This window comes from Amblyomma americanum, chromosome 1, assembly GCF_052857255.1.
Source record: "Amblyomma americanum isolate KBUSLIRL-KWMA chromosome 1, ASM5285725v1, whole genome shotgun sequence".
In the NCBI taxonomy this organism is placed as follows: domain Eukaryota; kingdom Metazoa; phylum Arthropoda; class Arachnida; order Ixodida; family Ixodidae; genus Amblyomma; species Amblyomma americanum.
The window spans coordinates 522,804,637-522,876,725 of NC_135497.1; the positions used below are offsets into that span (position 1 = coordinate 522,804,637).

Genomic DNA, 72,089 nt, shown 5'->3' on the forward strand with positions numbered 1-72,089 from the left:
ACGTCATTCGGAGCCCTCGAGTGAAGTCCAAAGCGCATAATGTAGGCAAACGGCGCCTGCAAGCAATGGCCCGTAAGGCCAGGAAGCCAGCTCTCCTCACTAGCAATGCGCATATTCTGTGGTTGTTGCGCCTGAAGGAAGAATGAAAGGAAAAGTGCTCAGGTCTGTCCACTGGCTGAAGCTGATGGATGGAATGAAGTTTAATGTCCGACGAATAAGGTGATTTACCCTATCCCCGACACGCAGGTCAGGCGGCAGTTGCCACCACCTCAGATGCAGGCTGGGAGTTCTTATGTCCCAGCAGCTTCTTCAGCCAGTTGGACGAGCAGGAGCTGGAGCTCAGTGTCCGAGCTGAGCAGCAGAGTCTCCCGGATGTCTCTAGTGTCTATATTGTGCGTCCCCCTAGAAGAATACAGGCATTCCCATATTATGTCTTCGAGGGTCCCTCTCGCGCCACAAGATTACTAGCACCACGACGACAGGAACAGCCATTCTGACCAAAGTTGTAATAAAACCGGATAGAGGCCCCACGCACAAGGTGGATGTAGATGGGGAAGTCAGACAAAATCTGATGATCCACCCCCCCCCCCCGCCCCTGCCAAAATACATGCGCCCAAAATATAACAGAGGAGGCAAGAACGAGCCAAGGCATTTGAAATTAGATTCGGCGCAATTTCAGAACACGAGGTGGCCTATGAAGACGCGTTGGGAGGTGGTGGCGGTTTTACAGTGGCAACGGTCGTCAGCGGCCGCAGCAATCCCGTGACACTGCCACTTCGCGCGGGTGGAGAATAGAAGTTGCCGAGGAAATTGCCATCGCGCTAGCTTGCGTTGGAACGGAAGCGAATTTTGTCATCAGTGACAACAAAACTGGCGTACAAAATTTTTGAAAGGGAAGGATCACGTCCTTGGCGGGCAGAATCCTAGGCAAGAGAAAGTTGGATAGGAAAATTCAAACGATTTGGACTCCGGAGCAAGAAGCCGTCCCCGGCAACGAAGCGGTCCACGAGCTGGCAAGAGATCTTTAGCGCCGAGCCCCTACAGGGCCCTCGGTGACCGAGGAAGTGGAGAGCGCATGCTTAAATATGGGCATATCATGCAGCATAATAGATTGGAGCGTAGACTGCTGCCCACGCAGACCCGAAATTATGCAACAGACAAGCAATCGCGTAGAGGCGACTGCAAACTTATACGTATCCGCGCCCGCTTTTGGCGAATCACAAGTTCCACGAGGCCAGGAGCGATCAATGGCTCAAGCTGAGCCACACTGAGACCACGTGCAGACAGTAGGAGAGTTAAAACAGATGTGAGAGGAAAAGACTGAAAGACAAGACGCGCGTCGCTACAACCACTTCATCTGAAGCGCCTATGACAGTTTAGCAACAGATACACCCAGCGAAGAGCCCTCGCCTCATTGGTGAGAGCTCCTAGATCCCAGCCCCGTAGGTCGAGGAAGCCTCCTCCCTCTGTGCATACGCATACTTACTGGGCTTTTTATACGTCGAGCTCCATACCCAGGCGCAACAGAAACACCGACGGAACGGCGCAGCTGGTTGCCATGGTCACGGCGCATGCGCGGCGGTGAGGCGTGCCTTCACGTCTCACTACCGCGCATGCACCGTAAATCTCAAAATGGTTCATCAAATTGAGGTCAACCATTGACGACATCGCTGGCATTTCATCTGCACTTGCGATATGTGTTACTCAAGCCAGCGTCGTCACTTCAGCGGACGCGGTTTTGTGGCCGCGCCTCTCTTTCTATTATTCTTCTAAGCTTTACGAATCAAGCGATATTTCTTTCAGGGAAGGAAATGTTTTTGACGGAAGGTAAGGGCGCAGCAGTTGTTATATCTCGACATCTCGGTGGACACCCCAACCCCTCGAAAGCATGTGTTTTGAGCAATTGTTTTTCGGAAAAGAAAATGGCGCAGTATCTGTCTCACATCTTGTCGTCCACCTGAACCGCGCCGTAAGCGAAGGGATAAGAGGGGAGTGAAAGAAGAAAGAAAGAAAATTTGGTTTGGTTTATGGGGGCTTAACATCCCAAAGCGACTCAGGCTATGAGGGACGCCGTAGTGAAGGCCTCAGGAAATTTCGACCACCTGGGGTTCTTTTACGTGCACTGACATCGCACAGCACACGGGCCTCTAGAATTTCGCCTCCATCGAAATTCCACCGCCGCGGCCGGGATCGAACCCGCATCTTTCGGGCCGGCAGCCGAGCGCCATAACCACTCAGCCACAGCGGCGGCTCAAAAGGAAGAAAGTGGAGCCATAGCGGAGGGCTCCGGAAGAATTTCGATGACCTGAAGATCTTTACCATCCACTGACATCGTACAGCACACGGGCGCCTTTTCGTTTCACCTCCATCGAAACGTGGCCGCCGCGGCCGGGTTCGAACCCGGCAACTTCGGATCAGTGCATCCGGATCAGTAGACATACAACACGCGAAATTTTGAGAGATGGGAAGTTGAAACATGTAGGACCACATATGGTTTACAGATGTTAAAAAACCGGTTACCAAGATTTTTAAATACGTTGCATCCGAAGAACATGCAACCCGAGAATATTACTTTCTAGAAACTTCGTCACTACGTTGGAAACTAAACAAAAATCATCAAAACAACAAAATAGTCCAACAACATTCTATCTCAAACCCTCACTTTCATTTGCTATGTCGTCTTTTATATCTCCGGCGATGAGATTTGTTGAAATTGTGTGCCCTCTTGTTACAGTCAGGTGTTGTGGAAATTTCCTTTTTTCAATATAATAAATTTTGCTTGCTGTTTCACACTTTGTTGTATTTGTTCATGACTGCTGACCGCTACGTGTAGTTGTCAGTGTGGGGGCCTGTGGCCTTGTCAATATGCCTTAATGTCAGATTTTTCTGTAGGCCTCCGGCATCATGTGCGTTTGATGCAAATAATGTTATTATTATTAATATTATTATTATTAGTAGTAGTAGCCGAGCTCCTTAACCACTCAGCCACAGCGGCGAGTACCACACCCGAAGGCGCTGATTTGACTTTCCCCACGACCCGCTGCAACGAACTCCGAACGAAGTCAGCATGGCGGTGCTGGGTGCACGTTCATGCCGGCGGTGCATGTGCACGTTCGGAGCCCGCGCGAGGTCATGGTGGCGCTGTGCTCGGCAGCGTTGTCTCGGTGACGAGGAAGACGTCGGCAACCTACTCCAGAGCCCGAGCACAACGACCACGGTCAGTTCTTCGCGCTGCCATTTGACCGGGTCCACGCAATGGCGTCCTTCAGCGAGAAACTTGTCCAGGAGGTGAAGAAGCACGAGCAGCTCTGGGACCAGCGCTGCAAGGTGCACAAGGAGGCCGGCAACCGCGAGGCCGCCTGGATAGACATCGCCGCCACGCTGGCCGTCAGCGGTGAGCCATGGCCGTCTTGCCCATTGCGCTGCTCGCACACACAACCTGCCCTCCTTCCGGTCTCGAACGCGTACGTGTCCGCGGAGGTGCACCGCGACCTGGCAGCAGGCTTCGTCGAAGACGCTCGATCTAGACCGCGTCTTATGGCGTCGATATCACCGTATGATGCGGAATCGGCAGCATGTTTCGCATTGCCTTGAGCCTTGATCTTCTGTGGGCTCTTCTTGCGTGCTGATGGCATAGTTGATTGTGCCGTAGAAGGACGTGTCTTTTGGATGAGCGTTCGTTTCAGCTGTTCGCCTCAATGAGAATGTGGTGCCGAACCGAGTGTCGAACCGATGATTGCGGTCTCATAGCCGGAGTGTCTTTGCAACAAGGTGCCGCGTGGGATTGCATGGCCTCCGCTCCGTTGTTGAAAGGCGTCCTTGATAAGAGTGCCCGAGATCCACGAGCTGCGGCGTCTGGTCGAAACATTCTGCTGCCATGTCAGATCTGTTCCTCAAAAGCTGTAGTCTCTCTCGACGCGGTATTAGTTTTTTGCTGCCGAGTTCAGTACTGTGCAGGAAGCCTTTCCTCTCGCGACTGCACGCCATCGCATCTAATCGGCCGACGGTGGCTGGGGTACCAAAAGAGGCCTATGCCCGGCACATATCCAAATGGGGCTTAGGGAGCCCTAGAAGCTCCTAAATGTCAAGCATCCCCCTCCCTTCAGTTGTGCTGGCAGTTCTCTGTAACAAATTCCTTGAACCCCTCCCGCAAAAAAAAAATGCTGGCTTCATGCCTGGCCTAGGCTACTTAAGAGCAACCGTTGGTTATTTCTTGTATTTGCCTTTGACTTTCTCAAAGCTATACATTCGGTAGCGGTCTCCTAAAAGGCATCGATTTCGCCGTCGGCATCACTATATTTCATGACTGAATACCCGGTCGCGGCGTTGGTGTGCTGAACGCCAGGATGCAGAATAGAACCTCGGTAGCAGCGGCCGCGTTTCAATGGAGGCGAAATGCTGTCCAATCTCAGTGCACGTTAAGAACCCCGGATGGCTGTAATTACTCCGGAGTCAACTACGACGCCTCTCTATTTTGCTTGCTTCACTCCTTTCCATCGTATGAGGTTTTGCGCTTTTCCTTACAAGCTGTTGCTTATTTCGTCTGCCTTTTAACGAGAATTTTAAACCACGTGGCCCAGCTAATTATTAGCTTGGGTCTGAGTGTGCGCCAGCTCTTTTCATTCAGTCGAAGTGGGATTGGGAATTGATGCTGTCGTGGGTAGTACAATGCAATAGCCGCTATCGCTCCTTGGCTTCGCGGCACAACTCGAAGCCTGGGATTTTTTTGTTTTGTTTATTCTCCTGAGGCATTTATTTCGGCATTCTCGGTTACTGACACCTCGACGGCCGTGTTTCGATGAAGCTCTAACATAAAAGAAGCCCGTCAGCTATGCGATGTGAGCGCACAATAAACTAGCACATTAAAGAAGACGCGGGTTCGATCCCGACCGCGGCGGTCGAATTTCGATGCAGGCGAAATTCTAGAGGCCCGTGTACTGTGCGATGCCAGTGCACGTTAAAGAACCCCAGGTGTTCAAAATTTCCTGAGCCCTTCAGTACGGCATATCTCATAGCCTGAGTCGCATTGGGACATTAAGCCCCATAAACGAAACTAATTCAAGAAACTAAGGAGGTCGATTTTGATCAGTAGCCATTAACTATAGGGTGCCTCGATGTAACGTTCAATTAAAGGGGATCTTTCCTCCATCTTTCATCTGATGCCCACTCCAATCCTTCACCTACGGCCTGGTTGCGGTGTCCACCAAGAATTGAGACAGCTGCAGCGCGTCTCCTTTTCTCAAAACCAAGTTTTTTGGTTGTTCTGAAGGGAACATGGGTTGCACGTTCTCGTGCGGCAGATAGGGTCCTACCCAGCTTGAATTTTTTAGCGCGAGGTCGCGAGGTGAAAATGGAAATGTTTTTGAGCAAAGGAAAGAAACCTGCATTTTCGGTGTGGCACCGGCGTGAAGGAAAGGATGAAGGGATGGATGAAATAAATTGTGGGGTTAAAAAAACGAAGAGAGTCTGTAGAGCTCCGGAATGAGTTCAACCACCTGCGGATCTTTATCTTGCAGTGACATCGCGCCGCGCAAGGGCGCCGTTCCGTCTCGACTTCATCGAGACGCTGCCTCCGAGGGCGGGCTCGAACCCGAGTACTCCGGCTCAATAGCCGAGCGTTCTAACCCATGGGTCGCCGTGGCGGGTACCCCATTGTGAATGATGCGCAGACGGAGGGAGTGAAAGAGAAAGATGTGCCGTAATGGAGGGCTCCGGAATAATATCGACCATGAGGGGATCTTGAACGTAGACTGACATCTCACAGCGCGCGGTCACATTTTGCGTCCCTGCCTTCATCGAAACGCAATGAACCAGGGTGAGAGAGATGCGTCAACGTCGTAGTGGAGAGTTCCAGAAAAATTTGCCTGCTGCGGTGGCTTAGTAGTTTGGGCCGCGTTCGTCTTTTTAGCCGCATTTCAGGGTTCGAAATAGACCGCGGTGGCCATATTTCGATGCAAAAAAAAACGCAAAAAGCGCCTGTGTGCTGTGCGTTGTCAGTGCACGTTTAAGATCACCAGGTGGTCGAAATTATCCTGGAGCCCTCCACTACGGCATCTACCTTCTTTTCACTCTCACCATCTTCCCTTCCCTCATGGCGTGGTTTATGTGTCCACCGAAAAGTGAGACAGTTAACGCGCCTTTTCTTCCTTATAACTAATCAATCTGGATAAAGTTCCATCTCCTGCTTGAGTTCCTTTGACGTGCATCGTAGAGCACGCGGGAGCGTCTGTTGCCTTTCGCCTCCATCGAAATGTGGCCGCCGCGACCGAGAATCGAACCGCGTCCCTTTAGTTTGCCGTCCTACTCCTTTTCTTTCTTGGAATCGCTCTCCTCTTTCTTTCCCCTTTACTGTCTTCTCCATGTCCTTTTACTCCCTCTAAGTGCTTCAGGTTTCGATGGATGGTGCCGCGGCTAACAACATTTTTTACTTCACAACACTAGGTAAAGCTGATTTCGTCGTGCGTTGCAGGTTGGCCTTCAAGTGAGCCAGAGGTCAAGTGTGGCTATAGGCATTACCATACGTGGCCCACAGTGGTGTAGCACCAATTTACCTTTTAACTTTCTATTCGCAGGTAGAGGGCGGTAAAACAGTCACGTAACAATCGCGTGATGCCACGCGATCGAAACTGCCATCCTGATCTCAGTCTGGGGGAATGTATAGGCCGCAGCGTTCATTGGATGACCAACCTCTCGCGATCAGCCATTAATTTAACTGCCACCTGGGAGGGTGGCGCCCTGCCTATCCAGTGTATGGAACGCATCCAACGTTGCAGATTCCATGCGGTGTCTACTCTCCCTATACATAACAGCTTTCGCTCTCTAACAAGGTTCAGCAGTAGTTAAACCGCAGCTAATTTTTGCTTTCACTGTTAAGCCTTTAAGAAACAGGCACTAATCATAAAAATTGCTGGTGGTTTGGCTCTGGTTAACCTGGTCGGTCGAAAGAGAAAAGCTCCATCTCCCTGGCTACGTTTGTGGTCGAGCGACTGGTGGTTTGCATAGATAGCCATATTGATACATACGGAATAGGAGGCATTTTTTAATTGCTTAAACTTCTCTTCCTGCAAAACGACATTAAGGGCGCTCACACAAGGCAGTATATATTTACTATAGCTTCGGTGATAATTACAACTGTATTATTGCTCGTTGTATGGGAAGATATGAACGCTAATCCGGTTGCAAACGACGCTCAAAACCGGCAGGTAATTTCAGAAAGCCAAATTGAAAAAGAAATTGGTTTCTTGGGGAAAGGAAATGACGCAATATGCGACAGTCGTCATTTATTTTCCTTAACGCATTATGAACTATCGTACTTCTAAAAGTACAGTTAAATCTTGAAAGATTTCAAAACCAAAGATTGAATGCTGCTTTCAATTGGGTCATGATTTTGTCACCAGGAGGTAGGCCGACGCCTCATAACTATGAAGGCGCGTTGTTCCTGGCCTCAGTATGTCATCTCTCGGAGGAGCATGTTCAATACACTTGTTTCGAGCCAAACCGCAGCGGTAGTCGTTTGCTTATACTTTACTTGTGGCCATGTTTATGTACATAGTATATAGCGGCATGACCTGTCTTTGTATCACAAGTTCTTCTTTTCTTCCCTTAATCAAGCACCATACATCACAGCAGCGTCCCGCATATCCCACCGCACCAGTCATCAGTTTCATGTTTTGCGCCCGCAAGCTCGAACCACTACATTCCTTGCTTCCTTTCTCTATGGAACCGCCACAGACTGTCTTTCCCCTAGAAATAGCTGCTACCACGTGCCCATTTACTTTTTACAGGTTTTAAATGACCACTTTGTTAAATATTTGCTTCTCACTAGATGCTTTTCTTTATATGAAAACTCGCCCCTTATTTAATGACCCATACGGGGAACATTAAGTTAATAAACCGAACTGAACCTTAAGACAACAGGAAATAGTGGATGATTTGAATTTCCCCCATCTTTCGCTTCTTTTGCTGTATGATGAAGTATATGCTGCGGTACTTTTTATAGTACCCTGGGTCTTCCTGTATGCCCAATGGCGCCTATATATTCCATGTCGTAGATCTTATGACTCCTTCGAATAATTTTTGAAAGAAACCATTTTTTGCTGCCCAGCTAACGCTTAGAGCTTGTTTTACTTGTCGCTATCTGATTATGACGTTCTCCTGGTTTTAACCAGTTGTAATAAAGTTTTGATTATAAGAGTTGGTTGTGGGGCAGTGCAAACGGTTACTGTTATGCATTTGACAAATACTTGAAAGACCTCGAGGCCAGTATCAAAGCCATTGAAGGTGTGTTCTCTTATCGTTGACTAAAGTGATTTCAACTGTTAGTGACCGTTTCATCTTTTTGGGAAATTTTTTTGCTAGTCAAGACATTCTAACGCACCGCTGGAAGGGAGTTCAGGCTTCTGGCTTCAAAAACTGGCTTTGGAAGTGCCCACTCGAACCAAAGAAAGGAACTAGAAACTGCGGGAAAAAATTGTCTCTTGTTTCAATTGCATAGGTTACGTGATATTGCTGAAGTTTAAGGACAGTACTGTAGCCACTATGACCAGCAAATATAACAGATTAGAGCCAACATGTTTTGAAAATCTGTGGTCGCCTACAGCGCACAAAAATTTGCACTTTTGGCAGCCAAATGTTTTTTTTTCTGTTTATAATACTGGCGTGGCAGGTGTTGCATATCCGGATCAACCTGTGAACTGCTATTAGGTTGGCACCAAGGCCAAATGTGGTGGTGGGTATTGTCAACAAGAAAGCCCAACTTTGCATATGTGGACGCCTGGACCATATACCAAATATACCATATACCATATACCATATACCCATAGACGATAGTGCTGGCAATTATTGCTTCCGTAAGCAAGGTTACTCATATCTACCTACGCCTCGACATGCAGCAAGCATCCGTTCGCAGGCTCACTCGTCTCTCATGATTCTTTGAGAAAGGAGAAAATTTCGAGCTCAATTTAGAGAATCAACATTGGTGCCAGTACAGCCACAAAAGATACACAAGGGCCTACGAGAAATGTTATATCCCCTTGACAAAAGTCACGTATATTAAAAAAATTACGCTGTGAAGCATAAGTGAGGTGAAGTAGCCACTTGTGCTATAGGGAGGGCCCAGCGCACTATATTAATTACACCTGTGTAACATCGGAACTAACCCGATCGAAAAACACGACAGAAATTTCTGTCGTGCGACAAAGAGACCTGTCGTGTAGTCTGTCGCACGACAGTGACTTGTATCGTAGAACTGTCGCAAGACAGAGGCGCCTGTCGTGGGTTTTGTCTCACGACAGAGGCATCTGTCGTGCGTTCTGTCTCGCGACAGAGGCGCCTGTCGTGGGTTCTGTCGCGCGACAGGTAGCTATCGTGGGCTCTGTCGCACGAGAGAGGTATCTGTCGTGGGTTCTGTCTCGCGGCAGAGGCACCTGTCGTGGGTTTTGTCTCACGACAGAGGCATCTGTCGTGGGTTCTGTCGCGACAGAGGCGCCTGTCGTGGGTTCTGTCGCGCGATCGTTACCTATTGTGGGCTCTTTCGCACGACAGAGGTATCGGTCGTGCCTTCTGCCACGTGACAGAAGTACCTGTCGTGGCTATTACCGCGCGACAAAGCTGTCTGTCGTGACTTCTTTCTTGCGACAGACTCCTTGCACACCTTCTGCCGCGCGAAGAAAGCACCTGTCGTGGGTTCCAGCTTTCTGTGGCGTGACAGACTGTACTGATGCCTGTATTCATGTTGTATGGAATTTAATTGTCGTCGTGACAGACACTGCATGTAGCTACACATTCGTTTTCGCGCGACAGAAGTGTCTGTCACATCATGAAACAAATCCTCGCGGTAATGAATTTGCAGCATGAGCTCCATCTCCTTGGCATTTCCTAGACTATTTTTCATACTTTTTGTTCACTTATTTGGTCATCAGGCCCCTTCAGGAGTTTAAATTTAAACTCCTCCTAGCTCTGCAATGCTCTGTAGGTGATGTATTCGGCAATTATTTAGTGTGAACTATCTGCAAATTTGATTTAGAGGTATACACGTGCACATATATGCACATATGTAACAGTTTGGTCGTACAGAATACCTCTGGGGACAAATGAAATGCAATTATAAAGGCAGCATGATGCAAGCAAACTACTTCGTGTCTGCAAGTTATTATTCATTTCGAGAATGAGCTTGTATACCACTGCATGACAAAACTAAAATAGGCTGATGTTGAAAGCACTCCAGCAGTCAAACAACGGGTTGCAATTCCACGCTGTGCTCGTGCAACTTTTTACTAGAGGTTGAAGCTTATATTGCTCAGTAAAATGTTTCCACAATAAATGGTCATCACAAGAAATAGGGCACTTTATTAATGCATATAAAAATTTTCAAGTTCTATTGTATGAAATACATATAGAATCACAATTAGCACGAACATATGCGAGGTGAGCTGCCAAAAACTTTGAAGCCATTTTTTACCAAAATAATAGGCACATATATGCACATATGTATGTATACATTTGCCGTAATTTAATTCACAAAACAATGAGCAATCAACATAATCTAGATGGCATAGTAAAAGATGTATCAGACAATACAAGCTATGTACTGCAAGCTTCACTAAAACCTAGAAAAGCTGCTCGCATAGAGAGGTCTTGCACTCCCTGGTACATTCAGAGCTGATCGATCCTCTGCAGAAGAGCTCCAACCAATTTTATCACAATAAGGGAGTGCAGCTTCCCTCAAATAGATGTCTCATATGCTGCTGTATAGCACAGAGATACTGTGCAGGCATATTCATAATGACGCACAAACAAAAATATTAAAATATCAACATTTGCAGTCCTCTGTAAGAGAATCAGTTTCAATATCACATAGCACAAGCAATACAGTCATGCCTCGTAACTATGGGCACAAGTTCTCAAGCAAAAGCCAATGAAGTGAGCTGCAGTCCATGAAAACAAATCGTGATGAAAACAAAGAAAATATACTTCAATAAACACAGCCATAAACATCTGCTTCTGGGCATAGTAGTGAGCAGTGAAGTGAAAATTAGAAAAAATCTTGGGAATTCCTGATGTATTATGACCACCATTGTCCCTAAATAATGATGCAGTATGTCTGACGCGCCTATTGATCTATGAGGCATGCGATGGTGTCTCATGGCATGACAGCTTATCTCCTACAAGTGTTCACATACCTATAACCACTCACACGTATGTGTTTAGTGAGCAAACAGCTGCCGACCCCCGCCTTCAACTTTTGCAGTTTGAAGCATGCACTACATAAAAAAGTCCATCACTCAGGCATCCAGCTGCATTTGCTTAATACAAGAAAGGAATTATTTGGGTAGAAAACTCAAGGCAGTTCTTTTCGCTGTCCATATATTAGTGACAAAAATACATGGGCTCCAACGGTACGTGTCGTGCATTAATTGCTTCCTGTCCACTATCTGGACAGCGTGTTTCCATATTAAGTAGGCAATAACAAATTGAAAAATGTGGTTGACCACAAAAAAAATTGCCAGCAATTCACGTTTTGCCCATGACAGGCCTCAACTGTGGTGACATTACTATATTTAAAAGCAAACAAACTATATGGGTAATATTTCTGATCAATGCATACAAGAGCTTCACATTCAATGCTATCCGGAAAGAACACTGGTACTGGAAGAAAAGCAGCTGCTTTGATTTTTTCAAGATATATATATATATATATATATATATATATATATATATATATATATATATATATATATATATATATATATATCACCCATTTTACTCAACTCTGTGAAAGCGTTTTTCTCCTTCAGACATTCAACTAGATATGCTCACCTTCACAAAGCGGACTGACTTCTGTTTTGCTATGTAAACAGAATTTTTCATTTGTTTTGTTTTGAAGCCCCTGTCTCAAAATATTTGACACAGAAACCTATATATTTACAGTGATGGCCAAAGTGGCTCAGTGGTTAAGGGGCTAGGCTGCTGACCCTAAAGTCACAGGTTCGATCCCGGTAGCAGAGGTCATATTTGATGGAGGCGATATACCAGAGGCCCATGTACAGACTGTGCGATGTCAGTGAACGTTAAAAAAACCGAGGTTGAAATTATCCGGAGCCCTTCAATACGACGTCCCTCATAGTCTGAGTCACTTTGTGAAGTGAAACCCCATAAACAAATTATTTGCAGAAGGCAATCAGATCTCAATAGGCTTCTGCAAACCTTCAATCCATTTTATAATTATTTGGTACGTCACAGACATGTTATGCTCCTCCCAGGTTAAGCAAAATGCACTGCGAAGCAACATCTTCAAGAGAGTAAAGGAACATGTTACGGCCTGGAGGTGGCAGCTTGCTGTTATGTATATAAGTGACGTTCCTGAATGCAGGCTCAGAAATTACCAATTTCTGGCCCACCAGAGCAACCTTTTATACATTCACAATGAATGCACAGATGTCAGTTATTACGCAGTAGGCTCCATCAATCATTTTCACACAGTATGAATAAGTTTTTAATGCCCTACTATACTGAGTGCTGTATATATGAAAACCATTGGTTTCGGCACGGGCATAGTGCGTAATGCTTGGCACCACTCCATACTGTCTGAAAAACATTTCTGCAACAACTAATTCTACATGAACGGGTCTCAGAGGGGCTCCTAATACCTGTGCAGTAGTTCTTTGCCTGTCATGCATGTTGATGATTTGGTTCCGTCTTTGAGCCAAAGACGACGAGAGCTCAACAAACCTACTGGAAGTTTTGAGCCATGAGTTCATTATGAAACGTTCTGCAATTTGTAGTGGCACACCCTGTGCAGCTGTCACAAGTTTCAGAAGCTGTCCATTTACATTTTCAAATGGGAATGTGGATGTACCCCACAAAGGGGCCAACATTTCCACACTTTTTGCGAGATGTAAAAGCTGGTGCACATTAAATGTGGCACTGCCCTCTCCATACAGTGAACAAATTCTGTTTACAAAGCAAGACAGAAGCTGGTCTGCTTCCTGAAGGTCAGCATCGCTTACAGAAGTCTGAAGAAGAAGAAACACGCCTTGACAGAGTGGAGAAAAATGGCTGACATATCTTGAAGGGATCAAACCAGATACACATGGTAGAGAGTAGTACAAAAGCCAGAATTGCCATTCTGTGGCTTTCCAGTTCTTCCGTTCTGAGATTGGCCGTGGCAGGCGACAAAATGATATCGGTGGCCTCAATACCTTAATGCGCCTTTCCAGCTCGTGGAAATTCCGGCCAATGTGGAAAGCCTTCCCAGTAGCACCTAGCCACATCTCAGTTATCTGCTGTGTAACACCTTCCAGTACGCAGTGCATGAAGTCTGATGGCAAGCACCACACAAGGTTGAATCCTTGGAGCTGATTTAGTGAAGAAGGCCCTTTTACTCCATGAACTGGCCGGCCTTGCTCGTTGGCATCCCGCATATCTTGTAACAGACTGCTGTGTGTGCGTGGAGCTGCTGGCATTTCTTCAGGAATGTACCGCAGGGTACCTGGGACAAAAATGAAAAAATACCATCATTCAGCACTTTGAAAACACAGTAGATGGAAAAAATAATATATGAGAAAAACCTGCAGTTCACTCCTAACAAGGACCGCATATGCTAGCTAGCGTAAGCCTTGTTCTGTGTTGCACAAGATCATATATAGCTCAACTATTCAAAAAGAGCACCTATGGCAATGAACCAGTGGTGTAGAGATATAGGGGGTGGGGAGATTTATGGTCAGTTTGGTTGCTGTCAGTCTGCAGTGCCATATGCTTTGTTGGGGCAGCTCAGAATTGTCCGATCGGACAATTCCAAAAAAAAAGTTATAAGGAAGTTAGTAAAAGAAAGTTATTGATTAAAATAAAATTTCCTGTATCCAAGGCACTTCAAAATAGCTTAACTATGCTGCCCCCTATTCTTAACACTCAAGACAAGCTTACTGCATCAAAATGCACTTCAAAAACAACGGCTAATGCTTCAATCTAGACATATATTTAACACAAAAGCATGAGGCAGCTTGTGCTTTTTTAAAACAATGTCGAGAAAGTATGAATAATTTCCAAGTTTGTTTGAAATGGTGCACGTAGCTGCGACACAAAGCTGCGTTCACAGGAAATGATGATGAAGTGTGGAGACTGCGCTGCTGTTTTAGGTGCGATATATGCTGCCTGCTCTGTGCCTCACCAGATAGTAGTCACTGTGCCACGGTTGAAAATTTACCCAGCTTCTGGGAGCTAAATCTGGCTTGCCATGGGGCTTTCTGAGTATTTTTTTCACAACCTGATCATCTCAATCTGTTTTCGCAACTTAAAGTTCACTTACGTTCAACAACTGTTCCTTCCTCGAAGCACCAGGAGCAACCAAAGTACCCATTAAACTGTTTCATGTTGAGCAATCCAGCTCTTGCTGGGGAGTCCACAGAGCAACATGTCAAAAACACCTTAGACAGCACTGTTTCTCCAGCATGCCTCCACGCTATCAATCCGACGTTGTTGAAGATTTCCACAAATGTCTTCATGAACAAGTGCTGTGGTGGATGCCTCTTCGCGAACCATAGAGCTCCGACGACCACATTCTGAAATCGGACGTTAAAGGGCAATTCATTAATAATGAGTTGAATAGGCCATACACTCGATTTGCTGGATTTGAAGACAGGTGATCCGTTGGTGTTTAGAGTGACAGTGAGGTCGCACCACTTTGCATTCACTCCACGTCTAATGTTTCGGTACAGGCGGCCGTCAGTAATATCAGCGTAAGCGCCATGTACAACGGCGGTGGCTTCTTCCAGCCGTGCATACAACGCTATCGAGTAGCCTGCAGTGACACTGTGCAGTTGATTCTTGAGGTAAAAACCAGAAAAAAGCAGCGTTTCGCCATTAGAGACCGCACGGTTGGTGTAATTTGGCAAGTGTCGCACGTGAAGGTGCGTGACACTTCCTTCCTATCCTTGCAGCCGAAATATCCATAGGAAGTCTCACATAAATAGTGCACTTGAAGCGAATTTAATTTGCCTTTCCACAGTTTCCGAAAGAGATACTTGGTATCTGGCACAACATCAGTTCCACAGAGGGTGTTAACCAACATAAGGAGACCCTCCACTTGAGACCACGAAAGACCTGCGTAAACAACGTAAGTCAGAATTAGTAAAATGGCTTAACCTTTGTTCATAATCTGATTTGGCAGGGTCTCTCTCGAATATCTTGTGAAATACTCTTTCACGTCATCGTCCTGCGTTGCCGATTCATCGCAGTTCGTAGCCTCATCGTCTGCCCCTTCATCGTGCACATCGGAAGAGGAGGTGCTACCAGTAGCGTCGGGACCATCAGCTTCACAGTCCTCGCGTTCAGGCGTATCACGCGCTTCGTCATCCGAGCAGAGATGGTCAGAGCCAGTGCTTGCCGGCACGCAGTCGTCGGAGTCGCCCTCCTGTGAAGCTTGTTGCGATTCCCTGAGCAGCTCTTGGTACCGCTGAGTTTGCCTAGGTACTTGACGCGGTCGCCCAGGTTCCAAGTACTGACGGTACCGCTTGGTTTGAGGCGAACTCATTGTGAGAAATGGTTAAAGGAAGCAAAAACCACGCATTACACACGACAAAGACGGCAATCTCACTGCTGTCTATCCCAGGGCCCAAGCCTGTTACTATAGTCGGATACAACTTAAGTCTGCAGTGAAGCTCCGCCCACATTCAGGACCGGCGCACAGAATTCCTCCACGACAAAAATGTAGGGCGTTGTTAAATCTTCTCTTGTCACCTAAACAAGAAGCCAACCATGAGAAAAAATTATAACCTCTAGAATTTTGATACCTGGCTTGTTTAATAAAGTCAAATGTTAAAAAGCTGATTTCGTTCACTTTTGTGACTGGCTAGCGGAGTAATACAGTACGCCGCGGACGGTGGCCCAGTGTTAACAACTGCTGTTTTTTTTAAGTTGTATCCTACTATAGATCACGTACTCCAGCCACTGTTGGCCAAATAGGCTTCCGTAGTAGCCACTGATCTCCACTAGGTGGCTGGATGCCGCATTCCCGTTTTCCGAAGTGGGCGCAAGTGAAGCCACCGCAAGTTCGGTTGCATGTCCCGGAAGTTTGGTGTCTGCTGTGTATTTCAATGCAGAAAGTCGCGTATTTCGCCTTTCCATTCTCAGTTTTTCGCGTTGTTCTCGTGTAACGTCTACTGTAATATCAAAGGAATAAGCAAGCTCAACGGGAGACATGTGTGCATAGTTTGTGGAACCCTTTAATTTCAGAGAAACTGAAGAAAACAGGCACGCAGGTCTCACCATGTCGCGGCAAAGGGTTACATGCATTAAACACTATTTTCTGATCTTGTTCTTTTCTTTCGAGCGTAATTAGGCGGCGTAGTGGAATGACGATGAGTCTAGGTCATCTTAAAAACAAATTTTCGTGTTGCAAAGGAAAGGCAATGGTGCGGAAATCATAAAACTCGAACTGCAGCTGTTTCAGTTTCGGGCTGGTGGCGGACGATGCCTCTTTGCATCGACGGCAGGTGATGTTTATCGCTTTAGTGTGTCATTTACCTTCCAGACGTGCTTTTAATCTAACTCAATAGCACAGCAACGTTTCACCTACACAGCACGAGAGAAACGACTGACGAGAAAGACGAATGCAGCAGCGCATGTGACAAGTGCAGTTTGAAGTGAACAGTGCCAAGCATCGCACGAATAACAGCCCATTCAGGCATAATTTGCCACAGCACGAAACAGTACTTGATAAGCTTCGTCGAAAAAGCAGTACCATATATCTTGGACGCGCTAATGTGAACCAGCAGATTACCGACGGCACATCACCAGATTGTGGCCTCGCCTTCGCTCCGGTCCGGTCTAAACATAATTCGATAAAATGGTGCACTGCAAAGTCAGCTGCTTAATGAAGGTTTCCACCCATTCTTTCTTAACTTTATCCCTCATTTATGGTATAACTTTGGCTTAGAGCGCGACAACATACATCACAACAAAGAGCAGAGTTGGCGACGCTAGCGCAACGGGACGACACAGAGCTGAGCAGACGAGGTTCCGTACGTACTGTGTGTAGCGACGTTCTGTCGTCTGCTAGTGTCGTCCCATAGCGATGCAATAGACCCTTATTTTTGAAACGTATTTCCCGAGGACTTTGCTGCTCTCCTCATGCATTTGGCGGCGCAACAGGTAGGCATTGTCATGAAATTAAAAAAAGAGGAGAATGTCGAAAAGACAAAATGCTAAGTGGAAAACGAGAACTGAAACAAAAACCGTGCTGAGGTCCGATTTCGTGCACTGCCAAAGGCTGACTTCCAGGACATGCCGCACAACTTCTGGTGGCTTCCCTTTCGGGCATTGAATTTCTTACTATTAATAGTAAGAAACTCTATGCTTTCGGGCGCCCGATGCGGCATCCAGCCCCCTAGTGGAAATCAGTGGTAGTAGCCGAAATGTAGCTAAAACCGAAACCGAAAACATTTTACCAGCAAAAAGTATGTAGAAGCTTTGTTTTTGTGAATTAGTTATTTGTTTCAAATGAAATCATTTTCGGAAGGGTATATCTTCATACTAGCTTTTTTTTGCCGTCATGACCTCTTCAGATGCCACCACTGATGCCAGGCGCGGCATTTTTTGGTTTGTTTTTCGCCTCAAGCCATGCACCGGGTGGGAGGGCAGCAAGGCAGGCAAGTAAGTAAAATCACGTTAAGGCAAATGCGGGGCTCATCACAAATGCACTGTTTTCTTTTTTTTAAGCGAAAAAATTCCAGAGAAAGAATAACAGAAATAGCACCGAACAATAAACTCGCTCCACATGCATTCAGAAATTTTGCTGGACGCAGCAAAACAAGCGAAAAACTACAATAATTATTGTAGTCTTTCGCTTGTTTGAAATTTAAAATTCACGAAAAATGTATATATAGTTCCGTAGATAGAAGAAAAAGGCTATAGAAGGATCTTAGCCGATTTGGAAGTGGAAGTCAACCGTGATTGCATCCTTTCCGGCCACCAGGGCAGATGGTTGGCGGCAATAAAAGTTTTAGTTCAGTGCTCTGTGTTGAGTATCTTCTTCTCTGTACCGTTTGTCGTACTGTACATTGTTATGGGTCACTTGGCAGTGGAATTGTTCCACTCTTGTTGAAGCGTTGAAGCTTAACCGGCTCAACAATTTTCTTAACCGGGTTGAAACCGTTTCATAAGCCTCCATTTCTGGCCAGGCGAAACTTCACGTGGAGGAACGCTAATAACACTCTCTCATTAGACAATTTATTTCGCACGTCATTTAATATAGTTAAGAGACCTGGCTGAACACTCGTTCCACGGTAGCGTTTGATACGGGTAGCGATAAACAGCGCCAGTTCTGACATCGGTGGAAACGTCAGCTTACCGGAAACATTTTTTTTTTCAGTTCTCACGTTTCCCCAGAATTCATTTATGATCCGGGTTTCCTTTGCCAGATCGTCGGCTTTCGTTCGGAGCAGGCGACACGCAGATTCTAGAGCAGAAACTGATTAATTTGGTCGCTATAAAAGCATGTACCGAAGGCGTGTAACTTTGTAATGAGCTATATATAAGCACGAAATCGAAGAAGTACGGATTTCATGTTTTTCGGTTGGAGAATCTGCAGGTCGCTCAGCATGCATGCTACAGATATGCAGGAACTAAGCCACTTCAGCGCACTTTCGCTAGCGATAATAAACTTGCGGTTCCTTTCCAACATACAACCTTAAGAGATTTGCTTATGGAAGACTTCTTGAGGCACTCAGAGAAAGAACTCTCATGCCTCATATCCTGACATGTAACATGTTCTGCTCCCATTCTGCGTTGCAATATATTGCTCCGCGTAGCCAGGCATTCCAGTTAACTCTTGCAATACGTTTCCACAAATTAAATGAACTCATATATAGGCTATAGCCTGAAAGGTTGTGGCCTAGCTCGGACTGAAAGGGCATGTTCAAGCTCGAATTCATCAAAGGCTGGGCTTCGAAATTTGACAAAAAGTAAATTTTGCTGCTATGAACATTTCGCCTAATACTCTTGAATCAGCAGTCCCTACTTTTTATTGCTTCAAAGTGGGTTCGAGCGCCGTCCATTGATTTATGATTGATCCCAAGGCATGGCGCAATGCTGAACCACCTTGTCGCACAGCTTATTCGGCCGGACATCGCCTTGGTCTCGCACGTTTCCCGCTACTTTTGCTGCGTTTTCTGTGGAATATATGTGAACCAAGTGCAATTTTCGCGAACAAAATAGCCAGTGTGGGTGGGTAACAAATCGAACGCCTCGATTACAGGCTAACTGAATGAGATTACACTTTACAGACACAGATCGTGCATTCTAGCTGTGCCTTAGTTCATTTTTATCTCAATGCTGTTCTGCTGCCAACACATGACGCATCTCCTGTCTCTCCCGGGGCCATAGTGTTTCTTACTATTAAGTATTAATAAGAAACTATATGGTCGGGGCCCACAGATATTTCACTTGACGCTTGCTGTCCGCTAACACGATTGGGAAAATAGCTCTTCCGCATTTGTGCCCAAGGCGGAGAAAGGTTGCAACAAAATCACACAAAATATTCTTTAGAGGGCAGATTGAAATCACTATTTCTATTTTTCTTTTATATGCCGGCAATAGAAAAACAGTTACCCGAAAATAGGCAAACAGCCAAAAGGAACATTTGGAAGCGAACTCGGACAAAATATGCAACGCAGACCAGATCGTCATGAAATTACATTTTTTCTAACAGCCCTGGCGCGCAATACATGCAAACATGTACTCAGACTATAACTAAAAAATAAAAAAGCATTAGAAGCTACCTTATAAACGTTCTCAATAAATTATACTAATTTTTAAAGCAAGGTTTTCAGTGCACCAAACTGTATTGCAATTCAAATGGTTTAAACGTGGTTACATCGTTACATGCCGGAGCAGAGTGGAAGAGTAAAGATGTAACACCAGTTATTTCTGCTCCAAAAGAAGGTATACATTATCATTCGCGTGACTACAGTGAACTAGAATATTCGAATATTCTAGTTCACTGTGGCGCGAACGTGACCTCTTTGGTCGCGGTCATGGTACAGGTATAGCAGAGAAGTGGCCCGGGGGCAGACCTCCCCTGAGGCATTTACAACAGCAATCCGCTTGCTAAACGGCGGCGCTACAAACGCTCACTCCTGAACCCATTAGCAAAGTCAAACAACATTAAAATATTTGTTTTACGTTAGAAAGTTAATGAATAGACGTTCATCTGGACCAGAAAATGCGTACGTACTCACAGGAAAATGTAAAAACTAAACTGTTCTTTGCGAGGCGCGATGTTTAGCGTTGGCGTTCGCAGCGCCGCTGTTGCTGGTGTTTCGCGGAGACGTGCGCCTGCTGCACTATTCATTTCAGTGAATACTGAATAGTAATCTAGGCGACTCTGTCAGCACATTTTTTGCCTTCTTGCTTGGTCCAGCGTTTCTAGGAGAGCAGAAAGTTGGGCGAGTTGGTTGAAATGCATACGGGTAATTCACGGGGTATCTTGTGGTGTTCATGACGTTTGTTTGTTTTTGTTCTTGTTGGTTTCACTATTTATTCGAGCATTGTCTGGAATAAACCTTCAGTTGTGAGTAGCGCTCGTCTTTGTTTGTCTCGCTTGTCCTCGTTTTTCCGCGCCAACTTCTTCAGTATGCAGCGTTTCTAGATTTGTTGCTCGAGCAATAGAACATGTATGTCCTTGTGCGCTACTCTGGAGAAGATAGGAGTTATATTCTTCAACACGCGGACGTGCGGGATTTTGTTCCGCATGACATTGAAGACTATGACCCCAAGAAAGTCTACGATATTTTCTGGGGGGGGGGAGACTCGAGTACCTGCGGAGGGTACTATGACGGGAAAATCATCTATATGACAGGTAGGTGCTCTTTTTCTCTGGGTTCTGGAGTTGTTTTGTAGCGCCCATATATTCATAATGTGCACTGGAAACCGCAGAAACGGAAGAAGAAATGGAGCAGTGGAGGAAGCGCAAGGAAGCACGCAAATGCGCCCGCAAGACGGACATACCTCCGAGGAAAAAGGTGCGAATAGCAATCGCTTTCAAGCGAATTTTCTGTAGCCTGTGGTGCTTGGTCATCAGAAACCCCGCCACCAGCAACTTGCATGCATCCTCGCCGCGCCGGCCGCGTTTCAGTGGAGGTGAAATGCATGGAACCCGTCGCGGTGGCTCGGTGGGTAGGGCTCTCGGCAGCTAATCTGGAGTACCCGAGTTCGAACCCGACCGCGGCGGCTGCGTTTCCATGGAGGCGAAATGCAGAATACTGCCGTGGGGTGTGCGATGTCAGTGCACGTTGAAGATCCCCAGGTGGTCGAAATATTCCGAGCCCTCCACTACGGTACCTCTTTCTTTCTTCTCTTAGTCTCTCCTTTATCCTTTCCCCTACGGCGCGGTTCAGGTGTCGGCCATATGTGAGACAAATACTGCACCATTTCCTTTACCCCAAATCGAATTTTCAATGCATGACTCCTTTGTACTGTGCAATGTCAGTGCAAGTTAAAGAACTCCATGCGCTCGAAATCAGTCGGGAGCCCTCCATCCTCGTTGCATATGTGAACATGATGTTAGCAGATTTTACGCTAAAACAAATGATGTCCAGAAAGCGCGATTTCCTATGTATCGCATGCAGAGTGGAATGTGAACGTCTGCATGAGTTGAGAGAAGTTCGCCCGTGGTAAAAATAGGAACAGGCTCTGCGTTCACATGTGTTTGCATTGCATAGCAGTAGTTCACCACTCCAGTCATAGTGGTTTAGCAAGATTGTTTTCAAAGTGCTGCTTTCAAGATAGCGTGTGCTGCTAATTGTGGGATAATTTTTGTCATGTCAGTAGTGATTACCTATGACCGGTGCAAGTAACTAGCGATTTTTGTATTATTTCTCGCCTTCGTCAACACAGTTTCAGACAAGGATGAATTGTTTTCAGTAAGGCTTGCTGTTGGGGCATGCGAAATGATTATTTGCAAAAAAATGCACGGCTGACAATAAATACTGTCATTGTTCTTATAGTGATTTGTCAATGCGTAATGCCACGAAAAACTTCATGTCTTGAATATCTACAGGGACTGTAGCACTGTCTTCAGTGCTATCAAGTTGAGCACATAAGGCGATGGCGATTTGAGTGTTGCTTCTAGGTGTGAAGAAAGTGGGCCGTTCATTGGAGTGTTTCCTTTTTTTCTTTTAAATTACAAATCGAGAGTACCCAAATCGAATTTTACATTTTCAACAACGTCACGAGATGTCATAAAAAGTTTGCAGTCGAAGTTATTACACAGAAATGAAAAAAATTGGCGGTGGTTTAGATTTGGTTAAACCAGGACTGACGCGATAGCTACAGCTGGCTCAGTAGAACTTGGTCATGTGACCAACCACGTGATCAGCCACGGCGGTGCCATGCTGAAGGCTCGAAATGCTACCGTAATGTAGCTGTCGCTACAAAACTAAGTCATATTTGGTAACATCTATATTCCATTACTCACAATTAAAACTGTATTTAATACCTCGTATAAATTCAGGTGACTTCTCCGGCATTTTTGAAACTGGTGTAGCAGAGGAGAAAAAGGGAAAAACTTATTTTGGGCTCGGAAATTTTGGTTGCGGATGGATGGAGCCCTTTGTTCAGGGCACCTGTGGCTGCTGCAGCGACCCTGGCATGGTTGTTCAGTTTTCGCTGCTCTTTCAGGCTCTTGATGGACAGCACTTCCTCCCATTGCTCTATTATAGAATTCTGTATTTTGGAAGTGCCACTTAAATTTTGGGAGCCTAGCGTAGTATGATATAAGGCCTCACGGGCGTAGCTATAGATCCTGTTGCATAGTCCTCCTGGACATTTCGAGAAGTCTAGAATGATTATTATGGCCTGCCTATTGGGGATTGGCCCGTTGACATTAGGTACAGCTGTGTCAACAACTCTCAGGAGTAAAATTTGAAATGTATCCGGTTTGGTAAGCCGACCTTTACTTGCACTGAGTGCAGTGACATTTTAAGTTTTTTTCAGTTTGTTGAAGTGGCAGTCATGCAAGTGGTGTCTTGCTATAACTGGGTCATTGTTTCCTTCTGAAATGCTGTAAATAAATTTGCCAGTGACATAGGTGAGCTTGCATTTGTTATTGTGTAACTTGATTTGCATTCTGATTTTCTTGTTGTAGGCAAGACTAGAGGAGGAGGCGAAAGGAGTGGCTAAGAAAAAAGCTGAGAGGGAATTGCTCAGTAGTCGAGTAGGAAACTCTCCTGAGGAGTCCAAGGTGGCCCACCTTGAGTCACTAGTGCGGGACTTAAAGGCAGAGCTGGAGAGATGCAAGAAAGTGATTGGAGATAAGGAGAAAGAAATGAAAAATCTTAGAAGCCTCAATGAAAGCCTCCAGAAGGCACTGTGCGCAAAAATTCTGCAAAATGGTATGTAAACAACCATACTCTACAGCTTCTTCCATGTGCAGGCCGTTGTCAAAGCTACTCTACTTCGGTGAAGTCGAGTTAGACTTGCTGCTAGCCTTGTTGGTGCATTTTTGGGATAAAGTTAGCACTGCTTAAGAAGGGCGTTCGAAAGAAGTACAGGATATAGTTTTACTACCAGGTGATTTGTGGGAAAAACAAAAATAAGGCTGCAGAATGAAGTTTTGCAGACACATTAAACTGGGAAGACGAAAAGGAGCATATGAGAACATTCCATTTGCTTCAGTAGAAGTCTTGAAATACTAAACAGATTTCTGTACAATACTGACACAGCATTGTGTTGCCAAAAGTGCATTTTTTGTCACATCGTGCATTTCCTTTAGTTCTCGGGTTACATGGTTACGGTCTCCTTCGGCCATTTGTTCAGACTTTACCTTGGGATGGCAGTCATGACTCAGCAGTATTCTTGATAATTCATGATCATGTAACCATTCGTTTAGGCACAGCCCTGGATGACCAGCATAATAATACCATAATGTACCATTGGGCTAGTTTCTGTCATGAGAGCTTATGTAAACATTTTATGAATGAAGTCAAGACAAAAGTAAGGGTAACTTTAGTGCATAGACTAGCATCTAGTACAAGGGGGATCAGAAAATCTTTGCCCCTCTTTTATATCAAGCAAAATACGGCACATACAAGTAATTACAAATATATGTACTATTCTACCTACCTTGCACTATTTCTCCGCCCAGTCCCCACACCGCTCCAGACATTTGTCCAACCGAAGCACTGAATTTAAGATGCCCTTGTGGTAGCATTTGTCCGGCTGACTGTCGAACCACTGTCGGACTTCTGCCTTGACTTCATCGTCGCATGTGAATCACTGTCCTGCCAGGAACTTCTTCGGCGGACCGAGCATGTGAAAATCACTAGGGTCCAGACTTTATGGTGGGTGGTCCAGACTTTCCAAGTGAAATGACCAGAGCTTGTCGGCGGTTCTGATTGCCACATGTGGCCTTGCATTGTTATGGAGGATAACCGCTTTCTTCACATCAAGAATTCTTGAGCATTTCCGCCCGATAACAGCCAGCAGATGGCGGGCTGTTCCAAGAAAAGTTCACCGATGAGAATGAATATGTTGACTCCGCATTTACAGCAGTCATTTGGATAAATAAAATAGGGGCAAAGACTTTCTGATTCTCCCTCATACTTTATTTTCATGCTTGCATACGCTCTTATAATTATCATTCTGCAAGCAACATAATAATAAAATGTTAGCAGTACTGCGTAGGCACGGTGAGGTGAAAAACCGCATTTGGAATTCATCAGTGTCACGTCAGTACTGTTATATGGGGATGACTCCTGAGTTTCAGGTGGCTCTTGAAGTTATGGTCAGCTGTGCATAGTTTGTTCTCACATGTATTGGATGTGTACAATGTTTGATATTGTGCATTTCCTACAAGTGACTTGTTAGTTACATATGTTATGTACTGCTTGTAATTTAGGTAGAAGTTTTAATCTAGCATAAATTCATTCTGCTTGATGTACCTACTCTTTATCCAGTGTGCAAGTTTTTGGTTTTCTCTTTAGATCATTCACAGAATGAAAATGTGAGTGCCGCGATTGACAAGGTTTTCTGGGAAGGAGACAGTGCCACTCAGGCTGTCAACTTGGCAAGTAAGCATACATGCATGTTACCTCAGGCAAGCTTTAGCCTTCAATTCCTCTTGTAGTTCATTTGCAGATTGCAAATCATGATTCCTTGGAATTTGTATCCTGCGTTTGATTCTAAACCGCGAAGTTAATTTTGTGACCACATTTTTTTGGAACAAGCATCCAGTTGGTGGTTGTTCATTGGTGGTCAAAGTGAAAATGGACATTTTTCAAAACAATGTTTTTTTATGGTTATGTCTGATATACCCAATGTAGGGCTGCACTGCTGAACATTCAAGTGCTGCTTGTAACGGCTTGTTCCTAGTCAATCTGGCACTGTGCTTGCATAAATGTAGGAGATTTAATGTATGTTTAAATACCATTCACTAATGATCTAGTCCTGTCTTTGATAATACAGGAAACAATGTCTTCATCCCTGTACCCTCTTCTTCTAGTGCACAGTCATTCCCTCGGAACTATAGCTCCAGTATTGCCACTTGATGTGGCCTCGCCACTTGCCGCACCGCCTGTTGCCCCTCCTCGGGCTTATGTTGCCCCTCCGCGGGCTGATGTTGCCCCTCCGCGGGCTGATGTCGCCCCTCCGCGGGCTGATGTCGCCCCTCCGTGGGCTGATGTCACCCCTGCTGTGCCACCAGCTCGGCCAATGTCAAAAGGTATTTATTTTGGCTGCTCTGGTGTATAGCGAGCTTGCGTGCTTGGTGACTCTTCAGTGTTCTCCCAACAAAAACAGCCTTTCCACGTCCCTTCAGCAGAGGCAGGCCTTGAGAGGACGCAGTGTATTTGCTTTCCATGAGGCCGACTTCTTTTTTTGTTTTTGTGCAGCTCCTCGCAAGGCAGCCCAAGACCTTGACCTGACTGTTGGCACCACAAATGAGACTGGGGAGGTGAGCAGTACCGGGACGCTTGAACATTAATGATGGGCATATGCTACTGATGATAGCATATCTTCTGCACTGATTAAGAATCTGCAATCTGTACATGACCGGTAATGTGATGTAACTAATGATATGGGAGTTTTTGCTCTTTTTTCTTTGCTTTGTAACTTGGCTTTTGTTTCTTAAAATTATGTGCTGAACCGATTGAATATTGATAGCAAATAATCATCAAAAAGTGCAGCTGCATACACCAAGGCGAATTGTGGTTCTCTGTTTTGAAAAAAAGATATTTTAGAATATCAGGCATGCCTTTTGTGCCACAGACAACTGTATGTCAGCTTCCCTGACTAAACCAGGCACCAAGCACTTTGAACCAAGGCTGGCATTTGAATTAGCATCTGCCATCTGGAGTGCACGAATGTTGGCACAAAAACATGCCGTTAAGAGGGTTCACCAGTGACAGTGTCGACAGGAAATACATGGGAACTTTCAGAAGCTGTGGCGCATGTAAAAATGGCTCGATTTTCATGGGGTCTGTGGCTGCGTGTTCTTCTTTAGTGAATAGAGAAAATGTGGACAGATATTATTTTTTAAGTTCCTTTTTTTACAAATGAGAGGTAAATATTCAAAAAAATTGCAATTTTTGATATGTCGGTTTTCATGTCATCTCGTGAAAAAACAGCCAAGATCAGACTTTCATCCGCAATATTTCCTCCCTTTTATCTTTATTTATTGTCAAGCTGCAATTATAATTCATATCAAGCTTAGTGTTTGCGCTTTACAGGCTCTATATGTTGTGTATGCATTTTCTGCGGGGATTTGAAATTCGTGCCAAACTTAACTAGCTGGACGTGGCTCCATCTGGCGTCAGAATATTTTGCCGCTACTACATTCTACCACCAACCTCTAGGTTGTCTGTGTTCGTGCGCGCAGGTTTTTACTCAGAACTTCAACGGACTTGAGCTCTTTTTCCTTTTTTCTTTCTTGGGCTGTATTCGGAAGGGATTTCTACTTTTCTTTTTTGCTCGAGCTTGTGGTGCAAGGTGCCAAAACACAGGAAGGGGGCTCCCTATTCAGCACATGTGGAAGAACAGCTTTGTTCCTTGCCCAGCGCAGGGCGCAGTAACCCAGGGGGCAATACAAGTAAAGAATGCAGCTGCAAATATTCCTCATAGGTGGCCCTTGAGCCGATAGCGGCACTTACGTGAACCCAACCGGGCCTGGTTGTCGAGTTGTCGGGCCGAAAACCGGTACTGGGTTCATGTAAACGCGTGCTGTGAAATAGGAGCCTTATAAAATTGTTATCATGAGTTCGTGCTGTGAAGACGCACTGATAATTTGTTGTGATGGAGTAATGGCAGCGTAACGTGGCATACTTTTTTTGGTAACGGTAACGCGTTACCTTTTTGTAGCTAATGTATGGCGGTAATGCGTTCCTTTTTTAGCGTAACAAGTGACATATTTGGTTACTTTGTTTCGGTAACGCCTAGAACGCCTTCGTAACGCCTTTGGTTGCCTGTAAAGCAGCTTTGCTCTCACTTGAATCGGCCACTTTGTGCAGGCTGTGGTTGTTCTGTAATTGCAGAGTGCTTGTCTCTTTTATTTAGTACGTGCTCATGCAGCCACATGCCTATGAGTTTGCATAGTCAGCGTGCAAAGTGTGATGCAAGAGCATGGTCTCTCATTTTTTCTGCTCAGTAACAAGCATATATGGTTTGAGGTACGCTGAAAGTTAGCTGAGTAGCTCCACATGCAATCACCGTCATATCTCATTTGGCTCATTCAAGAAAGCAATTAAGCCCCCTTTCTGCTCAGGAAAAAATTTTAATAGTGTTCCCAAGGGTTAGTCTGTCTCGCTGTGTTTGAAAATTTGCCTCAGTGCTTCTTAATCATCGCAAACTTAGCTGCAAAGAAAATGCAAGATTTCACTGAAGTTAGAATTGCTACACATATATTCTGTGAAGAAATAGGGACACAAATTTTTTAACTCCATATTTGTTTTTTTAGATGGTGTGTAGGACGTCAGTAAAAATGGTGACCATGTGTAGCTTGCCCACATGCAGTAAATCATTATTTGTTGAATTTGTCTCCCACTCCTTCCTTTAGGGGAGTTTCTTGCTTCATTCTTGAGCTCATCTCAATTATAGTGCCGTGCTGAAGTTAATTCAGAGATGCTTGGAAAGCTTCCTCTTATATAGAAATCCCTATGATCGATTTTGGTTCTTATACCACCATCAAACGGACAATTGCAATCTTGATGAGTTGATCGGGATCAAATTGAGTGCTGATCCGGTGCTGCTACATGGCCTATTCAATTGTTCTCGACCATGCTCAATCCCAAGCTGCTTCTCGAACCGCAATTTTAACCATTTTTTAGCGCGCTTACCTTTCCGCACAGGAAACAATTAAGTTCAAACCTAAACCGGAGTGCACAGAAATATGTTCTTCAAAAGCTCTAAAATCTAAAAATATTGCAACGAATACTGTGAATGAAGACAGACTGAATGAATTGTCTAGGCAGAATGTGTTTTCTGGGTCTGCTTCGTGTCCTGTGCAGGCTCTGTGCTGTTGGCCTCTGCGCCGTGCCTGAGGTGCACTAATAAATCATCTTTTTTTTTTCAGGTACACGTTGGTCATGGCCAATACATTGACCCAGGGACTTGGGAGCGGCTGTTAACAGCAAATAATGACTCAGCTTTCTATAAGCAACTAGCAGTCCGCTTGTTGGGCAATGCAGTATTATCGGAGAGGAGCGTGACGGGGACACTTTCGAACAATGCAATTTCTAAAGGTGCGACGAAAGTATTCCCTCCGCTCTCCCCTGCCAAGGTAGCTTCAATGGCAGGTGAGTGGAAAACACTTGGTTATTGCTTGGTTAATAACATTTTCTAAAAGCTGCAATGTTCGGGCTCATGCATTTTTTCTCTAACATATTTGTATCGTACAGAAAAGCCTCGTTAATGTTATGTAACTGGGACTGCAGAAAAGATTCGAAATAACGAAGTTTGAATTATTCACATTGTACTTTATATCAGTTAACCTAGAATTGCTACCCGTGACTAGGAGTTGTACTTTTAAGTTTTTATTTTATGAGACTGCCGGGCTTTGCAGAAACCTCGGAATTCATTGCAGAGACTGCCCCTCAAAAACTTGTGCACCTGTTTGGCAGACGTAAATCACTGACTAATCATGAAAGAGCAGTTAGCACGCGACATAATCAAGACAGCGAGGCTGCACGATCATTGTGTCAGCACGCCGTCTGTTGAGTTAACAAATAAAAAATTTGACATGTTAAAATGTGACTACAAACCTCTATGATTACAAATCTTAGGTTGTCATTTTAAAAGGCTCGAATGATATGGTTCTGGCACGTGTTTTGAAGCTGTGAAGAAGTAATCAGAAGCAGTGTTTCTTTGAACTAAAAATGAGTTGTAAGTTGGCGCTTGTCTCTTGTCCCGTTGTTCTGCGCTGTTCCGTCACATATCAGTAACCAGCACGCCCAAGCTGCTGTCCTGGCTTTTCTCTGATCTGCCGCATATTCTTTTTGTGCCATGTCTCTGCAGACTCTTTCTGGCAATTTTTGAAGCTTAAAGGCTGCCTTCGTGATGAGATGCTAAAACGCCACAAGCGCCTACCTCGTTACTTGGCTCAAAAGTGCTCGGACTTACGCCTCTAATCGAGTAAGTGAGCTGATAATTTTCTTTCATCATCATCATTAGTCTTATTACATCCACTGCAGGGCAAAGAGCTCTCCCATATCTCCGTTAACCTTGTCGTCTGCCAGCTGTTGTGTGCCCACCTCCCTTTCTGCCGCACCCTGCTACATTTGCCTTCTCTTGGAATCCATTCCATTAATCTTAAGAACCATCGGTTATCTTGCCTTCGCCGATTTCGTCCTTTTGATTTTAACTAGGACGTCATTAAACGGAAGCTGAAACGGTTTTCGAATCGCACGAAACGCTGTGGTTGGAAAGAAAGGAACTTGAAAATCATGTGTGTAGATTTTTTCCCGATTCTATCCGCAAAGGGAGCTGCAATCGCTTCTCAAAACCCGCCGGCTGCACGCCCTCGTCGCTTCCGGAAGCGCGGGGGGGGGGGGGGGGGGGGTACGGCAGAAAGGGCGAACTGGCGGAAGTGACGCTATTCACGGAGAGTCGGCCGGCTGTCCGGCTGCGCTTGCTTCGCTGCGGCCCGCGGTTTGGCGAACCACAGACTACCGTAATCTTATGCCAGTGCCGTTTACTTTCTCTCGTTCGGGCTTTCCGTGTAATGCTTGAAGCCTGTGTAATAACCAGTTTTGACATGGTACTTCTTTCGAACAGCGCTCAGCACACATCGTGGTAGAATCCGTCGGTTCTCCCCCAGCCTCCTCCACGCTAACCTGACAATCTAGTGGTACGCAGCATGCCGAAACTGCCTGCACAAAATATGTGCATCAATATTTCTCTATTTGTTATATTACTTCCTTACCTGTATGTAAACTCTTTGCGTTTTCAAGCTGGTTCACATCCATGTTGAGCTAAGGCCACTTCCAGCATTGTCTTTCAGGCACACAGTCTTGAACTCTTTTGAGCTCATTACGCACTGTGTGCCGTTTGGCTTTTTCCTGATTGCTTGCACTTGATGGCAGCACAAGCAATTCTCTTAATCCTTCAACAGTGCACAGCACATGCAGCTGCTCCTAACTGAAAAATAAAAAACGATTATTTAAGCCTGGCATACTTGAGCAAAGCAAACATTTGCATTCATGAGCGCTTGGTAATGGCTGACGATTGACAATGGCACCAGAATTCATGCAAATTTTTCCTTGAGCCAGAACGGCAAAGTTATCGAGCCGCGGTACGCATATATCTGTCACAAGCAATCATGCCGGTTATCTCGATACGCAACAGCAGCAACTATATCTCGCAGCACACCAGTTTTGATTAGCGGCACTGCGAGCTCCGAAACGCTGCCATAATTATTGTTCAAAAGCGAATTCAGCATGCAAAAAAAAACAATGTACGGGGGTAAGTGCAGACGTTTCATGGTTGAACAGTAGCCCGAAAATGCGACAGAAGGAAAGCGCACATGGGAGCTTCCTCCTGGTCGCCTCGCCTCTTCGCGCTGCAGTACAGCCGTACACCCACTCCAACTCGTCTAGTTTGCTTTATTTGTAGTTATAAAAGGCCTTCGGTAGTAATTAGGCAAGTAAATATAAATAAATGAAGAAACATGCTTTACCTCACACGACTCGTCTAAGCTTGTCGGTGATCTGAATTAGATCATGTTTACGGGCGTTACAAGTAGTTCGTGGCCAGGCTGTTATGCAGAAGTGGTACACCGAAACGTTTCGACGCAATTTGCTTTTTTTTATTGCCACTTCACCTACATAAAAGATATGCACGCGCATGCACCTACGCAAAGAATACGTATCATTCAAGATTTGGTTTTCGTGTTACCCTGGTAGGACGTGAAAGGCCCATACTGAGTTAACGAAATTTCCGACTTGCATACACCGTTATGCGGTCGCTTCTCTATTTCTTAGCTTTTTATCAGGCGGTGGCACCAGTTTTCTGTTTAGTCTGTAGTTCTCAACGATTTCGGAATAGGTTTGCGCATGCTCGTCCATGTTACAGTCCGGCGGTTCCACAGTTACCCGGAAGCAGAGAATATGGGAGTGCGCCGACTACCCCTGAGTCGGCGAAGATATTGATAGCAGAGAAAGCAGGGAAGCCCTGCTGCACAGTGAAGAACCCGCTCGGCAGAATCAGGCCAATCCGCCTGGCGGCTGATGCCGCGAAGAGATAAAATATTTGTTAGCCTTTAGTCACAGAGGTTCCAGCCCGCGCCCTCCAGGCCTGCATTCCGGGGCGGTGAGCAGTGAGGGGTCTCTATTTCTCGTGGAAATAAAAGCTGTCATCTACCTATCCATCCAGTCGAGATTTCGAACACGTGAAAACGTCGCGACTTGACTTTCGCTGCCGGCGCACTCCGCGGCGTCGTTGGTTCCGCCGTTTTCTGAAGCTGCTGATGGCTTGAACATGTATGACGAAAGTACAAACTGTTCAACACTGCTTGAATTAGCCATAATTTCCACAACGTAGTTCATAAAAGCTAGGTGAAGCAAGGCGCTGCGCAGCAACGCCGTCAGTGCCGGCTGGAGATCCCCGTGGATGACGTCACGACGGTCCAGGCCAATCACAGGCAAGAGCAGCGTTCGCTCGGCGCCCTGAGGCGGTGGGGCGCGTTTTCTTCTAAAAAACAACTTTTTGCATTTATTTCCACTCTTTTTCAATGAGAAATTCTTTTGCAGCGGACCAAAAGCTATAAAATGACGTAGAGAAGTCATTTTTTCGAAAAGTGCTCCAGCTTCCCTTTAACCCGCTTTGGTTCTGTGACCCACTCTGCCCTCTTTCTGTTTCAACGCTACACCTATCATGTTCCTTTTCATAGCTTGCTGCGTGGTCCTCAATTTTATTAGGTTGAACTCTTTGTTATCCTCAGCATTTCTGCCCCATAGGTGAGTACCGGTAAGATACAGCTGAACCCATTTATAATGCCCGTAGATATAACAAATGCTCGCTTATTACGAACGGATGCATTGCTACCGTCAAATTACGCATAAAGTCCATAGCGATTCGTCGCGGATACAGCGGACAATTTTGGCCGCACCACTCTATGATAGTAAATGGGAAGGCATCGACACCTCTTGAAGATGAAGAGGTCATGCTTCCAGCAAGCACAGAGATCAAGGAGCGTTTTTCACCCTTCTGGACACTGCCCTGGAAAGAACACATCGACCCAAAAATCCAAAAGGTGGCATTGAAACAGTAACCTTCTACCAAGCCTGCACCGATGGCTTATGAGGGCAGTCATTGCCTGTGTGTTCGCCAGCTGGGCAAAGAAGCATCCTAAGTGGAAGAAGCGCGGTGCATGTGAGACAGGGGCATCGTCGAAAGCAGATATAATGACCTTGGCCGTAGATCAATTTGCAGCAGCAATTTGAGAATTTTGGAAGCCAGGCTGGCCAAGTAGTATGCATCGCCTGCGCAGTCGGCTCCATCTTTTTGTGCTGCTACCGCATGCAGGCAGCATAATACAGCGGACAGTGCAGCTGATGCACTCTGCCATGAGCGCTGTGCTATTATTTCCTGGGCATGAGCCAAGGAACAACAGATGATGTTCGAAACACTACATTTTGTAATGCAAAGCTGCCAGATGTTTCCTCGGATGACGATGTTCCTACGCACCACGAAATCGCATAGGCGCATGCTCTGACTAAGACATTGAACACCAAGTGCGAGCACTCGCCTACTGCCAGGAATCTATCTATGTGGCTGACCTGCCACCAGCTGCCATGGACACTTCAACCTTCGGTTAAATCCCAACTGTTATTTTGATAGTTGGCAGCAAGGGTCTTGTCAAGGATTTAGTGATACCTTAGAAACCTCGAAGGAGCCATGACACAAGTAGGCACGCATAAAGCAGGATTATGAGAAATATTTGCCACTTTAGTTTCGTTAGTATTTTTGGCTGTTATACGGAGAGTCCACTTAACTACGAGCGTCGGATGTAACGAACGGAATTTGTGTGATGTCAGGTTCGTTATAAGGGGCTCTACTACAACTGCTTTATACTTTTCTCTTAACGGATAATGGTAAACTGCCATTCCATTCATGATCTGCGAGAACCTTCCAAATGCGCTCCACCCCATTCTTAATATAGTTATTTCGCTCTTGTGAATCAGATCTGAGGTCACTACCTGCCGTAAGTATTCCTTTACCACTTCCAGCACCTCCCTGCTAATTGTAAAGTGCTTTTCCGTTCCGAGACTGTTGAGCATTACTTCGTCTTGTTTTCTGCATATTAATTTTTAGACCCACTGTTCGAATCTGATTGTCTAACTCATTGATCATGCTTTGCAGTTCGTCTCCTGAGTGACTGATCTGAGGGTTCAGCTCTCTTTTGTTAATGGTAAACTTCGAACGCAATCTTTCACTGCAGGAAGCCAGACTTACAGGGTAACACAGTGGGCCAGTGTGATGCATATTATTTTGCTTCGAAAAGTGCAGTTTTCTTCTGCATCTGGTTTTGTGGTGGTGTATTTATTGTGCCTTTTGCATCCAATTTTAGAATGTGTGTAAAAATATGGTGTTGGGCATGAATACGAGCTTTCTTGCATATTTTTTACTCAGGACTGCCTGGAGGGAAGCGATTGTCAGGTGAACCACATCGTGCACCTTAGGACAGCATCGAGAAAGGCATTTTTTGGCCAATAAATATGATTGTGCTCAAGTAAGGTGTTTTCGTATCTGTTCTGGAGTGCACATACAGAGCCGACCAGTCAGCTGCTCAATAACTGGGAAATGACTGAAGTACAGTAAAAACTCTTTAATTCGAAGTCGTTGGGACCACGCATATTATTAGAATTAACTGACCACAGCAAAAATATGGAGACGGGCGAAAAATTCTGTTGCGGGAATGCGCTACCGCAATACTGGGCGAACTTTGTGTTTACCACTGCTGCGTTTTGTTTTGTAGCTCCCCGCGGGGTGGCATGGCACACACGTGCAACTCAAAGCAACAAATGTGTAACGATGCCATCACAAAGCCAGCAACCTGAAGCCAATTGAAATAAAAAAGTGAAAAAATGAATGTGGAATAACTCAATTAATCCAAGGTATACAAAGTGAAAGCTGTCAGCTTTCACTGTGTTCATTGGCCTTGGCATTGACAGTGTTCCAGACGCTGATGACTTTGAGAAAAGGAAGGGCACATAACTGGCTCCCTGGGTAAGTGGACACCTCAGTCGTGCTTTGAGGTTCATGGCGGTGGTGATAGATGTGGGCTGCATGCATTAGCGCTGACAACCTTGTGGCAGACACGCAGCACTGCAGCAATAGGCAGCAGTGTTCATTGGGTGACCAACCGCTCACGATCAACTATGAAATGCTACCTGCAGGGTGGGCGCGTTGCCTATCCAGTGTATGGAACGCACTCGTTGCAGATTCCAAGCTGTGTCTGCTTGGCTAGATCACGTGGTCAGGCAACAGCCGCTCCGCAGCTGTGGAGCCCTGGCACAGCGATGGAAGACTGCTTGGCTGCGCTGCGAAGTCACGTGATGCGTAGCTGTGGTAGCGGCACAGCAAGGACGTTCAAGGTCAAACTGCAGCCGATGACAAATTCGGCGGTGTGAGGCCAGTAAAGCTTTCGCTTTAAAAGCGGCATTCCACCCTGCCTAAACACACACGTGCTGCCCGAACAGGAAACTGAACTGTAAACGCTCGAAGTTTCGGCTTCTGGTGCGACGTACGCCTTGGACACCTAGATAGTATAGGAATCAAGTTTGCTCTCGCACTTCCTCCCGCTTGTCCGACGAAGTGACCGCCAGCACGAAAGAGCTGGATAAACTGAGCAATTCGAATTTTCTTCAGCGGAAGCGATTAGTGTGCGAATTGACAAAGTTTGACTCATTTGGAGCAAGCCCATGTTTCCTGCCGGGAACAGGTACCGGCATGGGGTGCATATACTACCTGGCGCTTGTCCAAAACTACCTAAGGCGCAAAAGAGGCCGGCGCTACTGTTTGGTCGACCTATCGCTCTACGGAACACTACTCACAAAAGCGGCGCTGCCAGCACTGTGCGCAGTTAACCATCGCTAGACATGCACTGACACTGCTAGGGCCGGATGCTTCAATGCCAGTGCCTCCTTTAGATGCTGCCTTGATGGCGGCCAGGTTTGAGAGGAGCACATGCACCGCTGCTATCAGTCTGGCCATGCCTTGATGAATTAATAGCCGATAGCATGTAACTTTGAAACTACTATCCATGCCTGTTTTGCAGTGAAGCACGTCTTCTCTGCAGGCGTGCGCTCCGGCGGTCTACAAGCTGTATGAGATCGGTTTTTGTGCTGAGATGTACTGGGACTTGGGCGCCTTGCATATCGAGCATCGACGTTGCTAATAGGCATCGCCCTACATTGCCGCGTCATGGCTCCAAGGGGCCATCGCGGTTTTGGTTTGCAGCGAAATCGGGATGAGACATCCTCGCATGGCATTTCAGGTCTTCGAATTAACTGAGCTGCTGCACGCTGCAGCATTGTAAAATTTATATCAGATATTGCGGGACTGCAGAAATCCTAATTATCCAGGATTTCGAATTACCAGAGTTCGAATTATCAGGGTTTTACTGTATATTCACTCATTAAGCCACGACAAGAATGCGACACAACAGAAGACAGGAGAACACAATTACGACCGGGCACAGACAACATGAATACGACACAACACAAGACAGGACAACACAAATACAACACAAGACAGACAACAGGAAAACGACACAACAGAAGACAGGCCAACACATATAAGACAAGACAGACAACACAATTACGACACAAGACAGACAATAGACATACGACATGCCAAAAATACGACAAGTTCTTTGTTGTGTTCTTGTTGTATTTTTCGACTGGGAATAAAGAAAGCATGAAATTATAGAAACCTGATTTGCGTTATAAGACCGCAATACGCCGCGTAAGATGCCAAAAAATTCCGCACTTATATTTTTCTTTGTCCTAATGGGATAAAACCAACTTTCATTTTAATTCGCTTAAGGCGCGGTTCGTGTGTCCACCGATATATGTGAGACAGACGTAATTTTGTTTCCTTAAAACCAGCTTCCCATTCACTGACCTTCCATTACGGCGCGGTTCGGGTGCCGACCGAGATATGTGAGACAGGCGTCATTTCCTTGTTTGACCTGTATTTACATGCAAGGTGAAACTTGCGGCCCCGCTGATATCTCGAAAAGCTTGCATAGTGAAGCTTTTCGCTTCTATAATAGCTGATCTCATCACGCCATTAAGGGGTTCCTCTCGCACCTGACGTATTTCTGCCATCCTGTAGCCAGCTGCGAAAGGTTTTTGCGAAAAAGGTAGTCATGTGATGTCACGGGCGCCATTTTTTCGCGCAGCTTCATGATGGCACTTGGCCCTATATCAGGTGGCGATAAGCCAATTAGATACGCACACTTCCTTTTCACGTGCTTCATGTATTTCAAAATGGCCGCCAGGGTGACGTCGGTGAATAGTTCCTATGTATACCCATCATGGCGATGCACTGCCATTTATGCTATAACAAGATTGGTGTCGTTACGCAAGAGCGGTTTCTGTTGTCACGAGAGCTATATACTATTCGAGGGGCGCCCCTGACCGCGATAGAGGCATGACTTTTTCCGCCAAACCGTGCGTTGCGTGCCGCAGTGGAGGAGTGCCGGACCCGGTGGCGCACCATCCGGGATACGTATCTCAAGCGCAAGCAGCACCGACGCGCCAACGCCAAGGGACAGTGGAACGTGCTGGACCGGGAGCTAGGCTTCCTTGATGATTTCCTTCAGCCGCGAACGTGAGTGTTGTAAGGCCACATACACCTGCCCGCCTTCGCCTCATGTGCACAACCTCGCGCGACTCAGACGTGGCTCAGTGGCCATTTAGCGAGCACGCGGTTTTACCACACTTTACTCTCCGCACAAAGTTCCGCGGCGCGCAAGCTCATACGGCATTGGATTGCAGCGTCGCTTGGCGGTAGGCAACCGACTGCGTACGGCGCATGTCCATTTCGCGAACCCAGGGGGTATGCGTCTGAAAGCGTTCACTGTGCTTTCCTTTTGTCTGGTCCGATAGTAAATGCTGACGAAGAGAAGTTGACAAGTCAGCCTGCCCCACAGCATACACGGCTATTCTGATAAGGCCTTAGAAAGAGCTTACCATCAGATAATTCAAAATGTTTTAGGGGAATCCCCCAAGGTGGGATAAATTTGTAATAAGTGAGTGATTACTCGTTGCCATCCACCCACGCGCAGCCATATGGCTACACCGGAAAGCTATACAAATTTCTCACAAGAAAATTCGTCCTGGTTCGGGGTTTGAACACGGGATCACCGCTTCACCGGAGCAGTCGCTCTACCAACTGACCTAACCGGGACGGTAAGCTTATTGTAGGGCTAGAGCGAACTGATCAATAACTCGAAGTGGAAACAGGGTTGTTCCAAACGTTTCTTTCCACTGGATGGCAATGAGTAATTACTTTCTTATGAGAAATTTACTCCGCCTTGGGAGATTCTCCTAAAACATTTTTAGCAACACTGTTCCCACTTTTAGTTATTCATCAATTCGCTCTCGCCCTACCATAAGCTTACGTCCCGATTAGCACAGCTGGTAGCGCGACTGCTCTGGCGAAGCGGTGGTCCCAGGTTCGAACCCCAGAGCAGGACGAATTTTTCTTTACCTACGAAGTTTTTGTGAAAGCGGCATAGCTTCCTTTGTAGACGAACGGTTGCGCTTTGGTGGATGGCAAGGAGTAATTACTCCCTTATTGCCATCACTTAAGTAAGGTTTCTTGCATTGCATTCAAGGCCGGTCCCTCTTTACACTAATATTGGACGCGTCACATGCAGTGCAGACAGCGGGGCCTCGACGTGATGCAGTACTAATGCATATTTGAGCCGGCGCTGGCGTGTGCTGGACGCTTCTGTACCCGATAGTACGCGCCGTCATATTTCCCCTTCATCTCCGTTAAGCACTGTCTGGCATCTTTCGCGACCGCGGCACATGGCAGCATATTTTGTATTTGATCTTTTTTTATTTATCCTCTGTCTTGAAGAAAAGGTCAGATTTAGATTTATGGCGGGATAACGTCCCCAAGCGACTCGCACTGTGAGGGACGCCGTAGTGAAGGGCTCTGGAAATTTCGACCATTTGGGGTTAATTAACGTGCATCGACATCGCACTGTACACGGGCCTCTAGCGTTTTGCCTATAGAGAAATGAAACAGCCACGGCCGCGATTGAACCCGCGTCTTTCGGGTGAGCAGCCGAGCGCCATAACCACTGAGTCACCGCGGCGGGTTTTGGAAGCAAAGGACTGGGCTGGGTGCATAATGGAAATAGCACTCTGAGGAGGTTTCTTGATAGATTCCGCTAAGATCCGTTCGCGAACTCTAAGCTCACGCTTGCGCACCCGGGCTGTGTGAATAAATGGAGACGTCTGTCCTTTTTACAAGGGAAATGGACATGGGCAGGGGATTTAACGCATGCTCCAGACGAGAGGAAGTAAACAAGAGCCGGCAAGGAGTAATCGGTTGGGCAGATGAGGTCATGAAATGTGTGGGGTTATAGTGTAGCTGCACAGTTAATTATAGACGAATGGTTGAAGTCTTTGCCTTCCAGTGGACTCATCTGAGACGACAATGATGATGGTGGTGACGAACGGAGCTGTCGCCACCGTTGGCGTGTAAAATGGAAAAACGGAAACCGTAGAAAAAAATATGACTCGCTCGGCACGCGGTGGACGAGCATACAGAAGGGGTATGAGAAGTGAACATTTTTTTCAAATTGTTCTGAACCTGGATTGCTTTTCTTGAGGCGTCTTAGCACAGTGTGCAGTGCACAGTGTGCAATGCGCATGCGCTGTGGGCAGCTGGCGGAAGCAAGTTAGATTAGCCAGCGGAAGAACTCCGAAGTTAGTTGTTACGGGGTAAAATGCGCTTTAACGCTGCACTCTGTCAGCCGAGTTTCAGTGCCTGCTACACCCTCGCTGCCACGGCTCTTCCACGCAGGAGGCGCTGGACACTGCATGCGGCAGCCCCTGTGGATTCCCGGGCCGAGGAGGGAGCCAAGCGCAAGCAGCCCGAAGAAGACGCCGGAGAGCGCGAGGCCGCGACGGCCGAGGCAGCGGCTGTGGCGGCGGCGGTGGCAGAGCCACCAGAACCCTTGGCTGTGGCCATGCGGCCGGCTGCCGTCCTGCCGCACCACCTGGCGCCGGGAGGCGCGGAAGCGCAGGAGCGCTGCTCGGACCCCGAGGAACTCTTCTGCCTCAGCCTGGCGGCACACCTCAAGAGATTACTGCCCCGCGAACGAAACATGGCCAAGATGAAGATGCTCCAGACACTGCACGACTTGGAGTTTGGCGAGAACGGTGAAGAGGCCGCGCTAGAAGAACCGTAGAAAGTGCATGACATTACGGAGGACAACAAAGAAGGCGGCTTTAGAGAGCGCCCCTCATCAGCCGGCAGAAATTCGCACCTTTATTTTTCTTCTGTTGCTAGGAACGAAAATACATTCCCTGTTGAGTTGCACGCTTGTCTCATCACTATAGCATTTGCTTTAAACACTCTAAGCCAGAAAAGACCAAAGTGTTCTACGTGGGGACTTTGAGGGCTGACAGCTGAGTGCAACCTAGAGTGCATCGTCAGTTTCCTTCATCGAGGAAATAAGCAAGCTCTGTCCTTCGAAAACAAACAATTGTAAATCTCTCGTTTGTATCAACGTGATAAAGTAGCGCGTCTCATCTGTTTTATATAACGTATATTTTCAGAGAGCGACCACACGCTATGAGTGGTCATTGCATTAATGCACTAAATATGCCTAGTTGATAAAGGTAAACTCGCCTAGTGGCGCCTGCTGGCGCATATGCTCATCAAAGGGGGAAAAGAGAGAGTGAGGCCAAAAAGCTAAGACTGGCAGTATGGCACGTACGAAAACAGCTGGACAAAAAAGATGCTGACCGATATAGCAGGCGGTTTTGCAATGTACAACTAAGAATATGTATGCATGTGCACGTGCAAGAACAGAAAAAAGGGGAAAACAAGAGAAGTAAAGAAATCAGCTGGAAAAGGAAGGAAAAGATCGCGGAGAGTTACAGTATAAACCTTGTATTTAAGTGGGAAGCAGCCAGTATGCACATGTATTGGCCCCTCATGTGGCAAGTAATGAGTTTCCTTTTTATAGTGCGAAAACACTTCTAGCTGCATTCACGTCTAAAGCATGGGATGAGTGAAGCCTTTTAGCGGCTCACGTTGCTCAATTTGAAGCAGGTACTAAAACAGCTGTGATGAGATTTGGCAATGACCCTGGAGGTAAGAGTTGTGATTATAGCATACTGCCACATAGCCCATGCCCAAACACAGCATCGACCACCCGAAATTTGCGCTGGGAATGACTTCGTCCTGATTTGACTGCTGGTGAATCTAGGTACGTTCCTGCCGAAGACAGGCTTGACCTGGTTTCAAAATGCAATTGGCCCGCCCCAGAAATTTCGGTGGCCCTTCCCCGAAAATTTTCAAATTGAGTTGACCCAAGTTGGGAACCAACCAGAGAAACCCAGAATGAGTTTGGTACACCCCGAAATTTTGGTAGGTCCCCGTACTTTCACATAACATTTCGTGCTTAGCCATGCGAAGCCGCCAGCCACTTTTTCCTTTCTTCCGCTCTTTTTAGGTTTTTTTTCGCGCTATTTTATCCTTGCGTTCTTGCCGTTATCCGTCAGCCCATACGTGAAATGTCCGCCTTCTTTAGTAATTTTAGTAGCGCTGTTGCCAGTAAAGCCAAGAAAAGCTGTCAGTAACGTCACAGACGACACCAGGAGCCGCCATCGTCGGGCGAGAGATGGCACACCGCGTGTGAGCACTGCACGTTGCCTCAATGCAAGTGCGCGTCGCGCCAGAGCAGGGCGATGACATCCGTCGGTGGACGCTATTGCTTGCCCTATGTCGGAGGGATGCACACAACGCTGCCCCAGCCGCCGCGATGGTTGAGTGGTTATGGCGCTCGGCTGCTGGCCCGAAAGTGGCGTCGCGGGTTCGTCCCGGCCGCGTCGGTCTAATTTCGAAGGAGGCGAAGTTCTAGAGGCCCGTATACTGTGCGATGTCAACGCACGTTAAAGAACCCCAACGGTCGAAATTCTCGGAGCCCATCACTACGGCGTCTCTCACAGCCTGAGTCGCTTTGGGACATTAAATTCCCATAAACCATAACCCAAACAGCGTTACCCCATAGAGGCACGCTAAAACGCTGGCCTATCGCGCTGCTGTCGCGACAGCTGCTCTGGCGGGCACGCAGAATCGCGGTGGCACATAGAGCCCTGGACTGAGGGAAGGAAGGAAGGAAGGAAGGAAGGAAGGAAGGAAGGAAGGAAGGAAGGAAGGAAGGAAGAAGGAAGGAAGGAAGGAAGGAAGGAAGGAAGGAAGGAAGGAAGGAAGGAAGGAAGGAAGGAAGGAAGGAAGGAAGGAAGGAAGGAAGGAAGGAAGGAAGGAAGGAAGGAAGGAAGGAAGGAAGGAAGGAAGGAAGGAAGGCCTCAGACGTTGCTGGCACATACCCACTACGGGGGAGTGACCAAGACACGGGCGGTTAATTGCTGGGTATAGGAAAGTTTTGACGGGAAAAGGATTGGTAATAGGATGTAGCCTGATAGATTGGAAGACGGAAGGACAGTGGTCCTGTTAACTTGGAGATCGAAGACGGGACAATCACTTAATGTGCATAATAGTATACAATTCCTGTAATATTTCAATGTCGTACTGACTGAGAGCGGGAAGAAGAAATTAGAATGAGAGGCGCTGCGTTTTTTGAAGAAAATTTTGCACAGCAGAGCGAACACTCCTGTCGCTTCGTCGAAGCAAAGAAGCGCCAATGGAAAAAACATCCGCGGAGGACACAGGCAAGCCCAGTTGATGAAATGGAATTTGCAAAAGACGCTTGCTCAAGTGAGAGAAGCGACGGCAGAACAGGAGCAAGTGATCTATTGTCTCAGGTTCGGCACAAAAAGGGCACAGTGGGGAAGCCGCCAGGCCAGATCTGTGAAGGTAGAAATTTAGAAGGGGAACCCGGCAACGCAAGCGCGTGAAAGAGACCTCTAGCCTGCGTGAGCGCCAGTCTTTGCTACTCCAAGGATGCCGAAGATGCTAATATTCGGCAGGTGATGTAAGAGCCGAGACAGCAAATTCCTGAAATATTGTGTAGATGCGAAACCTCACCGCAGCTGTATCTGCACACGTTGGCAGGACAGCAACAATTCGGCCGCAGAGAGAGGCTCTTGCTAAGGAATCTGCAACCTCATTTAAGTGAAAACCCATGTGACCTGGTACCCAAAGCAACCTTACCGAATTTAGATGGAGTGGAATCAAGAACTTAAAGAGGCGTAATGCCCGAGACTCAGTGGGTGAGGATAAGGAAGAGCAAATGGACAGAGAGTCTGTCATAACCACAAGATGGGAAACGGTAGTTTTTAATTTTCGTAAGGCTAAGATTATTGCTAATAATTCAGCCAGAAAAATGGGAGTGAAGTCAGGAAGACGGAGAGAAAAAGACCAGTAAAGTGAAGGCGAAAAAATTCCCACACCTGCCTTCTCGCGATCCTGCGAGGCATCGGTAGCATTAAGAACATGAGAGGGAAGGACTTTAGGTGGTCCTGCAACAGACCCTGAAGAAGCGGGAAGGGCTGCAGCTTTGCATTCGATGGGAAAATGTCATCGAATTCAACCTGGACAGATGATGAGTTGGTATACAATTGGCGGACATCTGTGAAATCAATATTTATAGGATCAAGAAGGGACATCACGTAACATATCTGCGGGGTATGAAAACGAGACCAGGCAGCACTAAAAAAGGCGGAAGGTTGACTAAGAAATATTATACTGGAAGCGTGAAGAGGTGAGTCGCACAATTTCTTCATCATCATCTTCGTCGTCCTTTTATGACATGCCACATACCCACATAGGGGGATTGGCCAAGGTTTATTGGCAAAAACAAGGAAAAAACAAGGAAATTTCCGTAGGACTTTACGACAAAGTTATTCATAAAAGTTTTTCCTCTTCCCCCTTCCGCAGGAAAACAAGAAGGTCACGGAGCGAAGGCGCGCTGTACCTTTCACGCGTGTATACTATGGTGCAATGCCGGGTAAATATTCACCGTTGCACTGCTCCAGGCTCTAACCGAAGGCATGTTGTTCTAACTCATAAACTTATACCATCACCAGCAGCTGCTGAACTACGCCCACTGTAGGGCAAATGCCTCTCTCGTGTCTCTCCAATTAACCCTGTTCATTGCCAGCTCCGGCCACCGTATCCCCGGTGACTTCTTAATCTCATCCGCCCAACTAACTTTCTGCAGGCCACTGCTATACTTGCTTTCGCTCGGAATCCACTCCTTTACCCTTAAGGACCAGGGGTTCTTTCCTTCGCATTACCTGCCCTGCCCAACCCCATTTACAGATATCTTTTTTCTTTTCCATAGCTCGCTGCAATGTCAATTTAAGTTGAACACGTTTCTTTAGCCTCTGCGTTTGTTCCCTATAATTGAGTACCGTTAAGATACCGCTGTTAAGTACGTTTTTCTTGACGGACGCTGGTAAACTGCCTTTCGTGATCGGAGAGAACCTGTCATATGCGCGCCACTCCACTCTTGTTTTTCTAGTTAAATTCACCTGCCATTAGTAGATGTATTCTATTACCACTTCCAGCGCCTCGTTGCCATTCGTAAACTGTTGTTCCATGGCGTGGCTTTTGAAGATTACTTTTGCTTTTAGCATGTTAATTTGGTTGGCGGATGAGATTAAGAAGTTCGCGGGGATAGGAGGGCCGTAGCTCGCAAAGGACAGGATTAATTGGAGAAGCTTGAGCGAGGCTTTTGCCCTGCAGAAGGCGTAGTTAGGCTGATAATGAAGAATACCAACAGATGTGTATAGTCTTCATTAATTTCGAGAAAACATTTGACTCAGTGGAAACCTCAGCGTCATGCATGCACTGGTGAATCAGGGTGTACAAGGGTGTTATATTAATTTACTGCAAGATATACATACAAACTGCACAGCTACCATTGTCCTCAATAAAGTCAGCAATAAAATCGGGATAAGAAACGGTGGCAGGCAGGGAGAAAGGATCCCTCCAATAGTATTCCCCACCTGTTTACAGGTTGTATTGAAAGTCCTGGATTGGGAACAACTGGGGATAAAGATTAATAGAAAACACCTTAGTAATCTGCGATTCGCTGAGATTGCGTTGCTAAGTCACTCAGGAGATGAACTGCAAGACATGATTATTGAGTTAGACAGGTAAAGCAGAACAGTGGGTCTAAAAATTAACAGACATAAAACCAAAACAATGCTGACAAGCCTAGGAGTTCAGGGAACAAGAGTCAACTGGTAGCGAGGTGCTGGAAGTGGTAATGGAATACGTTTACTAATAGCAGCTAGTGAGCTCTGATAGAGATCATGAAGGGGAACTAACTAGAAAAATTAAGTGAAGGGCATATGGCTGGTTCTGTCAGACCATGAATGGCAGTTTACCAATATCCCGGAAGAGAAAAGTATATAAAAGCTCTATCTTATCGGTGGTCAACTTTGGGGCAGAAACGTGGAAGCTAAAGAAAAGCATTCATCCTAAATAAGTAAAATGCAGCGAGTTATGGAAAGAAAACTAATAGGCGTAACGATAACAGACCGGAAGCCGGCAGAGTGGGTGAGGGAGCATACGCATGTTTTTGACATCCTAGTCGAAATCGAGAGGAAGGATTGGGATTGGCCAGGACATGTAATGCGAAGCGAGATAATCGCTTGTCCTTGAGCGTAACGGACTGCATTCCGAGAGAACGAAAGAAGTGTAGCAGGGGGCGGCAGAAAGTTAGGTGTGCGGAGATTAGGAAGTTTGCGGGAAAAGGGTGGGCACAGCTGGCAAAAGACAGGTTTAATTGGAGAGGCATGGGAGAGGCCTTTGTCCTGCTGTGCACATCGCCAGGCCAATAATGATGACGACAGTCAAATACAACTCAAGAACTAAGCGGCAGATGGGCCTTGAAGGTGGCCTTTCAGCTAATGGCGTCAACAAATTTGCATGACGCTGAGTTGAATCTTATTAAGCCATGGTTATTATTCCTTCATCTGCCACCCCATGCAATTTCCTTCTAGCAGTTCCAAAGGAATCGAAAGAAAGCGGCGGCCGTACTTCTGAAGCATATCTTCCTCCTTCTTGTTAACAGTTGTGGTAGCTATGAACATTATAACGAATCTAGATATGCATCCGAATGTCTGAGGACAGAATGCATGACTCGCGTTAATTCCCAGTTTCTAACCGGTACCATGAAATCTGCTACAGAAAACACTAATGGGATGTTTATGTGGAATTAAGGTGTTCAGAGGCGTGAAAATATGTTTAAACAAACTTCACTGCTTGAGAAGCAGACAGTTGTTCATTTTATCTCTTCTTGTGCAGGTATCATGATAGTAGCATATAGAGACAAACATCGTCGTAACAAAATTAAGAATGCAACGACGGAACGCCCATTGCCACAGGAAGCTCCCATAGAAGCACAACTATCTGATAGCTAGTTTTTACTCAGTAAAATTTTCTTACAACGAGATATAACGAACCTCCAATGAACTCCACATGGTCATTTCGCTCTGTCTATTTTTAACGGTGTACAGCGCTTCCGTAGCGATTCAATGAAGCAGAATAAAATTTCTCCCTCGAGCAGCGTAAAAAATATCAGAAAACTGATCATGCCACAAGCGGGGCCTGCTCGGAGCATTTGCCTGGCAATTTGTCTACTTCGGCGTTTGGCTTGACTCTGCCGCTACCCTCTTCGTTGAAAAATAATAGAGGGCACTTAACAGTACAGTCGTGCATTTAATACGTAAGCGTTTTTTCATTTGATTTCTTTTACATTTAATTTATTTTTCCTCTTCCTTTCTAATGACATGCCCACGCATTAGCATACAGTCGTAAAGCGATGCATATAGTAGGTTCCCCTTGGATCGCCAAGTAGCAACGAAGCCTACGGAATGGCAGTCCCTCTCTGTGATGCGCTCGGCCTCATCTCCCGTATAGTGCTCTGCTGCTTTGTCTTTTTGAGACAGAGCAACTTAGCAAAAGCTTTGTGTATGGTTCATGTAAATAGAACATATTTCCAATGTAATAAATACCGTGTTTAAAAAAGCGCTGGTTTGTGGCCTATAGGTTGCGGGCTCAACTTTCAATTTGAGCGTTTTGCGTTCAATTTCCAGCAACTTTGAAATGAATTTTACTTTTCTTCGATACCACGGTGACGTAATCTGGGATTTTTGGGTCCACTGCTGCTGATCAACGCGGACGCCGTGTTTCTTTGCCGATGAGGCGTGTAGTGCTCGCAATAAAATGGAGTAAATGGCCCGGTGCTCTACCATGCTGCGGTTCCAAAGACTTGCCATGCTCATAGAAGTTCCTGCGTAGCAGCCTTTTCGCTGCACACGACCCATTGCGAATGCACTATTCCTCTATGCATGCTTCCGCATGGCATTACAGATTCTGTTTTCGTAGCTTGGTCTCATGGCTAAAATCGTTTGTCAGTGATCTTTGTGCGCTTAGCGATACTCAGATTCTGCTGGTTTCACAGTGCCAAGCAGCACAAATCTAAGGCGCAAACGATTTCTGGCGGCCAGAAGTCGGTCATCATTAAAGCCGTCGGGACTGGCGTACGCATTCTTCACAAGGCAATGATGCCTTGCGGAAAAGTATTCTTAGGACTAGTAAGGACTAGGTGTTAGGAAACTTGGTAGGACATCGTTAGGAGCAAAACTGCAAAACAGGACGGGACTGAGGCCAGCGGCAACACAGGGAGTGTAGGTGTTTTTACCTGCGCGCTCGTGACCAATGCGGCAAGGCCAACCAAACGGACACTTGAGACGAAATCACCGCTGCGTGCGCTCTTTTACAGCCGCCCGTACCTTTTACAGCCGCCCCCACAAAAAAAGAATGGTTTTTGAGGAACGGAAATGGTGCAGTAATTGTCTTCCATCTTTTCCAGTAGCACAATGTGGCGGGCCCATGCGGGTCCGACATGGCCAATGAGGGCTGGTGGCGGCCCGCAACAAACCTACATGTGTCCCTCGTGGGCGTAGTGCTTGCAAAAAACATTTGGGCTGCCCGTTTTATGCCTGAGTGGGCCCCTCGTCAGTTATGCAGGGGCTTAAAAAGAGCGAGCAGCCCACCTGGATCCCACCACAGATACATGCGGACAACAGTGCGGGCTCTACAATGGTGAAGTGTGGGCAGCCCCTCTTGTGGCTGCCCGTACAGCACCTTGAGGGAGCCACTGTGGTTTTGTGTGGGCAAAGTGAAAGTATTCCCGCCTTCGGCCTACATGGGTCCTGTGTGGAAAATACAGGGGCTAAACCATGGGCTTCACAGTGGCGAAGCGTTGTAGGCATGCAGTTTGGGCTGTCTGAGCAACACTTACGTTGGTCGCGCATGGGCTAGGCGTGGGCGCATTTGTCATTCCCGCATCTTCCCAGCCTGTATCGTAAACAGGGTATGAAAGGGCTAAGCATGGGCTGCATGCATTTCGTGTGCATAAAAGATGGGGTTACATGATGGTGAAGTGCGGTTAACCCCAATAGGGGCTGCCCCTGCAGCACCCTCAAGGATCCAAGGAGGCTACCTGCGTGTGGGCAAACATCCAATATTCCGGCCTCCGGCCTACAAGGGTACTGCGTAAAAAATATGTGAGCGGCGCATGGCCACATATCTGCCATTCTCATATCTTCGCCTATATATCGGGTAGAAAAGGGCTAAGTTTGGATTATGCAGTGGCAAAATATGTGTGCATGAACCTGGGCTATACGATGGTGAATTGCGGGCAACCCCGATGGGGGCTTTCCGTGCATCACTCTGACGACACTGTGTCTGGAAACAAGTAGTATGTTTCTACCTGTAGTCTTCGTAAGTCCTGCGACGATTATTCTGGAGTTTGCAGTGCAGAAACATCACGCGTAATTTGAGCGATCGTTGCCCGGTGACACATATGGACATGTAGTCCCACTTACATTAGCCTCGCTGCATATCCTACTTGACATGTGAAAGGGCTGCATGGGTGCCACAGCGATGGAAAATGGACGCATGCGTGAACTGCGGGCATATATATGCTCAGTTTATGGGCTGCCCATTCAGCCCGTTTATGAAGCCAGACGAATGTGGCCAAATAGCTTGAATTCCCGCGTTCAATCTAAATAGAACCTGCATAGAATATGCAATTAAGTATGTAATCTAAGATATATGCGCTTCAAAATGACAAAGCATATAGGTAGACGAATTCCGGCAACCAGCTATAACTGAGACGGTCCCCTCTTCTTACCTACATTCTGATACAAGTGGTTCTTGTCAGTTTTGTTGGGGGTCATTTGATAATTTGATTTTTATGGATCCTTGATGTTCGATTTAATGAGATTTTGCAGCAATACACATTTTGTTGAAAGCTACAATAGAACCTCTGAGATTAACATTTTTTGAGGTTAAGCACAGCGGACTTGTTCTGCAGATCATATCTTTGTAGCATAAGCCGAAATGGTGCTTTGGAGATGCTTGATGCTGTGCTAAAAAAATGCAGTGAAAGCTCGTTGATCTGGTCTGCAAAAGACCAGAAAGAAAAAAGAAAAGCTAAGAAAACAATGTGTAAAGTTGTTCTGCAAGGAGCTGAAACATTGTCGCCTGCATTTGACATGAAAACTGCACAGCATGATACACGCAGGCGCGAAGCGCCTTAGCCTAACTGCAATTTTGTAACAGTTGGCAGTAATTATTTGCCATGACACGCGCAACGACAACAGCCAGGCGACAGCACCTAGCGTGCTTTCCAACGCCGTTCAAATCCAGAGCGCTGGCTACCAGGTCACGTGGCAGGACACAGCGAACCCTCCCCCTCCTCTCCCTTTGCGCATACCGGCGTGATAATCGGGTAGGCCTTACGCCGCGCCGCGCCTTGGTCCATGCTGCTGTTGTTCGTGAGCTGTTTGTGTCTGATTTCAAAATCGTTGCTTCAAACTTGCGTTTGGGTTTCCTGCTTATCGTAGCTTGCGCCGCGTGTCAGCAATGCAGCCGTTCGCGTACTTTGTGAAAAAGTGACCACGCCGAGAAGCATGGAACCGTTTCATAATGACAACACGTTCGACTTCAACCATAGCAGCTGCTGCAGCTTTCTTTACCGCAGCCGCGAAGCAAGAAAAGAAGCGGTTACTGCAAGGCGTCGAGTCTTCGTTTCAAGGTGACACCCATAGTGTAGCGCGGAGTGCGTACAATTTGCGACCGCGAAAATAAACGAGCGAGCACAAAGGCGAGAAGAAACGGAAGGGACGAGGCTCTGTCAGCTCTGTCGTGATCATTTCGTTTCGACATTGCGCGTGAGTCACTGGTTGTTTACGCGGCAGCAAAGTGCATTCCACATCGTGACATCAACCTGCTGGTCTGTCAGTGTTCACACTGAATGCATAGATGCGTTTGCTAAATCGCCGGCACGCGTAGAGTCCTAAATGTAAATGTGGCAATTGTATACCGCCAAGCAAGGCGCGTGACTATGCGTTGGGCTTTCGTTAAGGTGATTGCTCGACTTCCCGTTCATTATCCGACGTGGGACGGCATTGTGCACTGCCTGCACGCGTCTTTTTTGGCGCCACGATCGGCCCGTTGTGGACTGCCGATAGCGTGCGTCGCTTGGTCTATTTAGCGTTCTGTTATTCGCTACGGGTACGTGCGTCTTTATAGTGATCTGATCTTGCGTCTTAAGGTTAGAACAGACCTCTACAAGCCGATTACACCAGCTGTCAAGCTCAGAGTGGGAGGGGTGTGACGCGTCAAAGCATGCAAGCAACTGAGTGAATTGAGCGACGCGTTGCTGCGATACCCCAACAAGCAGGGATCGAGCTGCCTGCTCGATCCCTTTTGTAAGATTTGTAACGTTGCCAGCAGCTGTAAAGTTCTTTTAGTTGCAGGCGGCCGTGAATAAAAATCGTTGCTAAATGTTGACGAAGAAGTAGCCCTAGAAAAGGAGCGCTTTTTTAACCCTTTCGAATTAAGTGGTTTTGAAAAACCTAACAAGTACAGAGCTTACCATAAAAACTAGTGTGAGCAGGTGGCGTTGTGTGTTTGACGTTTAGCTGTTTAAACGATTTTTTTGTGGCTGTGTGAAATGCCAGCAATACAAATAACTATCAGGAAGTGCCAGGCATTTTGGGTGTAAAAATACACAGATGGAAATTATGGTGTTATGCAGGTGAAGTGCCTGCTCTTAGTAGTGAAGAGGTCTGAAAAGAGCTTCATAGGAGAGGATGTCACCACTGTCCAGATTTGGGGCTGTTTTTGTCTGTACCCGTTCAGTGTACATTGCAGAGCACAAGTATGTATCGAGTTTTCTAAGATCTGTTTTTTTTCACCTCTATGTTGAGATCTGTGTGTTGCAATGTCTGCTTTGGACCAGAACATTGATGGCATGTATTGGCATTCCCCTATTCAAAATAACGTGTCTGTCTCTTCTCAATAGGTCATCATCAGATGGTGCCACTTTCATGCTTAGAAAGAAGCAGAGCTTAAATTCAGGGGGGTCTCGGCTGGCCTCAAAACACTTACCAAGACTAACGAGGAATCTGAGACTCCCCGTACTAGAATATAGGGAGTGTAAGAATCCGAAGCAAGCAACCAATTTTCTTATTCTTGTTAGCGGTGGTTGGAACATTTCTCCTGTCATTTAAAAAATGTGTGATGATTTTTAGCAAGAATAATTAACATGTTTTCTTAAAGTCGAGACAGGAAAAAAATGCAAAATTGACAGCACAACACACAGGGTGGAAGAAAAAGGGAAACCAGCACCCTCTTACCACGATTGAGTCCTGTGCTGGTCGCTCAGCTCCAAGGGTACACAGCAACGACAATCACACTGGCGTAGCCTCAGCTATGCCACCTTCTCTCTCTCTGGTTCTCTCCCCACCTAATCTAGAGTCACTAGAGACCCCTTCAATGCAGCCTGCCTTTAAAAAAACACCAGTGCATTTTAAGGTGATAATACTGCATGAGAACAATGCTTTTACCCTTTTTTCTCTAGTACCCATCTCACACGGCACTTCTCATAAACAATTAAAGCAGAAGGATAACCATGTCATCCTTCTGCAGTAATGCTGGTGTCACATGGCACTCCTCAGAGACTGCTGCAGCAAAGGCGTCTTATTTCAGTTGGTGAAAAAAATACCAATGGCGTTATATAGTGCAGCTATGAATGCGCCTCAAAGATGAAAAATAATTGCACTTGACAGCTTCTCTTGAAAGCTTCTCTTCTGAGGCCTCTCACTGTATAACAAAACTAAAAACAGCTCTAATTTTTACACAAACCACACAGAAAGAACAGACAGGGCAGCACCCGGCCTGTCCTTTCTGTGTGGTTTATGTAAAACTTAGCGCTGTTTTTACTTTTGTTACACATTTTTACACAAACTAGCCCAGCAAGAGGTACTGTTAAACGGACCTCTCACTATAGTTTAGTTCCATTATTTTTACTGCCTCTAGATCTGAGTGGAAAATAAGCACTGTCTACTCCAAACTACTGCAGGGTCTGTTCAATTATAGCCTGTGCATAAAAAAGCAAAATTGCTAAGTGCAAAAAGGTGAGTGTTCACCATAAATCGTTAACTCAGCTATTATCTTGGAGAGTTTAATTTTTTTGCCATTTCACTAGCTTGGCGATGACACTGCAAGTTCAGTGAATATACTTGCTCTAATACATTTACTGGAAACTAGGAGCTTGTAGTGACCTGTTTGAGTCAGCCTTTCGGCATGCTACCTGATATCATAGTTAAACAAAGCTTGAAAGAAATTGCATATGCTATGGACACCAGATGTTTGCTTGCGTCTTCTTTCAAATGACGCCTTGGACATGGACCATATATGAACCACACCGTAATATTTGCTCTATGACTGGTAAATAATTTATAATTGTGTTTCTACTTGTTGTTTCAGTATTATTAACCGAAATATAGCTGCGACGTGTAGTTGGTTTTCAGGTCATCTCAAAAGCCAGAAAACTCTTAATATAAATTCTGATATGGCATTGCATTTTTATTCCTTTGGAATAACACAATTTTGCAACAGCATTTTTTTCCAATGGCTTACTTCTTCCCTTTTGTTTCCAGTCATTATTTGCAACCGCATTTTGTTTGCAGTGTTTTACTTCTTGCCTTTTGTTTCTAGTCATAGTGACCGTATTCTGAAAATTGCAACATATATACGGAACGATTTACAGTCCCTGAGAATAAATCTTCAGTTTATTTTGTTTTCTAGAAATATACAGGCAGTGTATTTACTTGAGCAATATTGTATTGCCGTTCATGGGTCTGTGTGACCAAAAGTATTCATAAAATAAAATGTTTACAGAGAATCGGTCTGTGTTCTGCACAAGTGTAACAGTTTCATTACAAGACTGCAAGTTCACTTCCTAGTGCAAACATGCTTTTGCATTTCGCTTCATTGCAGCGCAGCTATTTGCAGGCTGTGTGTCCTCATCATGGGGAGGTGTATCCGTGTCACTCCCTTTCTGCATGGCGTCGCCACTAAATGGCTCTTTACACTGCAGGATTACGTTGTGAAGAAGGCATTATGCCACAGTACAGTTGCTCATCCTCAATGTGGGTTGTATGTCGATATTGTTGAGTCTTCTTAATTTTGCTTTGAGCTGAGCTAATGCTCGATAAATTACGGACCTTGCTGCGGCTAGAGTTCCATTGAAATTTGCTGTTTTCTCAAGTGTCCATTAATGCTGTATGGTCGCATTAGTCTACTGACACGGGATAGGCAAAGCCGCCTATGATGTGAAAATTCTCTGGCAGGTTGTCAGCTAATTTATCAAGGTCAGGCGTGACAAAAACTTTGGCATCATGGATTTGTCCCTGGCTGCCTTCACGTATGTGAGTGCATATCATGCTGCTGTAGCAGGAACCCTGTAAGATGAGTGAACGGAATTATTTCCTTCTATTGTACGCATCTTGCTCCTTTTCGAAATCTTTGAGTGCAATGTGGCAGCCGTCGTAAGCACCACCAAGCCCAGGAAAGTGCTATTTTCTGGAAAACTCCTGAGCAACTTCTTGCCGGTTTGCAGGCCAACGAATGAGGTCTTTTGCAGCACATGGCCACACTTCTTTAATAGCATTAGTTAGTTGAAACACCAACCCTTATTGACACCAAATCGATAATGAACCTTATGAAATGATTCCTGGTTCCCCGGCAACCACAGTGTCAGAGGTACGCGAGGTATCCTCTCTATGGTAAGCCGCTCTTGTGTTATCCTCAGCAGCACCTGCATATCAGGCAGAGTACTTAAAAGTCGGTCAGAGGAGAGCACAAATTCCTGTTTAGAGCATCGGTTGAGTGAATTTCAGAAGCAACAGAATAAATAGGTGGATTTTAATATACTGGCTAACTTAAAGTGTGAACTACTGCCCTTTAAGCGATAAGAAGTGCGATGTCATACATGTTTTCGTGTTTGAATAACCAGAGCCGCGCAGAACCCTTCATTTGTCTTAACGTGCCACACTTCTATTTACACTAATGAAGAAATAAAAGTATGTTTTTTACTTCCAAGGCGCTGCGGGTCATCTGGAATTGCTCCTTGAACTGAGTGTCAGTGTATCGAAGTACCACATTTAGTACGTAGCCCTTAACACCACGGATCATCCTCTCTGCGACTCCGCGGTGTACGTACATGCAAAAGGGACGGATAACGTTCCCTAACGGTAGCAAAATAGTGGAATGACACCTTGCATGGCAACGCGGGCAGCTTGCAGAACGAATGTGAACCGGTGCTGCTGTCTGCGCCCCCGGGAACCAATTTCGTCCAGCTCATCTTCGTACATCAAGAACTGCAGTACCTTGCGCTTGTCTCCTGCCATAGTCAAAATGCACGCCAATTAACGCGCCGGAAACGGAAATGTTACAGGCGTCAGGTGGCGCTCTCATAAGTGCACGGGAATCAAATGGCCGTTAAGTTGCGCTCCGAATCCACTCCTAGGTGATGCGCTCGAGCGCGCCCTCTTGGAGCTTGGAGTACGCTAACTTAAAGCGCCCAATGGTAGAAAATACTCGGACATTCTCTAATAATCGACGGCGTGCGCGGCCATGTTCCCCTTCGCGCCGGGCCGGCGAGCAAAGTGGAAAGAGCAGAAGCACACGCAAGGTTACGCGCTTGTATTAGTTTTATTTGCGCTGTGCGCGGGCGCGATTGTTTCCGCTGCTTCGTTTTTTTTTCGAATATGCGCCGAATTCTGTGACAAAGGGGCATGTTATAAAAAGCGGGAATATGATTTCGCCGCAGTTGACGGAGTAAGTAAGCATTGGATGAATACTTGCGCGCGCTTTGAGCGGTAGATGAGATATGGGGAGGTTATAATCTCCAGAAAGGATGATTATATTACGTTGACGCATGTGCTGTTTCATGAATTCGGTCAATATGTGCAACATGGCAACCGCAGCGTCAGGGGCCTGTACATAGTACCGATATAAATAGAATAATCAGTTGCTAGCTTGCGCGGCAATGCTTCAACACGAACGACATCAGGCAGAGGAGTAGTCTGTATGCAATCATTAACCAGAATCGCGACGCCACCGCCATGGCCGCACCTGTGTTTACACAAAACCAAACAATATGATGGGAAGATGTGGTCGTTCTTAATGTGGGAAGATAGCCATGTCTAAGTGATTGCTATTATATCAGGCCTATGTTCAAGAGGGAACCCCTCATGTTCGGCTACTTTGCCACGCTTCTGGCGTTTATATTTACGATAAATAAACACTTTCAACTCTGAAACTGCGTTGTTTGCCGCCCGCGGTTGCGTGATTTTTGGAAATGGCTACTTTGTCAGCTTTTTTATCATTCCAGACAAAAAGCTAATCATTTAAATTGGGTTTACTGTAAATCACTCAAACTTTGTCATGGTTACCTTTGTTCATTTTGAAACTATCCCAAAGCCTTTTCTTGATATTGCGGGCTCTTAGTTACAAAACTTCACTGAATGATATATTTCATTCTTTGAGCTCGAGCAGTTTTTGAGTCTTTGATCTTATCTCTGACGTTAGCAGCGTTATCATTATCGGACGAGACCTATTTGCCTTCGTAGCCCCAAGCCGATGAATCCTATCAATTCCAGAAATTGATACTCCTAGTTTGTCTTTAAGAGCTCCTTCAGATACTTCTTCCTCAAGACTTTCACTGGTCTCTTCTTCATCTTTTTCCAAGACACAAATAATCACGTTTGACCGCCTCCTGCGCTTTTCCAGGTCATCAACCTGTTGTACTATGTGTCTAAAGCTGTTTTCCAAACCAGCAATCCTGTCCTCAACATTTGATACTCGGTTCTCGAGGTTTGCCAGCGCGTCCAGATTAATGTCTATGGCTGCTTGGGACTCACTCGCGATCTTATTTTCCTCCTTAATTGCATTGATGTCAGCGGCGATTTTACGTCTTTCAGCCATAGCCTCCTGCATTTTAACACCTGGGCTGCTTTCTTTGTCGACAGCAAGCAAAAAGCAGATGCTCCGAACAGACCAAACAGTCACTCAAAACCTCACAAATTTGTTTTAGGCATGGCAGCACCAAAAGGAACAAGTCACTACTATGAAAACGCTGAATAAAAAATACAAGATTGTTGTTGAGCAGCATATTCCCTGGGGTGCCGCCGCGCACAATGCGGATGGCATGCGCTGTGCTGCTTTTACTGTTGTCCGCTGTCGATGATTTTGGCGATTCTGGGGCGATTACCCAAAATACATGACCCCGATGATCTCGCTCGTCGAACGTTACGGCGTAGTTCACAGTTTCACGTGGTATCTCACAACGGTCGATGTTCCGGCGTGCGTAGTTGTGATGGTATCAGGCCTTTTCTGAAGACTCCATCGTCGCAGAGGGCGTTGCGTCTGGCCAGGGTGTACCAAGGAAGACCTGAATAAAAACAATACAAGAGGGTTGTTGAGAAGCATGTTCCCTGCGGTGCCACTGCGCAATGTATAAATAAGGGCCGATTATTTCTTTCGTTCTTCCTTTATTTTTTTCTTAGACATTTGCCTAAGAGAGGGCTGAGACTAAAGGCTTGGTATCTCCTGACGAGGCCTCAGCTGAGAGTGCTTACTGTTGAGGGGGACAGTGTATAGCATTATGCTTAGAGCTAAGTCGTGTATTAGTTGGTTCGCTTGCCAGTCTTTGTCTTCCATGGGGTTAGACGATGTGGCGGATAATGTGTGTGAACTGCTGGTCAGTGTGGATTGTGGAAGCAACATTAGCGTGTGCAGAGGATTCATGAAGCTACAGGCCAAGTACTCTATATGAATGGAGCCGAGGAATCAGGTTACCTGAGATTTGAACGTAAAAATGTGGTAGTGATACTTCTGGTATTTGGTCGGTTGGAGGAAAAAGAGTTGTTATTGTTTCTAGTGCAAGTGCATCACCGGCTTGTTCACGTTTCGCTTACCATGCTTATGCCTGACTAACGTATTTCCTCTACATCCCCGGCGCCCCGTGAGTGCACCACAGGGTAAGATCATCTCTAGAGAGGGTATGCTGCAGGCACGGTATTTCTGACTTCAGGAGAAAGTGAAGACATTCCTATGTTAAACAGGGTAGGGGAGATTACGTGAATGGAATGTGAGAGGAAAGATTGAAAGTATAGATGCTCAACGCAACAGCCACGTCTGCCAAAAGCGACAACGACTTTTTTAACCGATGACATCCTGTGGCAAGGACCTCGCGCCACAACAGGCGATAGCCCCTATATCGCAGACCCGAAGGGCCAGGAAGTCGTTCCGTTCCCAGCTTGAGGGTCGCATGGTGCATCCACCAGAAGCTCTAAAACGCACATTGCTGCATAGCTTCATAAAGACCTTAATTAAAAATGGCGGTAATTTAGCTCTAGTTAACCTTGGAGTGATGCGATAGCTACAGCTGGACGAATGGAACTCGCTCAGTCGAATTGCAAAAGTCAGGCTTTCACCGCTGTGTTTCGCTGGCCGTCCCTTCTTTATCTTCGTCCCTAGAAGTGGATTCACTCTCGCTCCTCCTCTCCGCTCCTCCCCCGGTTTCGCTAGCACGCCGCACCTCCGGCAGTTGCTACGGTGGTCACGGCGCCTCCACGCTGATGGTTTGAAAAGGTAGCGTAATGTAGGTGCGCAGCGCGCACATTAGCTGCGTGCTCTGACGTCACTCCGCGCATGCGCACAACTGACGAGGCGAGAGGCGTCTGCTCCCCAGTGGGCGCAGCGATGAGGTGCGTGGCACGCACACTAGCTGCGGACTATGACGTCACTCAGCGCATGCGCATAGCTTTCGTAGCGTTGGTGACACAGCTCAGCGCGCAGTCACGTTGACATCGCGAAGTAGCTGGCGCAGTGTGGCTATCGTTACAAAAGCGGGCTTCCCTCACATAGCAATATTCGTTCGAAAGTAAAAGTCTTGATTTATGTCAACGTTTTATTACTTTTTTATATTACATCTGGCTTAGCAGTGTAGTAGTAGTAGTAGTAGTTGAAAACATTTATTCCAAAAAGGTAGGATAGAGAGGCGAAAATACAAATTTTGGGTGGAGTCCTGATTTCAGGACTCCAATGTCCACCGCCGTTGCTCTTGCTAGGGATATCAGCTTTCGCTGCGTCGCCAAGTCAGAGCTGAGCAGGGCAGACTCCCACTGTTCCTCGGAGTGGTGTTTGTCTAGTTCGGGGAGCTTGGGACCGGAGCAGCCCCATGTTACATGATATGTTGTTGGAATTCCGCCACACCAGGGGCAGATTCTGTCATATCTGTCGGGGAACAAGATGTGGTACTTGTGTAGGTTAGGAAAGGTGTTCGTCTGTAGTTGTCGCCATTCCGTCGCCTCTGCCGCCGTTAGCTTACGGTGTGGTGGGGGACAGACTTGTCTTTGTGTTCGAAGAAGGAGGAGGCGCTCGCCGTACGTACAGGGGAGAGGGGTGAGGTCGGGGAGGTTAGTCGCTCGGTTAGTATATCCTCGAGCTAGACTGTCCGCGGCCTCGTTTCCCTCGAGCCCCTCGTGCCCAGGAGTCCAAGTGATTTGGTGCTTGCATGTGGAATTTTGAACTTGTGGGGTAGTCAGAATGGGAGCGACGGAGTGTGGAAGTCTGCCAGAGAGGAAGAGGCGACACGCGGACTGGGAGTCGGTAAAATTTTTAGCTCATTTCCCGTACCATCGCTGTGCTGGATTGCGAGGGCAATTGCAGCAGTTTCTCATACTGTGGGAGAGCAGTTTCGTAGGGAGGCGCTGGCGATTTCCTCGAAATTGGTGTCCAACACGACCGCCACCGCGTTTGTTGAATCGGGGTACATGGCTGCGTCGACGTATACAGCATTTTGTGCCTGTCGATGTGTGCGGCGCAGATAGTCCACTCGCGCCTTTCGACGTCCCTTTTGTGAGTCCGAGTGCATGTTCTTCGGCAGTGGAGCTACATACACGCGAGTTCGCAGAGTTGAGGGTAGGTCTCGGTTGTCCTGGACAGCGCGTATGTCAGCCAGGGAACCCACTCTTTCCAAGATTGCGCTTCCAGCTTTGGTGGTGAGGAGGCGTTCCTTTGGCGATGCTAGGACGGCTTCTCGAATTTCTTCTATTGTGTTGGTCAGTCCCAGGTCCTCGAGGTGGCAGCTGGCCGTGTACATCGTGACGCCTAACGCATGTTTGTAGGCGGTACAGATGATGGCGTCTGCTTTGTCTCGCTCATTCCCCAGAAGTGGTAGGAATGGGAGACAGTATTACATGCGGCTCATAACTAGATCCTGTATTAGTCGAATTGTATCCTCCTCTCTCAAGCCTTTTCTGTTGCGGGTGATGCGCCGAATCATGCGGGAGATCTAGAGGGCAGTTGCCCTGAGACGCTGCAATGTGTGGTTGGCTTTCCTGTCGCTCTGAAGCCGAAGGCCCAGGATGCGTATAAGAGGGACTTCCTTTATTCTCGTGCCTTCGAGGTAAACCTCGATGTCGCCGGGAGATTTGCAGGCATAGCCCTGAATGCGGATAATTTCGGATTTGTCGGGTGCGCAGCGGAGGCCGCAATTTGCTGCTTGTCTTTCTACGCAATTGACTGCCTCTTGTAGGGTGTTTTCTTTGTCGGCAAGGAAACCCCATGTGGACCAGATGGTAATATCATTGGCGTAGATAGTATAGCCGATGCCTTCAATAGCCTCCAGTGCTTTTGTCATGCCGATCATAGCTATATTGAAGAGGAGAGGAGAGATGATAGAGCCTTGGTGAGTGCCTTTGTTGGTTGTCTGCTCTGTGCCAGAGCGGACATCTCCCATGCCAATCGTGGCCGTGCGGTTGCTGAGAAAGCTTTTGATGTAGATGAAGGTTTGGGTCCGCAATCGAGGGCGTTGAGCTCTTTCAAGATGGCGTCGTGAGAAACGTTGTCAAAAGTGCCTTTCAGATCAAGTGCCAAACATAAGTGCTCGCCGCCTCTCGGGATGTTACTGAGTACTTCTTCCTTGAGAAGGAGGAAAGCGTCTTGCGTAGAAAGACCTTTCCTGAAGTCGATCGTAGTGGGTGGAAAGAGGTTGTTGTCTTCTATGTAGTTTTGAAGGCGGGTCTGGATAACGCGCTCGTATAGTTTGCCAAGGCAAGAGGTGAGGGAGATGGGTCGTAATGCTTCCAGGCTTGGTGGTTGGCCTGGTTTTGTGATAGTAACGATTTCGGAGTGTTTCTACTCTGCAGGGAGTTCTCCCGCCTCCCATAGGGTGTCATTTATGTAGGTAGTGAGGACCTCTATCTGCGACTTGCCCAGGTTTCGAATCATCCCATTTGTGATTTTGTCCGCGCCAGCTGCCGTGTTGCGTGTGGCAGATCGAGACGCGGCGTAAACCTCAGCAGTGGTGATGGGGGCGTCCAGCCTCTCATTTGGGCCTCCCGTGTACGGGATTGTGCTGGGAGGATGGGGGTGCCGATGTATTTGGTTTTGAGGGCGGTGAGGAGGGACGCGTCGTCTCCGGGGAACAGATGGGCGATTTTCTTGAGTGTACGGTTAGTGGCAGACCGCAATGTTTGCGGATCGGCGAGGCTGCGGAGGATCGCCCAGGTGCGGGAGGTACCCAGCGTGCCGCGTAGTGACTCACAAAATTCCTGCCAATTATGTTGAGCGAGGTGTTGTGCATACTCTTGTGCTTCTGCCGTGATCTGTGATATGCGGAGTCTCAGGAGACGATTGAGGCGTTGGCGTTTCTATCGGCGAACCAGAGTTCGTCGGGTCTGCCACAACATCAGAAGGTGACGATCGACCGCCGGACTATCGGGTGTGCATTGTACTTCGGTGAAGGCCTCCTTGTGTGATTTCCGAACCTGTTCACTCCATTCGCTTATTGATTGAATGGGGTCTTCCGGAACGGGCTGTGCATGGTATTTAGTCCAGTTCGTGATTTTTGCTGTTCCCAGGTTGCGACCAATGTTTGCAGAGGTGATAGACGTGCTTACGATGTAGTGGTCGCTACCTAAATTCTCTCCGCGATTTGTCCACGTAGCGTTATGGATGTTCTTGACGATTGTAAGGTCAGGGCATGAATCGCGTGTGACGTTGTTTCCTTCGCGGGTTGGGTATAAGGAATCAGTAAGTATTTCCAGGCCCAGGGCATCCCGAGCTCGTACCACACTCAGACCACGCAGCGAGTTCGTTTTGTAGCCCCATTCCCTGTGGGGAGCGTTAAAGTCACCGAGTGCGATAATCTGATGCGAAACAGCTAGCTGATCTGCCTCTTGAAGTATGTCAGAGAAATTGGCCTTGGTTGCTCGTGGGGGGTGATACACGTTCAGAACGAAGGTGCTGTTGCGGCTCCTCTTGTTGGGAATAATTTCGATCATGTTGTAATAGATCTCCTGTTCTCTCAAGGAGTGTTCGACCACCGTGATGTCCTTAGAAACAAGGGTGGCAACTTTTAGCGAGCTCGCGTTGTGGACTTTGTAATATCCTGGGAGAGTCGGCGCCGGGTCGGCTCCTAGCTCTTGCAGGTAGATTATATCGGGTTGAATGGGGGTGACATTGATGTGTTGTTTCAAGAGGCTTTGTTTTCTCCTGAAACTTCGACAATTCTATTGCCAGATTTCTAGGCGGTCAGGAGTGCCTAATTTAGAGAGCGGAGCCATCCTGGTGGCTGGTAAAGCTCCTGACAGATTCGTTGTCGCTACTCATGGCGACCGCCGCGGTCGCGGACCGGTAGGTTTTTGCTCGAGGGCTGTCAGAGCTGGTAACACGTTTTTTGTTAGTTGCTTTGGTGTTTATCAGTGCTTGTAGGGTAACAAATTGGGCGTCATGTGCGTCCAGGCGCGCGCCTATTTTTGCGATTTGGGCATAGTGCTGCGAGGTGAATGTTGTGAAAAGTGGGTTTATGTTATTCATAATGCTATTCAAAAGACGTCCATGTATTTCTTCAAATGTTTTGAGGAGGGGTTGGTTGTCGGTTGGCGAGGTGTGGGAGTGGGTGTCGCCACTGGTGGTAGAAGTGGTTTGGGGGAAGTCTCAACATCCCGCGGCGCGGGAGGTGGGGGAGGTTGGACATGGGGGGTGGTGAGAGGAGTACACTTGCGGGCTAGCTCCGCTACCTGGGATTTGTAGCTTGTCGATGGTGTGTGCCATTTTTGCGCAGTCTGGGCATTTATGTGGAGTGGGTGTGTTCGAAGGAAAAGTGGGAGGGTTCTTAACGAGCTCTGCCCAGCTCACCTTTTTGTTCGTGGCCTTGGATAGCCCCTGGTGTGGCCGGCTAATTTCCTTTTGTTTGCTTGGGTGCAGGGGGAGGAGGGGTTGAACGGTTGGTGGAGATGGATCTCGATCTGCTCCTACTATTGCAGCTTTGGCTGGATGACCCGTCGTCCGTGCTGCACCAGCGCGGCGTACAAGTTCGGGCCTGGTTGTCTTTCCTGGACCAGTGTTGTTCCTTGATGGGTGGGGTGGAGGATCGGACGGATGGTGGCTTTTGCTTGAGTGGTTTGAACCGATTGGGGCACTCTTTGCTGCCGGTTTCGTGTGTTCCTCCGCACACAACACACTTCGGCAGGCACTGATGTCCATGAGGAGGATGTCCGTGAAGTACACAACCTTGGAGGTGGTCGGGCCGTTGAAAGCGATCAGCATTGACGATGTTTTGCCCATGCGTCGTACGTCGAGTACGGTGGTCCCGCGTGAGCGGATGTATAGGCCCGTCTGGAGAGCTTCCGGTGTCACGTGGTCCGGAATTTCGTGGATTACGCCCCGTCTGTCGTGCTCTGTGAAAGGTATGTAGGCGTTCACGTCATGAGTGAGGTCTCCAAGGGACAGTGTCCTGATTTGTCGAAGTCCGTTGGGAACTTCTGCGTGCGGAGTGCTCGCTACGAGGATATTTGATCCGTAGTGGGGGCGAAGGAGGTACCTTCCTTCCACCTGCTGCGGTTCTAGACAGGCGCTGCTTACTGCTTGGGCAAGATCGAGATTTGAGAAGTTCTTTAAAGCGAGTCCTCGGCGAGGTCGAATCACGATTCTGAAGTCCGTTTGCGGTACAGGCGGGAGGCGGAATCGAAGGCCGCGTTTCTTTGGCGTAGGATGTTTGTGATTTGTTGGGGGGTCCTGGGAGTTGGTGCTGCCCTGCACTTGGCTATTGGTTTCAGTCCGGGCTGCTTTGCGAAGCTTCCTTTCTTGATGTATTTTCGACCTGAAATGGACTGATACCACCCATAATCGGTCAGTGAAGGTGTTCGGCACCCGTTCCCACCATTTTCCGTGCAATTCCGACCAGTTTTACCCGAAAAGGACTCTAACGCTCCGAGCCAGGCGCGGAACGCTAGGCCTCGCGTTGTGCCTAGCACAAGGGCGGTCCTCCAGCCCACGCCTCGCCACGCGCCACGCTGCGCGGCGCTGAAAATGAGCTCGGAGGCGTCCCTGCCACCCACAACAAATGAAGTCTTGGTTTCTGACATGGATTTAACCGACTCTCAAGACCGAACGGAGAGCGGCCCGTCGACTAGTTCGTCCCCGGCCTCGTCACCGCCTACTACCCCTCTGCCCAACGGCTGGAAGATAGCCTTGAGCTGTCTTAGCAGTGCAAAAAATGAAATGAAATGGGTTTTTTTGGGGGGAAAGGAAATGCCGCAGTGTCTGTCTCACATCTCGGCAGGTACCTGAATCGCGCTGTAAGGAAAGGGATCAAGGATTGAGTGAAAGAAGAAAGGAAGAAAAAGGTGCCGTAGTGGAGGGCTCTGGATTATAATTTCGACTACTTGGAGTTTCCGGAGCCCTCCACTACGGCACCTCTTTCTTCCTTTCTCCTCTCACTCCCACCTTTATTCCTTCCTATACGGCGCGATTCAGGTATCCGCCGATATATGAGACCGATACTGCGCCATTGCGTTGTCCAGAAAATAATTTTTATTTTTTCATTTTAATCTTTGACGTGCACTGACATCACACAGCTCACGGGTGCCTTTGCGTTTCGCCTCCATTGAAACGGAGCCGCTCCGGTAGGTTCAAACACGGGTACACCAGATCAATGGCCGAGTGCTCCAACCACTGAGGCCCCCGGCGGGTTTAGTAGTGAAACGTGGTGAGCTTTCCGTTTTACCGCAGCATCCGTTATTATACGGTTACCAGCAATACCGTGATCGAATTATTAGAGGCTCAATGCACCAAACAATTAGTCCGCTTGAGTCCCGCGTTAACCGGGCAATGCCTACTGCGACAGCTCCGTCTCAATCCACCCATTCCCACGCCAACAAGTCCTACACCTTACATGATTTCTCTGCGCACGCAGGATCATATATATCAGAAGCCCCTACGGCGCAATATGAGCGCTAGCCTCCATCAGGGTAGGCGGCAGGCTCGAGCGAGCTATTACACCAAAACATGCAGCAACCACTCCGATATCCTTTATGTTGACGTGGCAGAAAATTCTAAAGTAGGATTTTTCATGGCAGTCGCAGCCTATGAACACGGCACTGTGGGGGCTGCCGCCACTATCCGAACTAATTCACCTGCAGAGGCGGAAAGAGCCGCAATCTCACTTGCGCTGGCCCACTCGACCATTGATAAAAACATAACTGAAATTTGCAGAATCCCAGGCCCCTTACCGCAACTACCAAAAGGGCGTGGTGACTCCAGCCACACACCATATTCTTGCCACAGCCACATCTCTCTACCGAACGGTTACTCTGCCGTTGATCCCTGGGCATGCTTCGATCTCCGGTAATGAGCGCGTTCGTGCGCTGGCCCGAGAACGCTCCTCCCAGTCCCCGGACGATCAGGCAACCAACCCTGCGCAAGAGGCCCCATCGGTCCTTTATACAGATCATCAAATCACCGCATTCTACAAACTCAGCCGCATGACATTACCACCACCCCATAGTACTCTGTCGCCCTTATCCAGCGCCACAAGGCGACAATTACAGACGGGCTGCTTCATTTCACCCTACCGTTTCTCATGCTTTCACCCCGCCTTTCCTCCTAATTGTAACAACTGTGGCATGCTCAGATCCACACTTTTCCACTACCTTTGGGAATGTCCTTCCCCACAGGCAGTATTTCCTTTCCTCAATCCCACTCATTCTTCCTGGGAGGCTGCTTTTCGGACCGATCAGCCCGCCGGCAGAAATGGCTGGTGGATCTTGCCTTATGTGAGGCACAAACCCGTGGACTGCTGGACCAGTAGGAGACCACCCTGGAAGTTTTTTTCTTTCCTTTTTTTCTAATAAAAGCTGTTTCCATCCATCCAGCCTGGGGAAAGCGACCCGACCCAGCTTCTAGTAGTGGTTTTTCAGGAAAGAAAATTGCGCTGTAAAGGTGTCACTTCTAGGTGGACACCTCATCCGCGCCGTAAAAGAATGGAGGAAGCTTGGAGTGAACGAAGAAAGACAGAAAAAGATGCCATAGTGAAGGGCTCTGTGATAACTTCGACCACCTGGGGATCTCAAACCTAAATCACATCGAACACACGAGCACCCTTTTACGTTTCGCTCCACTGCCGCTATCGGGTTCCAACCTGGGTATTCGTGCTCAGCGGTTTCTAATCGCGTGACACGCATGCTGAACATGGAATGCAGAGAGATGAGACGAAGGCGTTAGGTCGGCGAGAGCTAGAAGGCTATGCGTCGAGAGCAAACCATAAGACGTGCCCCGTAGATGGTGGTGGTGAAAATATTGTAATGAAATTGCTTAGCAGGCTGTAGCGGCGTTTGTAGCTCAGTCTGGATGCACATTGGCGTAGGCTTTTGTCCGAGCCCTTTCGATGAGTTTTGTCTTGCTTCGTCCGAGCTGGTCAGAGCTGCGTCCCACCACTCCTGCGTTGGCTGGTTATTAATAATAACTGCCTGACTTCGTTGGCACGCCCATACCATATGCTACAGGTCCGCCTTCTCCCAGCATAATTTTGATTGTCAGTCAAATGACTCCAGATCTATTGCGAGTAGTCTTCGTGCGTTGTTGTAAGTGTTGGTCTCTAGCTTTTGGAGGTGCAGTTCTCCCCTTTGTCTAGTGTCTTAGCCGGCGGAGGCTAGACCCGACGGAATAATATTAACTGCTGCAGTATGTCAAGGTAAGTTAGTAGTAGGGTAGGAGGTTCCACGACATCCGTACTGGCTGCCGGGGGAGAAATTCTCGGGCTGAGGCATGCGCGCTCTCGCTACCTTAGATGCCCTAGGAATCTGGTACACATAAGTGTTTTTTGTCGTTTGGTAGCCACGGGTGTAGCTATCTTTGAGGATTTTATCTGCTAGCGGTGCGATTCTGCCCCTGAGGTAATAGCCATACGCTGTCTGTGAATCTGTAAGAACATATTCCGAGGTAGTGTGTGCTGCGGCTACAGCCATCGCCACTTCTTCCGCAGCCAGTACTAGTCCGTCCATTGTTTTGTTTTAGGGCGCTACCGCGACGGCCGTCATTCCCTGCTCGGGAGACGCAGCATCAACATCGGACACGCCCCCCCCCCCCCCCCCCCGCCGTCCGTAGTGCCTTTTTATAGCTTCGTCTCGTGCTCGTCGTGTTGACTCCTGAAAATAGGGGAGCATATTCCTGGGTAGTGGAGCTTCCTTGAATTCTCCATTCCATGAGGCTGGGATGTCGTTCTTGGTATCTAGCTGTCGGGAAAATTGATGTTTTAATCATTGAGTACTCGTCGGCCTGTTCGAGTAGTGGAGAGCTGTACCACCTGCGCCGTGAGGTGTGCCTCTAGCAGCACAGTCGTAAGAGCGGGTCCGTCAATGTCGCAAGAGTGAGGCCCAGGGCATCCTTGTAGGCTGTTACGATTATGACGTCGAGTTTCTTGATGTCAAGATTCTTGAGGCGCAGGTAGAGTGCTGCGTAGACGACGCGGCTTACGACCAAAGCTGACACCAGTCTCAGAGTATCTTCTCGCATCCCTGGTTTTTACGTTGTTATCCTAGCTATCACCTTGGCGAATTGTATAGCCAGTGAAGGAAGCGTTCTGGACTAGAGTTGCCACCACATAGTCTGCTGTTCTTTCGTTAGGGTGTGGTGTGGTGGCGGATATGTGAGCCTTCCCTTTCTATAGTGTAGCGTGATTTTATTGTAGGTGATTAGTCTGTCCCGCGCGCAATCCCTCTGGACTGTTTGGCCTGCTCGGTTGACGTACGCACGAGGAATAGAGTGGGCCTTCTTTCCGGGTTGCCTGCGTGGGCTGGCAACCAAACTAGTTGAATTGGTCTGAGGTCGTGGGGGCTTGATTGGAGAATTTTGTAGGTGGCAGAATGAATCTACCCCTTTACAAAATTCCTGATTGCGGTTTTGGAGTCGCTCATTTTGAGTGTGGCAGTGGAAGATGCTATGGCCAGTGCTATGGTCGCCTCTTCCGCTTCAAGAGAGGTGGTAGTCCTTATTGAGCCCGAAGCCTTGTGTTTGAGGTCGTGTGACACCATGCTTAGGGCGTAAGCTGGGCTGCATGGATATTCTGCCGCGTCTATGTAGACTGCGTATTCGTTTTCCGCGTGTTTTTTATACAGAGTTTTTGCGCGTGCATCGCGTCTTTCGCGGTTGTGGGTTGGGAGTACGTTCTTGGGTAGTGGGTGGTCGATTAGCTTTTCCTTGATTTGTTTAGGAATGCAGTGGGTGTTGTCCGGAGGGGGACCTTTTGGTTGAATCGTTATTGCGGCTAGAATGTTTATGCCCATGTTTGTAGAGGACATTCTGTCCAACTGTGCTGTGCGGTAGTCTTCAGTCAGTTCTTGTAGAGTGTTGTAGACCCCATGCGGAGGAGTCTGTTGTTTGAGGTTCCTTGTGTTAGATTTAGGACCGATTTGTTGGCCTGTTCAATTAGCGAGTTTACTCTTTCCGTTTCTGTCTTTTTGAGGTAAAGGTAGGGGAGTGAATGTACCGTTCTGCTATTCACGAAGGATTGCGCTAACCGCTTGAGGTCGTGTTGCCGCATGCCTCGGTGCTTGTTTGCTATTCTTTTGATTAGCCTGATGGTTTGATGTGTCATTACCGCGAGTTTGGAGATGGTGTCTATTGAGGCTGTTGCTTTGGATGAACATTCTCAGAACGCAGAGTTTAGATACCTCCGGCACTGGGAGGCCGTCGACCTTCACTTGTAGAGAGGGGTTCCCCTTTTTGTGACGGTCCGCGGTCGGATGGAGCAGCAGGATTTCGGATTTGGTCGGCGAGCATGCGAGGCCTATACAGGCCGCGCACTGGAAGGAAGGAAGGAAGGCCTCAGACGTTGCTGGCACATACCCACTACGGGGGAGTGGCCAAGACACAGGCGGGTAATTACTGGATACAGGAAATTTTTGACGGGAAAAGCAGTGGAAATAGTATGTAGTCTGATAGATTGGAAGAGGGAAGGAAAGGGGTCCAGTTAACTTGGAGATCGAAGACGGGACAATTGCTTAATGTGCATAATAGTACACAATGCCTGTAATGTTGCAATGTCTTACTGACAGAGATCAGGAAAAAGAAATTAGAATGGGAGTCGCTGCGTTTCTTGAAGAAAATTTTGCACAGCAGAGCGCACACTCCTGTCGCTTCGTCCAAGCAAAGAAGCGCCAATGGAAAGAACAACCGCGGAAGACACAGGCAAGCCCAGTTGATGAAATGGAATTTGCAAAAGACGCTTCCTCAAATGAGAAAAGCGGCGGCAGAACAGCAGGAAGTGATCCATTGTCTCAGGTTCGGCACAAAAAGGGCACAGTGGGGAAGCTGCCAGGCCAGATCTGTGAAGGTAGAAATTTAGAAGGGGAACCCGGCAACGCAAGCGCGTGAAAGAGACCTCTAGTCTGCGTGAGCGCCAGTCTTTGCTACTCCAAGGATGCAGAAGATGCTGATATTCGGGAGACGATGTAAGAGCCGAGGCAGCAAATTCCTGAAATATTGTATAGCTGCGAAACCTCACCGCAGCTGAATATGCACACGATGGTAGGACAGCAACAATTGGGCCGCTGAGAGAGGCTCTTGCTAAGGAATCTGCAACCTCATTTAAGTGAATGCCCATGTGACCTGGTACCCAAAGCAACCTTACCGAATTTAGATGCAGCGGAATCAGGAACTTAAAGAGGCGTAATGGCCGAGAGTCAGTGGGCGAGGATAAGGAAGAGCAAATGGACAGAGAGTCTGTCATAACCACGACCTGGGAAACGGTAGATTCTAATTTTCGTAAGGCTAAGATTACTGCTAATAATTCAGCCAGAAAAATTGGAGTGAAGTCAGGAAGACGGAGAGAAAAAGACCAATCCAGTGAAGGTGAAAAAATTCCCACACCTGCCTTTTCGCGATCCCGCGAGGCATCGGTAGCAATAAGAACATGAGAGGGAAAGGACCTTAGGTGGTCCTGCAATAGACCCTGAAGAAGCGGGAAGGGCTGCAGCTTTGCATTCGATGGGAAAATGTCATCGAATTCAATCTGGGCAGATGAGGAGTTGTTATATATTTGGCGGACATCAGTGAAATGGATATTTATGCGATCAAGGAGGGACTGCACGTAACATATCTGCGGGGTATGAAATCGAGACCAGGCAGCACTAAAAAAGGCGGAAGGTTGACTAAGAAATATTATACTGGAAGCGTGAAGAGGGGAGTCGCACAATTTTAAAAATGTTTGAACTGTTAAAAGGCGAAACCTAGCTGATAACGAAGGCATTCGCGCCTCAAGGTGCAGAACAGCATTGGCGACATATTTTGGAAGCCCCAGACAAAGGCGCAACGCCTCACGCTCCAAAAGCACAAGAGGGCGAAGTTTATAGGCAGGAGCTCCTGAGAATAAAACACACCCGAACTCCAAAATTGGGCGGACGTACATTTTATAAATCATCAGAAGCGTATGCCTTCTCATGCCTGACCTAGCACTACAAAGCCTGCGCAGGATGCCAATGGCCCGAACTCCTTTTGCAGAAACTTGCTCAATGTGTGGCCGCCAGGAGAGAGTAGAGTCGTATATTACACCGAGATACTTCACCGTCTGGACTTGAGGTATTATGTTATTTCTATAGACCAGGCAGATGTTTACAGGAACAGAAACTGGAAATACTAACAATGCGCATTTCTTCACATTAAGGGACAGATGAATTCTTCCTAGCCAGTTGTCAAGAAGATTGAGGTAATTTTGCAGGGTGCGATAAAGAGTGTGAATGTCACCTGCTGATGCAAAAAATGCAATATCGTCGGCGTACACATAAGTTTTCACATTTTGAATGCATGAAATTGAGCTTAGAAAAATGTTAAAAAGAACAGGGGAGAGAACTGATCCTTGCGGAACACCTCTTGTCTGTGGAAATCTCCTCGAGGAAATACCATTTTGGCAGCAGTAAAATTCTCTATTTTCTAAAAAGACAGAAATCCAGGCTACAAAATAGCTTGGGAAGTTGAGTTCCTGTAATCTTAGTAATAGAGTCGAGTGCTCCACGCAGTTGCTCTACCTAGCACTGGCCTACCGCGCCCGCTTCCACTTGGAGGGTTTCTTCGCCTTCGCCGACATTTTCCGCGATCGTCCACAGAGTGATGTCATCTGCGTAGAAGGAATGGGATAGATGTGGGATGCGCTCTATTTTTCGTGCCATCGATATGCGGCTAATGTTCAAGAATAGTGGAGATAAAACGGAGCCTCGGGGTGCGCCTCTGCTTCCTAGGGGAAGGGGGAGAATTCCGATGACTCAAATCTTACCTCCGCCATCTTGGTATTCAGAAAGGCGGTTATATAAGCGTGTGTTTTATTTCCTGCGTCAGAGTCAGATAGGGCGTTTAGTATGGCTTCGTGGTGGACGTTGTCAAACGCTTTCGTGAGGTCTAGGGCTAGTAGTGCTCTTTGTGCTGGCCGTGTCTGGGGTGTAGAGTTTCTTTCGAGATTTGAAGCATCACATCCTGCGAGAACAGCTTGCTTCTAAATCCCAGAATCGTATGAGCGAAGAGGTCCAGTTCGTGCATGTGGGTTTAGAGACGGCCGAGAATTACCTGTTCGAAGAGTTTTCCCACGCATGAGGTGAGCGAGATGGGACGGAGGTTCGCCAATTGAAGTGGTTTTCGTGGCTTTGAAAAAAAGGTGACCTTAGCGTGGGTTCATTCCGGGGGGCGGGCGCCTTCCCTCCAGTGTTTGTTGAACAGTTTATTTACGGCTTGGATCGAATTGTCGTCCAAGTTCTGTAATGTTTTCTTGGAGATTTTATCGGCTCCAGGCGCCAAAGTGGCAAGCAGTTTGTGCATGGCTGCTCTCATTCCCCACGTCGATATGTCTTCGTCCAGCTCGGGATTCGGAGGGCCTGAGTATTGGGGGAGTGGGGTCTTAGCTGTTGTTGTGAGATACCTGTCTTTTAGGTTTCAGATCAGGGTGCTGTCGTCCACATCTAGTTTGTGGACGATGATGGTGACGTTACGCTTTTGGAAGTGTTTAGTGTTGTCTGGTTCCAAGAGGCAACGTAGAAGTTTCCACGTGTCTTTCAGTCCCAGATTTCCTTCCAAGCGGTTGCAAATCTGGCCCCACTGTTGACAGGTTAGGTGTGATGCATGTGCTTAGATCTTTTTTACCAAGGCCACTATTCTTATTTTAGGAGGTATGTTGTGTTTGTTTTTGAGCCATCTGTTTTGCATACTGGAGTGTGCTTCCCACATGTGGCGAAGTCTACTGTCCATTGTTTCCGCTTCCCGATTGCTCGGGACTTGAGATTGTTTTTGGCGATCGTGAGATCGAAGGTAGTGTTTCGCTGCGCGCTGTTTCCTATGCACGTGTGCTGTTAATTAATGCAAAACGAGGGTGAGGCCATAGTTTTCCAATAATGACTAGAGTTGTGATCCCTTTATGCAGTTGTGCTTCTAGCCTTAGCTTATGTGCCTCGCGTTAAAATCTACTAGGATTAGTAGCCGGTTTTTCCCGCTAATCTTCAGAGCTTTCCTAATGACGGCGAGAAGGGGGGCTCCGCTGCTTTTTTGGAAGCTGTACGTGTTGAGGATGAATAAGCTTGGGCTTTTACTAGTTTTTGGAAGGAGCTCTATTAAGTGGAAGCCTATATTTTCTTGTTCGATTGAATTATCTGTAGCGGTGTAGGCTTTCTGGACAAGGGTGGCTATCCGCTCCAAAAGCAAGCTTCGAACACATACTCTTCATGTGCCGAGAACTCCAACCACCA

The 72,089-nt window shown here is 47.1% G+C and overlaps 1 protein-coding gene across 1 annotated transcript; it reads left to right on the plus strand.

The window, feature by feature from the left end:
* Positions 1 to 3,161: 3,161 nt before the first annotated feature.
* Positions 3,162 to 40,048, plus strand: LOC144107251 (uncharacterized). Its single transcript, XM_077640251.1, has 3 exons — positions 3,162 to 3,394; positions 37,179 to 37,320; positions 39,532 to 40,048. Exons 1-3 carry the CDS (start codon positions 3,256 to 3,258, stop codon positions 39,917 to 39,919), a joined length of 669 nt encoding a protein of 222 aa, XP_077496377.1. The 5' UTR covers positions 3,162 to 3,255; the 3' UTR covers positions 39,920 to 40,048.
* The last annotated feature ends 32,041 nt before the right edge of the window (positions 40,049 to 72,089 follow it).

Excerpts from the sequence above, each read along its gene's own strand:
- LOC144107251 (XM_077640251.1), top strand. The coding sequence starts at position 3,256 with ATGGCGTCCTTCAGCGAGAAACTTGTCCAGGAGGTGAAGAAGCACGAG. Across the intron at positions 3,395-37,178 it reads CGCCACGCTGGCCGTCAGCG|TGGAGGAGTGCCGGACCCGG; the intron begins GTGAGCCATGGC and ends TGCGTGCCGCAG. Across the intron at positions 37,321-39,531 it reads GATTTCCTTCAGCCGCGAAC|GAGGCGCTGGACACTGCATG; the intron begins GTGAGTGTTGTA and ends TCTTCCACGCAG.